Here is a 72,089-nt window from a genome sequence, read left to right on the forward strand (position 1 = left end):
CTAGCAGCAGAGCCGAGACAGTTGCACTCTTCCTTTCGGCGCCCCACTCCCCAAACCGGAGGCAAAACCCTCTCCAAAACGCTCTATTAAATGGACAGGAAAAACACCCCCGCACCGCCTACAGACCCCGCCAAGCGGTAACAGGGGCTTCACACCCACTGCCCTCGCCAAGAACACTTTGGGCTCAGTCTGAGCAAGTCGCTGGTGTCAGCGCTACTTCCCCACGGCCGGAGCCCCCCCACGAGCTCGACAACTCCGGGGAGGCCCCCCCCGCCCGCCGGGCCCCTCAGAGCAGCGTGGTTCGGGCTCCCCTCGCACACATTTCCCGTCCAGCAAACTGCGGCCGCGGAGGGGGAGGGGGCGAGGCGGGCGCCCGCGGCGGAGCCGGGCCGTCGGGCTGGACGCGGCCGGGCCGGGGCCGGGGAGGGGCGGCGCGGGGCGGGGGCGGCCCGAGGGTCCGGGAGGGGGAGGGGAGGTACCTCGTACAGCTCCTCGGAAGCCATGGTGGGCGGCGGAGTTGCGGGCGGGCGGGAGGGGCAGGGTCGGGGCGAGGCGCCGCCGCCGCCGGGCGGCCGACACTTTGTTTCAGTTGGGTCCCTGCGTGGCCTGCGCTTCCTGCTCCCGCTCCCGGCGCCGGGAGCTCAGCACGGACGAGCCTCTCACACTCACTGCCAGTGCGGGCCGGCGGCGGCGGCGGCAGGGTTGTGCGCAGGAGCAGCTGCGCAACGCGCCCTCCGCGCCCCGCGCTCACTCCCCGGCGGGCCGGCTCGGGCTCGGGCTCATCGCGCCCCGCCGCGGGGCCGGGCCGGGCTGGGGCGGGCGCGGCGGCGGTGCACGGCGGCGCGGCTGGCTCCGTGGCTCCCCCTCTCCGGTGTAGTGCAAAAAGCTTCCTACTTGCGACCAAAAAACCTGCCCCGGCTACTGAGCATGCCCAGTGCGGCCGCCCGGGCCCGGCGGAGCCGCGCTCCCGCGCTCCGGGTTTTCGGACCGCCCGCGCGGGAGGGGCGGGGAGGCCGGCGGGGCGGGGCGGCTGAGGGGAGCAGTGGGCTCCGCTCCGGGCCGAGGCGGGCGGGCTGCCGCCGAGAGCAAGCCGGCAGGAAGGGGAGGAGCCAGAGAGCGGTGGGCGGGGCCGAGGCGAGGCGTGGGCGGGGCCGCGGGGAGCGGTGGGCGGGGCCCCGACTTCTCCAAGTCCCCTCGCGGGGGGTCGGACCCGGCTGCGGCGCTGTCCGCCTGTCCGCCTCGACGTGGGTGCCGGGACCCGGGCCGGGCGGGACTGAGGGCCTCGAAGGTCGAGGCGACGGCGGCGGTGCACACTGGGGCAGGCACTGGCGGGCCCGAAGTTGGGCAGGGGGCCGTGGGAGCGAGCTTCCCGCGTCCGGAGCCCACTGCCCCGACGGTCGCGCCCGGGTCGCCAAATGCTCGGCCTCCCACAGAGCGCAGAGCTCCCGCCTCCGTGCGCCCGCCGCGGACGCCCGTCCGGGGCCAGGCCGGCCCGCAAAGGGCGGGCGGCGTGGCCAGGTGGAACCCCCCGCCCTAACACGTGCCCGCCTCCCCCTCGGCAGCCGTCAAGACCCGGAGCCCGAACCACGAGCCCCGCTGTGTGGCCCGGAGCGCTCCGGGCACGCTCGCTGGGCGGCAGGCCGGGGGTGGGAGCCGGGGGCGGGAGCCCGGCGGAGTCGAGGGCGGCGCGAGGGCGCGGCTGCCTCCACTCTGCCCGCAGCTTCCCCCACGCCAGGCCTCCCTGTTCCTCTTGGAGCGTCCACCTCCTCGGAAGGGGAGCTGGGAGGAGGGGCCAGAATCTGGGCTCTGGGAGGTCTGGGTTCTAATGGAACGAAGCTGTCAATGGGGGGAACGGCGTGGACGACTAAACGACAGGCCCTCGCGGTCAGAACAGCTATGGGCTGACACTTCCGACACTTCTTAGGAGAGATGGGCAAAGTGGGGACGGCCCGCCTGGCTAGCTCCCAGGACACACCTGCTGGGAGACTGGACGTGTCTCCATCCGTGCGGAATGAGGAAGGGGCTTACTGGCTCGACTCGCCCAAAGAGCCAGCAACTTCAAACTGTCCTCCCGAACTTCTCCACGGGACACTACGTAAACATCGTTTCACATTCTCTCCCCACCCCCTGCACCTGGAAGGCACACTGGAGTCTACATTTTCCCCAAAGGGTCCTCTGCTGCCACTGCCTCCCTGGTGCTCTATCTAGCGCTGGTTCCTAACCGACCTCCCACTCACCAGGCTCCTCCCATCACTTTACTTCTTAAAAACCAATTCAATTGGGCCCCAAACACACAGTTTAACTACCACAGGGCTTTTCACAGACCCCGCTGAGTTTCCTGCCCTCCCCACTCCCGGGAAGGAGCACAGCGCTTGCCCTTAAGTCACTTAAAGTCCAGTCAACATTCTTTTTACGCCGTGTCTCTACCTGCAATTTCCTGGGCCCGGAACGCTCCCTTTCAACCTTACACTCCAGCTCCGACGTCACCTCAAAAGCATAGCCTTCTGCCTTCCAGGACAATATGCCACTCCCGTCTTCAGCGGCTTTTGAAGCCCTCAGGCGTGCCCCCATTGAACGGCTCATCTTACTGTTTTAACTGTTTCTCCACTTTTCCTCGCACGCCCATTTCTAGGCTGTGACCTACCAGATCTCATCTGCAAATTTGACTCTCCAGCCCTAGCTCCATTCTTTACATACGAAATAAGTTTTTATTCAAAGAGTTGGAATTCCAACGTTCGCAATAAAGTTTTATACCCACACATCCAACTTCCATTATCAATGCTTTGACAACAGAATCACAAATTAATGGCCGACCTCCTTTACCTGCTAAGGAGCTCTCAAGCTCTGCCTCTTTCCCTGATGGCCCAGCCAGATTCTCTCTGCCTTCTCCAAATATTTGTTTCTCTTTCCTCCCGCTTAACATTTCCATTATCTGCTGCATTTAATTATTGTCTTTCTCGCCACACAAATTCATCAACGACAGTTGTAAGTTCCCTGAAGGCAAGGACTAGGACTTCATATATAATCTGTGAAGTCTCAAAGCAATTACTGCACACACCTACTGCAAGTACCCAGATTTGCAGGAGATGGTTAAAAATCACACAAACATAAGAAAATACAAATAAAAACGAGATTCTCAATATAAAGTGAACAGACACATCTTACATGTAAACCCATGTGCAATGATAGGTTAATAGAAATATAAAAATAAACACTTCTTCTTCTCTCATGGCCACCACCCTAATTACTGCCACCATCAGAACAGAATTTAAGCACTCACAAGTTGCTCCACCGTGTGCTTAGTGGTCTGTAATGTTAAATACACTGTCTCCAAAGTCTCCAATACAACCACCATTACCAAGGGGAGAGGGGGAAGAAACAAGGATAGAAAGACACAACAACCATACTCAGATATATTGAGCTAGTACATTTCATATATATATATATATATATATATATATATATATAAAATCATAGTGCTAAGATGACGTCCGTCAATGTGGAGAAAGAGGAGGGAGGAATTACAATTTAAAAAAAGGTAACCCCAAAAAACCAATTTATAGGGACCTTTAATTCTGATGACCTGAATTATTTATGTTGCTGTGATTAGTCATCAATATTAAAACAATAACCACTGGGTAGAAGTCACCTCCATAACAAAGCGAGAGTAAGCCTTTCTCCTAAGCTCAGCTCCGGCTACCTCTCTCCTCCAACAATTAGTTGCTTTCCATGATAATTAAGAACACTGGCAAAGGAGACCAGTACTAATATCCAACCAGTGACTGAGAACTTGAGCAAATTTTCAACTGTCCACTTTGTTCCTTCTCATGTCTTCCACAGAAAACACCCATCAGTTTACTGAATGCTATTTTGCTTATGTATATATTTTACCTCAATTAATTCAAACTGTCTTACTTTTAAGCAAATTCTGCTTTCTTCGTTCATTTTACCACATAATCATTTATCGGTGCTCATAACAGAAGTAAATACATCCAAGACCATATAATGGCTTTGAATTTATACCACCTTCTTTGAAATAGTGAAGTCTTACAGTAGTTACCATGACCACGTGTGTGGGTGCTGTGAAAGTACTTTCTCAGTGAATTGAGAATAAAAGTGAAATCACATCCCCAAAACACATCAAGAAAGATATCTGCATTGTACCAAAAATATATGCAGCACAATAGTATGTTCTAGTAATATACATAAATCTCATGGATTACAGAAGTGGTCAAAAAGTGAGATGACATACATACGCAGTTAAAATACACATCTATTGGCAATAAGCTTCAGCTCTTACCTGACTTTGAGCCAGTGGTGGAGACCAACATAAATCAGTTTACTCCTTTTCCAAATTTATCTGAATTGGTAATTGACTATCAGCACCACTCAAGCGAAGACTCTTCAGATCCAGAGTGGAAGCCATTTTCAATCTCAGCCTAAAAATGACTAATCTCAAATTAGAGGGTCTCCCCTTTTCCCATTTAACCGACCAACCAGTCGCTTCTTCCATTCTCCCAAGAATCTGCATTTCATCTACATTTCAATTCCCAGGCTCCCTAGAGGGAATGGGGGATGGGACTGGAAAGACAAAAGAGGCCAAAGGCAGGTTGGGTGGCTGTAGAAAAGCTGCTGATAATGATTCCCTTCATCAGTTTTGCACCCCAAAAGCATCTTGGCTACCTCCTCCAAAACCCCAAATTTAACTGGTTTTTATGAAGAAGTGAGTTTGTTTGTTTATGCACACTGTAGCCAAAGAGAAATTAAATACTGTTCTTGTTATAGAACATTCATTCCACAAAACTTGGGGAAATTCCTACCTCAATCACCTACCAAAAGAAAGTAAGAAAATTTCAAGCCTGAGAAGCAAAAGGGAGCAACAGAGAGAACCAGTCACAAGATGAATTCAGATGCTAGGCCGGTCTCTGAACTTAGAGCCAACCAGTTCTTCTTTTCTTGAAAGCTTAAATTGGATACCAGTGTCCTTTTTCTCTTCTGGACAACCAATAATCTCTGATTCTTGACTTCAGCTGCTGCTTCCTCCCCTGGCCAAATAATCAATTTTCCCATTTCAACTGGCAGCCTCTTGCTCCCTGCATCCATCTTGGTCGTCACAGGTATTATTCTCTCTGGTATCTAATCCAACTGCCACACTGCTGTTTCCTGGCCCAATGCCACCCAATAATCTCTGCCCTAGTGATATTAATTCAGAGGCTTCTTCACATCTGATTTCACCAATTTCCTCTTAAGTTCAGGTTCCGACATTGCCTAAACCTCATCAATGCACAACTAAGGGTCCTTTTCTTTCTTAACTAGATTTAGTGTTTAATTGTTGTTCCTTTTTCTATTTAGCTAATGCTGATTCTACCAAAAGAATCCTTGTAATATGTATTTGATTGAAGTAATCAAGATTGAGAAAGTTTTCGTTCATAACGTCATCGTTACCCCATCTTCTGGAAAAAGAAAATGACCAAAAGTCATAAAGAGCAAACAGCCTTGAGGTACTGGCATGACCTTCTGGTTGACTTTTTACCAGGGAAGTAACTAATTCATTTTGGATTTTTTAAAAAAAGCACCAAAGGTAAATGTCCCTTTAATTATTGTGATGGATAATTATGTTTGTCATTCAACTAAGACCATCCCAGTAAACTCATTATCTTCTGGCCCTTTCTAGAGAGAGATTATCAATAAGAGAGAGCCACTAAGCAGAAGATGAGTGTGGACAACATAACATAAAGACAACAGAAACATCCAGCCCACCAAAATTAGCCCAGGTCTAGAACAGGACTAAAATCTAAAGCAAAGATAAGAGATTCAAAATGAATTCAAAAGTAAAGCTGGGACCACACAAGCATACAGAAACATGTATTGGTGCTTGGTTTTTTCAATCACTGGCATCGGCTAGTACAAAGGTTTCAAATTGTGGTCCCCAGACCAGTAGCAACAGACTCAATCTGAAACTTGTCAGAAATACAAATTCTCTGGCACCCCAGAAATCTGTTTAATAAGTCTTCTACGTGATTCTGATACATGCTAAAGTTTGAGAAGCAGTGGTTTAGAATAGTTTTGTTTGATTCTTTGTTGTTGTTTTTTATCAAGCCACAGATTTCAAACCATTAACGGATCTTTAGATCATTTTAGGAGATCTTGAGTAGTATTTTTAAAATGAGACAAAATGGAATGGATAGAATGGAATGGGCTTGGAAGAAGGATCAGAATGCATTCATTACTCTATGTTTCTATTGTGTACACATACATATTTATATATATACATATAATATATATACACATAATATATATATATATATATATATATACATGCATACACACACATATACATGTATATTATTACATACTAGGTCATAATGTAAAATATGTTCCTTACATTTTGATCCAGATAAAAAATTTTGAAAACCAACGTTAAACCCCTCCATAGTTGGGTTGCTCATTATATATGAATGGTATTGCCAAAGTGTTCTAAAACCATTTTCTTAAATGGTTTAGTGATCCCTTTTTTGTAGTACAAATTATTTCTCCATAAATACTACAAAGGTGTTTGGACCAGGTTCCTTTCTGAATTATCACATACTCTAGAGTAATATATTTTGAACTAATGAGGATTTATAGTACAGATTTAGGCATTTTCTTTCCAAAGAATATGAACACATTTCCAAAGACTATTGCTAACAGACTACAAAAAGTGAATGCAGTTTAATTTGGTCAACAGTAATATTTAAAAAAAATAAATAAATACAAACAAGAAGCACTTACCCTGTTCTGGGAACTGTTATCAGCACTTTACAAATATTAACCTTTTTAATTCAACAGGCACCAAATAAAAATTATAGCTAACATTTGCAAAGAACTGTAAGCAATCACATCCATCCATAAAGCACTTTTTGGAATAGGCACTATTATTGGCCTGGTTCCTAGTAAGTGGGGAAATCTAGGGCCTGAGCTTTGAACCATTAAGTTAAAGTCACTCATCCACCCAATAAATATTTATTGACCATTTATTGTATGCCAGACCCCTTGTTAAGCAAGGTATATACAATATCCCTGATATCAGGCAGCTGATACTCTACTGGGATGGATAGACATTAAATTAGCAAGTGAAAAGTCTCAATTATAAATCTCAAAAAATTGCAGGACACTGTGAGCACATAGGACCTGGAGATGAGTCTGGTCTGTTGCTCCCCCAAAGACAGTGTCCTTTACCCCACGGGTACTCTACACATATTTAGATACCAGCAAAGTAGGATCAGTGAAAAATTATTTTCAAATAATATACCTAAAAAAAAGCATCTAAGTATCCATCATGGGAGAATCAACATCCCAACTTCCATGTAATTGCTTTATAATTTAACATAAAAAAATAGAATATTAAACTTTCAAAATGACATTAGAGGATACAACAAAAACCTGTGTACCACTCCCCAGCTTAAGAGTAATATTTCTATATTCAAGCCAATACTTGGCAGATTTTTGAATAATTTACGGAAGGTAGGGAGTATACTATATTCCATTCAGTATTCAGGGTTTATTTAGTTGTTGTTTTTGTAAATTTTTAAAAATGAATTATTTATATTTACAGAAAAATTGCAAAGCAGAGCTGGAGGCAAGGCTCGACCCTACAACCTTGGGATCATGACCTGAGCTGAAATCAAGAGTTGGATGCTCAACCAACTGAGACACCCAGGCGCCTCTCCCCTACTATTAACATCTTACATTAGTGTAGTATACTTATCACAATTAATGAGGCCAATACTAATGCATTACTATTAACTAAAGTCATTACTTTATTCAGATTTCCATACTTTTTACGTGATGTCTGTTTTCTGCTCCAGGATCTCATTCAGGACACCCTATTACATTTAGTGACTTTATCTCCTTAGGTTCCTGTTAGCTGTGACAGTTTCTCAGATTTTCCTTCTTTTTGATGACCTTGACAGTTTTGATGAGTACTCGTTGAATATCTTGCAGAGTATCCCTCAACTGGGATTTGTCTGATGTTTTTCTTGACTGGGGTTATATGTTTTTGAGAGGAAGACCACAGAAGTAAAAATGCCTTTCTCATCACATCATATCAAAGGTATGTACTATCAACATGACTTATCACTGTTGATGTTGACCTTGATTGCCTGGCTAACGTAGTGTTTGGCAGGTTTCTCCACTATAAAGTTGCTCTCTCCCCACCCCTTTCTATTCTCCACTGTTTGGAAAGGGGTAACAATGGGAAGCCCACATTAAGGAATGAGGAGCTATCCTCTTCCTCCTCCTTGTGGTCAGACTATCTACAAAAATTATTTGGAATTCTGTGCAGGAGACTTGTTACTTATTATTTATTCAATCATTTCTATTAATATGGACTCATGGATATTTATTTTATACTTAGGATTACAAGCTGTACTTCTTTATTGTGTTACTCTGACTGTTCTAGCTTTGACTATTAAGGCTCCTGTGCCCCTTTGACATACCCTGATCATGGTTGGGGTGTTTAAGTATGTGTGTATGACCAATTCCTTACTTTCTGACATTATTAGATGCTCCAGACTCATCTTGTGTATTTTCTGCTACAGTTATAGAATCAGCCATTTTTCCAAGAAGCTGTGGTTCCTTTCAGTGAAGAATCATCTTAGAAAGCAAGATGTGGATGCTAATATGCTGATGGCTATTGGGATATCTTTAGGTTTTGATTAAGTTATACCTAAAGTAGTGAGCTAAAGTCCGAAAGAAGAACTAGGTTAAGAGGATGGTAGAGATGGTCCCAGTCTGGGGGAAAAGCTTGTGCAAAAGCCTAGATGTTTAAAAAGTCCATCTTGAAGAATCTGAAAAAAGCTGGTGGGGCTGCATCGCAGAGGGAAGGGACATATAATGGGATTAAGAAGCAGCTGTGTTTTGTGGGTCATGACAATGTCCTTGGTGTTGTAAACAATAATCTGATCAGTATTTTTAAAAGCATGGCTCGGGGCGCCTGGGTGGCGCAGTCGGTTAAGCGTCCGACTTCAGCCAGGTCACGATCTCGCGGTCCGTGAGTTCGAGCCCCGCGTCAGGCTCTGGGCTGATGGCTCGGAGCCTGGAGCCTGTTTCCGATTCTGTGTCTCCCTCTCTCTCTGCCCCTCCCCCGTTCATGCTCTGTCTCTCTCTGTCCCAAAAATAAACAAAAAAACGTTGAAAAAAAAAAAATTAAAAGCATGGCTCTATAAAGAATAAGTGGTTGGGACAGGGTAGTTAGGGAATTATTGTACTTTTGCATTAATTTTGATCCTTTTTTTTAAGATACAAAATTATTTCAAAATAAATTTCTGGTGAACGCTTTGCTGATGCCAAGCACCTATTCAGTATGCCCATGAAGTTACTGACACTGCCTTTATGATCTTCATTGCAACATTAAATAGAAATGGTGATAGTGAACATCTTTTCCTGAGTTTTATTACAAAGGGAAAATTTTCACCATTAGAAATGATAACTGCTAAAGTAATTTTGTATTCATATTTAACTAGATTAAAGAAGTTCTTTTTTAGTACTAATTTTATTTCTTAATAACTTTTTAATGCTTTTATTTTATTTTTGAGAGAAAGAGAGAGAGAGCAAGTGGGGAGGGGCAGAGATAGAGGGAGACACAGAATCAGAAGCAGGCTCCAGGCTTTGAGCTTTCAGCACAGAGCCAACACGGGCTCAAACCCATGACTGCGAGATCATGACCTGAATTGAAGTCAGATACTCAACCGACTGAGCCACCCAGTTGCCTCTATACTACTAATTTTCAAGAAGTTTTATTAAATCATGAATGGATATGGAATTTTGTCATCTATTGAAATGATCATATGATTTTATTCCTTCGTTTTGTAAACATGTTGATTTATATTGTTTTTAATTTTAAACTAATTTGACTTTTCTGGAATAAGCCACATTTGGTTTTGATGCATTATCCTTTTTATAAATTGCTAAATTTGTTATGCTAATAATGTGTTTAGGATTTTGAATCTATATTTATGAGAAAAGTTGGCCTGAAATTTTCCTTTCTTATGTCCTTGTTGGGTTTTGATATCAAGTTATGTATGTCTCATAAGAGGAATTGGTATACATTTCCTCTTTTTAAATTTTTGGTTTGTATATGAATGCTATTATTTCTTCCTTTATTATCTATATGCCTTTGCTTGTAAACCATCTGATCCTGGGGCATGCTTGTTGGAAGGCTTTAAATTATGGATTCAATTTTTTTCTTTTTTTCAATTGAAGTATAATTAACATACAATGTTATAGTAGTTTCAGGTGTACAACATAATGATTCAACAATTTTGCACATTACTCAGTGCTCATCATAAGTGTACTCTTTAATCCTCTTTTATAGATTCAAGTTTAATAAATGAATATTCAGGTTTCTTTCTATGTCAGTGTATCCACTTTATATTTTCAAATCTGATGGCATAAAATTGCTCAGAAAATTTTAATATGGGTAGGGTCTGTAGTAATGTCCCATTTCCATTTTTCAAATTATGTGTAACTTCTCTTTTTCTTTATAAGTCTTGTCAGAGCTGTATTAATCTATCAGTCTTGAAAATATTGATTTTGGACATTTTGATTCTCTGTTTTGGAAGTGTCTATTCTATTTTGTTATGCTCCTACCATTATAATTTCTTGTTTAATTTGGGTTTTATTTATTGTTATTTTTCTAATTTCTTTAAATGACTTTATTGACTTTGTCTTTCAGTTCAAATGTATGTATTTAAATCTATAAATTACACTGTAACCCACAGGTCTTGATATTTTACATTTTCATTATCATTTCTTCAAAATATATTTGTTTCCATTGTGGTTTCTTCTGACTTGTGGATTATTAGGAGTATCATTAGAAAATATGGGGATTTTCTAGTTATTTTTTGTTATTTCATTTCTGGTTTAATTGAATTGTAGTAAAAAAAAAAACATGAGCCGTAGAATTTCAATCCTTTGAAATTTGTTGAGACTTATTTTGTGTCCCAAATATCCTAATTTTCTATACGGTACTTCAAAAGACTGTATTTTGCAGTTGTTATGTGCAGTGTTATTTATATATATAAAACTTATATAAGTTAACATATAAATTATATAATTATATATTGTAAATTAAATATTATATTATTTACATATTAATACAAATATGTATTAAATGTAAACAGTAATATAGTAATAGTATAGTAATATAGTAATAGTAATATGTTTTATATATAAATATTCATTAATGTATAGGATAATATATTCTTATAAATGGAGATATGTTTATATCTATATATTTCAGTTTACTATTTATGCTGTTCTGCTATTTATGTTGTTCAAATCCTTTGTCAGTTACTGGAATGGATGTGTTCAAATCTCCCAATATGATTGCTAATTTGTCTATGTCTTTTTAGTTCAGTTAGTTCTTGCTTTATATATTTTGAAGCTAATTATTAGGTACATACAGGTTTAAACTATTATATCTACCTGCTAAATGAAGCATCTTGTTATTATAAAGATACTAATAATACTTTTTGTATTATTAATTAATGCTAGTATATTAATAATCCTAGTCTGAATATTGTCATATACCAGTATACATTAATATATTAATAAGTGGTATATTAATACATCAATGTACTAGTATGAATTCATATTCATTTTTTAAAATGTTTATTTTTAAGACAGAGACAGACAGAGCATAAGTGGGGATGGGGCAGAGAGAGAGGGAGACACAGACTCTGAAGCAGGCTCCAGGCTCTGAGCTGTCAGCACAGAGCCTGACGCGGGGCTCAAACTCATGAACTGTGAGATCATGCCCTGAGCCAAAGTCGGACGTTCAACTGACTGAGCCACCCGGGCGCCCCTCATATTAGTATTATTAATACTAGCAGACTTTTAAGTCTACTTTATCTGATATTAAGATATCTATAACCAACTTCCTTTTGATTTGTGTTTGTATGATAGATAAATCTTTTTCCATCTTTGTGTTTTTAAAGTTTCTGGATCATTATATTTTTGATATGCCTCTTAGAAACAGCGATTTTTTAAAATCCAGTATGACAGTCTTTGTTCTTTAATTGGGGCATTTAGTCCATTTACATTTAAGGAAATTACTGATATGTGTAGTAATATTATTGTACTATCATAATAATCAGTATTTTCTATTTATCCTGCTGGTTGTATATTTCTTTTCTCCCCCATCATCAATTTGTTTCAGATTGATTGAGATCTTAAAAAACAATATTGTCATTTTTTTCATTACTTTGAAAGTCATATTTTCTTTTACGATATATATAATGGTAACCCTAGAAAAAATAACCCTAGAAAATATAACTAAGTTTAATGTCAATACTTTTATCTTTTCCTAGATAACACAAAAATCTAAGAATACTTTATACCACTTGTTCCATAGTCTACTGACTCATGTCTTATCCTTATTGCTGTTTTGTATTTTAATTCTCTATTTTAAATTCCAAAAGTCATTATGATTATTGTTTTATATAGCCAATATTTATTTAGATTCACACACATAAGTAACCATTTATCTTTTTCACTGTAGTTCCACTCTTCTATTGGAATCATTTTCCTTCTTCTTGAAGAACAACCAATATATTTTCTTTATTGCAGATTGCTGCAGATGAATTCTCTCATTTTTGTCTGAAAATATTTATTTTACCTTTTTATGGAAGGCTATGTCACTTGGTATAGAACTCTAGGTTGGCAATTTCTTTTTTTTATAAAAAATAAACAAGATTTTTTCTTCCAGCTTTATTAAGATATAATTGACATATAACATTGTATAAGTTTAAGGTGTATAGCATGATGATTTGAGACATATATATTACAAAATTATTACCACCATAAGGTTAGTTAACACTTCCATCACCTCACATAAATACAAGTTTTCCATGATGAGAATATTTAAAATCTACTTTTAGCTACTTTAAGATATATAGTACAGTATTGTTAACCATAGTCACCATGCTGCATATTAGATACCCAAAACTTATTCATAACTAGAAGTCTAAATCATCAAAGCAATTGGTTCTGGTGATGTTACAGTTTAGTTTGAAGAGGAAAGATAACAAACTCTTGGCCACTAATAGATATATGAAGTTCATAAGTCATATATATTACGCATTTATAAGTCTAATGACTTACACATGTGTGCTCTTTATTAAAGAATATACAAAATAGAAACTGGTTTAACTATTATTAAAAACAGCTCCTCATGAGACTTGATTTATTGGACTGATAATTAGTATATCAATGGTCTTAAATGGTTCCTTTTAAATTACTAAATGATGTGTTACAGTATAGCAAGAACTTGATTAATTCCAGTCCAATTAACAAAAAAAAATCCCAGATTGTTTGGGGGATTTATTTTTAGAAGTATGAGAATAAATAAAAAAGACCACTCAAATGAGAGCAGTTCAGAGCTTGCTATAGCAAGGAAGTCAGCCACAATCACTTGTAGGGGGAAGAAACTTACAGGAATTCAAACTCAAAGAAACTAAAAAGTCAGACGAGTGTGAAAGCTTATTGGGAGAAAAAGGAAGTAGTCAGGGGTACTCTGATTAGAGGTTGTTGGCATAGGGAAGCTGGAAATGGGATAACTAGAAGCAGAGCATCTTATGTGATTGGCTTAGAAACATATTTGGCTTTTCTTCCGGTTGTTCCTGAGTTGGAATTGGGGTGCAAAATGCAGGTCACTGGCAGTTCAGATTCTGACTATTCTGGGGCAACTGTTGCAGAAACCATGATTTAGCTTCCTGGATTGATTGTTTGAGAGATTGTTTCTTATTTCTTATTTTCTCTCAGTATTTTATATATTTTTTGTCTTCTGAGTTCCATTGTTTCCACTGTGAAATCTGCTAGATTTTTGTTCTTTTGAAGGTAATTTGTCCTCTCTTACTATTTAAAAAATTTTCTCTTTGTCTTTGTTTTTCAGTAGTTTTACTACAATGTTCCTAAGAGGTTGTGTATTTATTATTCTCACTGTTCATAGGATTCATTGGATCTATGGATTGATATCTTTCACCAGTTTGGGAAAATTTTTCAGCTATTATCTCTTAACATTGGTGCTGCCTCAATCTCCTTCCTTCCTGAAATTCAATGAACATATGTTAGAATTTTTCACTGTAGTCCTACATGTCTTGCTATTTTTTCTAATTTTTCTATTCTTTTGTTTTCTAGACACTTTTTCTGACTTATCTTTAAGTTTACTAATTCTCTCTTCAGTTGTGTCTGATCTGCTCTTAAACTTTTTTTTGTTGTTTATTCTTTAATCCAGACTATGATTTTATTTATTAATTTCTTTCTAAATCTCCTTGACCTTAATAATATGGTTATTTCTAAGTTAGTGTCACAAACTCACATTTGTAGCCTCTGTGAACCTGTCTTTATTGTCTGCTGTTTCTATTAATTTTAGTTCATGTTATTTTACTCCTTATGTGTCTATTTTTTATTATGGGCTAGATACGATATTTGCAAAATTGTAGAAATGTTTGAGGTCCAGGATAATGCTATCTTTCTCCAAATTGGATTTATGTTTGTTTCTGCCACCTACACAAGTGTGCAAATACTCAAATGTTACCCAAAAACAATTTTAGAGATTGATGTAATTCAAACCTGAGCTACAGTCTCCAGGAGAGCCTTTTCTGCATTACCCTTTTCCTCAAGTCACTTTGAACATCTCTGTAAGAGAGAGTTCTAGCTTAGTATTATAACACATATTTGGAAATATAGTCAGAAAGGTGAGCTAAACCCTGAAATTGCATAATAATTTATACCAAATTGAGAACATGTTAAAGTTCCACATCAAGGAATGGCACAAGGCCAGTGGACTTTATTTATAAGGGGTATGATGGGGCTGGGATTTGGGTTGGTTGGGAGCGAATTACAGCAAAAGCATGAAGTGAAGCCTCACTGATTTATTTGTTTTTCTGAGAGTTAGGCTTATATTTGATAAGTCCATCTATAGTAAACCCACGTGTTCCCCTCTTTACTATAAATATTTTAACCAGGCATTTTCCATTCCTGCCAGGTTTCTTTTTGTCCCTTTGTGCCAATTTTGTCATAGCTTAGGTTCAGATTTCTCACCCCGAATAGCTCAGCTTCGCATCTACCTTCCTCTATGCTAGAAATGGATGACCTGCCCCTTACTTTGCTGAGGCTTCTCCTTTATTCATTGCCATGAATATTCCTCTAAATGAAGCAAGCTTTTTTTCTGATCAATCCACAAGGAACCAATGCCATCAGTATTTAGCATGAAGACCATCAACACTGCATGGTCTTCTGAAAGTAGCATAAACATTTATTCTTGGTAAGTTTACTACTTGGATAATCTTTTTTAAAATTTTTTTTAATGTTTATTTATTTTTGAGAGAGAGACACAGAGCATGAGCAGGGGAGGGGCAGAGAGAGAGGGAGACACAGAATCTGAAGCAGGCTGCAGGCTCTGAGCTTTCAGCACAGAGCCCAATACAGGGCTTTAATCCATAAACCATGAGATCATGACCTGAGCCAAAGTCGGATACTCAACGGACTGAACCACCCAGGTTCCCCTAATCTTTTTTTTTTTCTAAATTACCATGTTGTTTTTTATGTCTTTGGTCTTGTTGATGTTTTAATGCATCTCTTCTCTCTGCTTTAGAAGAGAGCTCCAAAAAAAAGTTTTAGCCAACAATACCGTGAACTCATGAGCTCCTAGTATATAGGGTGCAGTGATGATAGTGAGGTCAAAATGCTATGAATTATTACTGGTGCATTCTTTTCTTTTTAATTTGTTTTATTGAGGTATAGTTGACATAAAATTGTAAGAAATTTAAAGTATACATAGTGGTGATTTGATATACATATTTGATACACATATACATACATTGTGAAAGGGTTCCTTCAGTCTAGTTAATTAACATCCATTACTTCACAAATTTATCTTTTTTAAAATTTTTGTAGGAATCTTTGAGTTCTATTCTCTTAGCAAATTTCAATACTACAATTCAGTATTATTGCCTATATTCACCATGTTTTTTACATTAGATCCTCAGACCTTATTCATCCTAAAGTGAAAAGTTTGTTCTACTGGTACATTCTTCCAGTAAGTTGTTATGGAGCACTGAGTGGGGTGGGTAATTCTTTTTTGAGAGAATATGACTGTATTCGGCTGAAATAAGTTCATGTAGATAAAAGATTGTTTCAACCCCAGGTTGACTGACTAACTTCAGTTAAAGAAACAGCAGATTTGCTTTCGGTAATAGAGGTAAAATAACACTAATCTGTTCAAGGAAAGTTATTGTTAAAGTCTTATAATTTTTAAAATAAAAAGATCAATGGATTCATTTAGTTTAAGCTATAGGATCTGAAGAGTTACTTAAAATATAAAAAAATGAAAACAATTTAAAATGTAATATGTAAGCATGACTAAATAAATTATAGCATATCTATAAAATAAAATATTATATAGCCCTTAATAATAAGATTTTTTCAAAGATGAGGAAATGCTTATGTCTTAATGTGAAATGAAAGAACCTGAGCATAATGCATAAAATATCTCTGGAAAGATGCACATACCAAAAACTAAAAAAGCTGGAATGCTAATTTTTGTTAAGGAGGAGAAACAGGTGACTGAGAGTTAGGTCAGAGGAGAATCTTCTCTATATCCATTTGTACCTTCTGATCTTGAAACTGTGTGAATGTATTACTTAGTTTTTAAACATTAAAAAATTAAAATGAATAACCCAGAAATATAAATATTATATACACAGTATAATTTCAACTATGCAAAAATGTACATAGAAAAATATGTAGCAGGAACCATGCTCATATACCAACATGATTCTCTCTGGAATTATAGAGTTTTTATTTCTTCTTACTGTATTTCTGTATTTTCTATAGCTTTTATGTAAGAAAATGTATTTTTGATGAAAATAAATTTTATTTGAAAATAAATAGAAAATATGAAATTTTAAAAACTTGGAAACTATTTTAAATATCCTTTACAGGTTTATACCTTATCATCAAGTTTTTTCATTTAGGAATAAAGTCATCCTTTGGGAGGATTTTAATAAGTTTATTATAAGTGAATAAAATTTAACAGTGCATTTTCTTCAAAAGTTAAGTTGAAATGGTTTCCTGTTTCCATTAGTAGAAAAGGTCAATTTTCACTTAAAAGATGAAGTCCATTCTCAGAGTTAGGAGAATTGAATTCTCACAGTGGGTCTGCAGTAGCTATGTACCTTGAACAAGTAATGTAACTTATATAGGTTAAATAATTTTCAATTTGGAAACAAAGAGCTTGGGCTAGATTAAGGTTTCTAAGCTTTTGGTATAACTTGGGACTTGTACCCTTTTAAAAAAAGTACTGTGGAAACCATCATCAATTTGCCAACTTTTTGTTTCATTAAGGAAAATCATAGCAGTCAAACAGAACTCACAACTGCTACCCTCTACTATATATCATCAACATTGTTTCATAAAACAAAGGAATTTTAACACATACACAAAGTAGAAGAGTCATAATCATAAGATATAGGGTAATTATTTAAATTGTATTATTTAGTTTTACCAAAAAAATCATTATAAAAATGTTTTTCTCATTTTCTTGAAGACATGTGTTGGGGTCATGGTTTAGATAAGGACTATTTTCACTCTAAAATAGTATGATTCTAAGTAAAGAAATTGGCAACAAACTTATTTTAAATAGTTTGAGCTTATATTCTATACACTTATTCATGTCAATCAATTATAGATACAGTGGTGGCCCAAACCAATCATTTATGTTCACACAGAGCTTGAAAAAACAGTGACTTCCTTCAGTTATCAAGTAAGCATAATAATTTCATTTTTCAATACACAATAATGGCAGGTACTGGCCTAAATGCTCTATACCTCACTGAATATCACCATAAGCTCTGAGGTAGACAGAAGTAACTCCATGTTATCAAAGAATCTTAAAGTGACTGAATTTCCACAGTTGATTAGACTGGAATTTAGGTGCTATAAATTCTAAAACCTGTGTTGTTTTCATTTCCTCTATCAAAGTATTTGCTTTCCTTGAATATTATATTGTTCATAGGCGATTTATATGATAACTCATTCTAAATCTCCAAAGAATATAGAAAGTGTTTGAAATCCATCCTTGCCCTCTACGAATTTAAAATCTGACCAAGGAGGCAACACACACACACACACACACACACACACACACAAGAATTTTCCTCAGAATGCAAGGCAACATAAAATTGTGCTGAATAAGTAATAATAAATACAGTAGGCAAATTTTTGAGGAAGGTAAAAACCACAGAACCAACTCTGAGACTTGAGTTGGGCATTTCAAGGGTAGGGGTGGGAAAAGAATATATACTTCAAGAGAGGAAAGACTTTGTGAACAGAAGTTTAGAAGGAAAATGAAATGCTTGTTCCAGGGAAAATGAAGAGAGCAGAAGATTGAAGTGAAAGTAAAGTGAAGGCCGATAAAACGGTAAAAATAGGTTAGAGTTGAATTGTGGAAGCCCTACACTGAAGTCTTCTGACCAGCCAATGACAGGGCGGAGGCTGCCCTTGGGAAGGTTCAACAGTAGGGAATTGGGGAAGGAAGGCATGCATGAGAGCTAGCGGCAGAAAGAGAGGACAGCGATTTATTGGAGACATTAATGAAGAAGTCTGTGAAGTACAAGAAGAATGGATGAAAGAAAAATTGGAAAGAAGCAACATGTCAGGCCTTGTGATGGATTTCATATGAACAGTGATAAGGAGGGGAAGGATCAAATAAGTATCCCAAATTTTAAGCTTTATATTTAGTAGGAGAATTACGGTATGGTAGGCGAAAATAGGGACATCATGAAAGTTTATTTTGGAAAAAAAAAGAGAATTTAATTTTAGATATAAGTTTGGGAGGCAGCTTAACATGACAGACTGGAGTTCAAATTTTGTTTTTGCAATGTTGAGAAAAACTTGCTGAAAGACCAGGGCAAGTTTCTGTCTCTGTCTCTCATTCCCAGTTTCCTAATACGTAAAACTAAGAAGATAAAACCCACCAGTAGGGTGGTTCAGAGGATTAAATGAAATCTGTTTTTTTTTTAAGTTCATTTGTTTATTTTGAGAGAGAGAGAGAAAGAGAGAGCATGAGCAGTGAAGGGGCAGAGAGAGAGAGGGAGAGAGAATTTCCAAGCAGACTCTGCACTGTCAACACAGAGCCCAATAAGGGGCTTGATCCTGTGAACCGTGAGATTATGTCCTGAGCCAAAATCAAGAGTCGGATGTTTAACTGACTGAGGCACCCAGGCACCCCGGAATGAAATCTGTTCTTAAAGCACCTATTGTAGCATGTACTGTATACAAAAGTTTTTTGTTTTTTTTGTTTTTTTGTTATGACTAAGTGTCCTGATAGCACTAACAAAGTTCACTAAATGGCTGACCCAATGAATGTCAAGTACTAGTGGAAGATCCAGTAAATAATTTGAGCTGAGAAATTGGAACTCAAGTGAATAGTCAGACTGGAGAGTCAGCTGTTAAGAATGATAGTTGATGCTTTAAGGGTTAGTTACCCTAGCAAGTGAGAAGAGAGAAGCTGTCAGACTGAGTGGTGAACTTGGGTAATATCTATAGTCCGAGGGTGTGAGGAGGAAGAGAAAACGTTTCATAAGGCAAAGACTTAATCAGAGAGCGAATAAGAGAAGAAAGAGGAGGTGATATTACAGAATTCAAGAGGGAATGATTTCAACAAAGAAGTAGTGAACATCTCCAAATGTTTCAGAAAAGGCACATACCATGTTATTACTTAAATTTTAGAGCAATTTCAAGAGTTGGCATGATTGTCAAGAGCATAGGAATAAAAGTAGTTGGGAAATAACTCTTTAATTTTCAAATGTTCCTTATTACAAGTTACACTTCATTTGTTTAATGTATCCAGAGAACAAAGGGCAAACTTCAACCAGTCTTTGTCCAAATTGTCACAAAACTAAATGATATAGTCCAACTGAGATTTGCATGTTGATGAGGCCAAGAGCTAAATGTCAAAGGTCAATTGCCTTATCTAACCTTCAATATCTGGTTATAACTTCAAGAGATCTTATGGGGCTAAATACATCTTCTGATATGAAAATCTGTCAACTTCATGGTCTTGGAAATATGATCTATTTATATTCATGACTTACATATGCCTCTGAAAAATCATAGCTGCGCATCATCCCCAATGCCCAGCTGCTGCAAGTACTTGGCATAAGGAGTTTGAGTTGAGGCTTTATTGGCAAAAGATGCCAAGGACTCCATTCAATCCAACTGAAATTTATGAAGTTACCACAATAGATTTATAAAAATGAGTTGGTTTGCAAAACATAGGCAATACAAAGAGTTAAAGGACATTGTCAAAGGGAAAAGGGGGTAAGGAAATCAAAGCAAGGATAAAATTATTACAGTGCAATGCATTTCATTTGCTAAACAAATTTGACTCTAAGTTTCCTAGTGGCCAGAGCACTCCCAGTTATGAGGTTGCTGCTACTATTTGTAAGATAAAAGGATGTTTCGTAAAAGCCATGGTTCTCCTGAAGCTGCAACCCCAGGGGAATTTCTCCTATGGGTCCTCATAAAGAGGAATCCAGCAAAGTGGCAGCCTGGGTTATCAATAAGATCCCTGTGTTAAATATAGTGATGCATTACTTAGGGTCGGGTCTGATAGCACCCCTCTATGTATGCACAATTCATTCAAGTCCATTCTCCAAGGAGGCAAATATGTGTGATCTAAACACACAGGACTCTCACAATCAGGTTTGGTCCCAGGGTAAATTTTAGGGTATCTAGCAGAACAGACAATATATATACCTTTCAGGGAATTTCCACAAACATTATTTTTCAAAAACCGGTCTCTGCTAAAGGACTGGACAGTAAGGAGTATAAGGTTGTATTCTCCAGTGAAAGCCCAGAGTACAAGTATTCTGTATGACCTAGGGCAGGCACATGTGCCTTGATCACTGGCAGACCCAGGGGAAAGACAAGGTTCTTTTGTGAAAGTGATCTAGTCTAGTTGAGCTCACAGGTGGTCAAACACTTCTAAGGGAACCCATGACCTAGTGACTGTGGACAAGTCACCATTTTGACTCCTTTGCGCTTATTCTCTCAGTTTAAAATAATAATGAAGATTCCTAAAAATATGTACTATTTTGGTTTGCGCAGTTTCAAATGTAGTCTCCCATTTTTTCTGATTTGATCCTTATGGCAAGATGATGAAGCAGGGCAGACACAGTCTTCATTTGATAGACAATTCCCCCACAAAAGGAAGAGGGGGCTTCTAAAGATTTCTTTGAGGGCTAAGATTCCATGGTTTTCACTATGAGATGTCTTGTCTATCTGATCCTTCAGGGATAGCAGCCTTGATTGTTTAAGATTCACCTATGCTTTTTAAATGTAAAATTCTAGTTGGCAGGTAATGGCTTATGTTAGGAGAGCACCATGGAGGTGTTCCGTCAATATTATCCTGATTTCAGCCCACACTGTACACTTAAATCTTCCCTGTTCTAATTCTTCTTCACCGAAGTTAGGATGAAATCCTGTTAAACCGCAAGTTCAGAAATGTACATTTTTAAAGTTGTCATGCCAGCAGGCAAAAAAGAGTATGACTGAGTGACTTACAGCTTTAAAGATGCATAAAAGACCTTTATTTGGAGGCACTCCCAACCCCCTCAATTGCCCTTCACAACATTCATCTTGGGCAGGAAGGAAACGGATCTCTTTCCCCATGGTTTCCAGCCTCAGGGATGGTAATGGGGCATTAGTGGAATTCTCAGAAGCACCCCGCCCAGGATACATTGCAAATATTAACATGGGCAAGAGGCTGCTAGGAAGGCCCGATATCCTTGAGCTAATTGCCCTGCCCATTATTATGGCTTCATTCTACAGGGGATTCATTGGGTCACATGTGCAGCAACACAGACTGGAGATGGGAGAAGCTATTTAATGGCTGCAAAAATAGAGATGCCATGCAGGCCGGCACACAGATGTGGCCTTGCCCAGTATTACCAAATTCACGCTGGGCCCTGAGCCAACAAAGCAGTCGCAGGAAGGATGAGCAAGCCACCTCCATAGCATGTGGCTATTCCTTCAACTTAGGAAAAGAAAAGCCTTTGTTAGGCATTTACAATGAATGAAAGTGAAGATTTCCTGGATCAGTTTGCATTTCCAAGTATGCTTTCCTCTTCTATCATTTCCCCATCTCTTAATTGGGAGAAGTTTTAAAACCAAAATGGTTAGGTAGAGTTAAAGCTGGTCTGTACCAAAATGGAGCAGATTATCTTGTGAGTGGGTTTTCCATCCTCAGCCCTGAGCGGAGAGTGCATTTGTGGGGATATAAGGGTGTTTCATCCACAGTTTTCCTGTTCTTTTTGTAAACAACTGTCCTTCTCATGGTCATCATTAAAGTTCCAGACACTGAAGTTGGCTGAAAAGCAAAACGAAGTACGCTTTGAATATATTTTATAAAGGGGAGCGGGAGTGAAGCAGGAAAAGTATATTGAAATGTTTAAATAAATGTTATTCTTTTGGAAGAATGAATGTGTTGTAGACCAATGCTTCTCAAACTTTAATGTGCCTACAGGTAATCCGGGGACCTCATTTAGAAAATTTTTTGTTTAATGTTTATTTATTTTATTTTTTTGAGAAAGAGAGAGAGAGAGAGAGAGCGAGCATGAGTGGGGGAGGGACAGAGAAAAGGGTTGAGAGAAAGAATCCCAAGCAGGCTCCATGCTGTCAACACAGCCTGATGCGGGGCTCGATCCCACAAACTGTGGGATCGTGACCTGAGCCAAAATGAAGAGTCAGATGCTTAAGCTACTGAGCCACCCAGGTGCCCCTCCAAGGACCTCACTAATGGGCAGAGTCTGACTGCGGGTCGGGGGTGGGGCCAGAGGGTCTGCATTTCTAACATGTTCCCACGTGATGCTTGTGCTACTGGCCCACAGACTACACTTTACATAGGAAAGGTATAAATGTAGGTTTATATACCTTGTTAGCAACATTTCTATCATTAAAAAAAAATAATTCTGGACTACCCTCATTAGACCATTAGAAGGGCATTTTGCTCAAAGCCAAACGTGTAATTAAAAATGCTAGGAAGACAGGTCTGACTTTTTTACCATAAGATAGCAAACTCATTTCTACAAAATTACAGTTCAAAATCTCCACTTTTTTCTCTAGCTTCTATCACTTACATGTACTTTTCATAGCCATTTAGTAACATCATGCTTATTAATTTTAAGAGGACTAAGCAGTAGCCACTCTCAAAAGGGTCCCAGTTTAGAAAATAAATTATAGATTCACTCTATTTACAGCCCAAACCTGCTTGTATAGTTACCTGGCATTTAACAGACTGTTGTCCTGTATTGCTTATTATTTCTATTTGTGTGTATATCTTAGGTTTTTGATGAGATTACGACTTCTCTGAGAGCATTTCAATCATTCACTTGATCAATACTAAAACAACCTGGGGTCATTATCCATATACAATTGAAAGTTGGATTCAGATAGCTCTTAAGATCATAGAAGTCTGTTCAATAACTATCCGGGTAGCAGCAGCAGCCCTGGTAGAACAAATTCATCCATCCATCTATCCATCTATCTGTATGTCCATCTGTCCATGCATCCCATCATCGCTCCAAACCTTATTTAAAACCACTGTGCCAGGTGCTGGGCAGGATCCTAGAAGTACAACAGCAATCAAAGTACAGCCTCTGCCTCCAAGACTTCTTGTTTATTTCTTCACATAGAAATATTTATTGACTCATTTTTACAAAATAAACTTTTTTTTCCCCAGCTTATTCAGATGACAGAGATATCCTCTGTTTGGAGAAATAGGAACAGGAAATGAGAATCTATTGGAATGAGCACAGATCCGGAAATACACAGAAGGTGGTTTTGGCTCAGGTTCCAAAATGGTCCAACCACTTCCATTCCCTGGGCCTCAATTTTCTCATCTGCCAGTTGAAGGTGTTCAATGATTGCTGAGATCTCTTCTAGTCTTACAATTTTATTAGAGGAGTTTGAATGTTTTCTCCTTTCCTGTTAAAGACTTGTAGGAAGAGAAGAATTTTAGAGAGCTTTGAATAGCAGAGGGAATAAGACCGTAGAAGCCTTTGGAAATGGTTTGGGGCGCCTGGGTGGCGCAGTCGGTTAAGTGCCCGACTTCAACCAGGTCACTATCTCGCAGTCCGTGAGTTCGAGCCCCGCGTCAGGCTCTGGGCTGATAGCTCAGAGCCTGGAGCCTGTTTCCGATTCTGTGTCTCCCTCTCTCTCTGCCCCTCCCCCGTTCATGCTGTCTCTCTCTGTCCCAAAAATAAATAAAAAACGTTGAAAAAATTAAAAAAAAAAATGGTTCATTGCAAGCCAAGAAACTTCTTCTTCTTGGCTTTTGGCACATTTTCCTTTTTACCTTTCTCAACTCCATCATTGGTTCTGCAGTTTACCAAGATTTCCCTTTATTTATTTTTTCACTAAAATTTTTTTTTCACATCTTTGCTATCAATCTATCTAACCACATACTTTTTCCTTTCTTGGCTCCCCCTCCTGTGTTTGTTCATCCTCTCAACTTTCTTTCCTCATATTTCTCAATGCCATCATACCTCACTTTTGCTTCTAAATTCTTTATTTTAATGTATTAAAGTCCTCGGTGGTTCAGTTGGTTATGGCTCAAGTCATAATCTCACAGTTGCGAATTCAAGTGCCTTATCGGGCTCTGCAATGACAGTGTGGAGCCTGCTTGGGATTCTCTCTCTCCATCTCCCTCTGCCCCTCCCCCCTCGAAATAAGTAAATAAACTTAAAAAAATTAAAAATATAAAAGTTGCATAACATTCCATGGTGTGGATCTTCCAAAAAAACCCAACCAAACAAACAAAAATGGATTGAAGTCTAATTGACTTCAAATACCATATTGATTTCAGGTATACAGCATAGCATGTGCATACATGCTATATACATATATAGCATGATTTGATGTTTGTATACATTGTGAAATGGTCACTACTATGTGTAGTGGCCATTTCTATTCCAGTGCTTGCGATCAATTATCATTTTTGCTCACTCCATTCTTTTTCTTACTCTCCACCTGAAGCCATTTGATGTTTGCCACATAACCTGTGTTATTCATACATATTCTTCATACTTTTTCCCAGTGGACAATGGAGTGGTAGAAATATTGTATCTCTTGGAAAATCTGTCCATGTGATTTGGTATATGAAAAATTACCTGACATGCTCTGAATGGCTTATTTTTCTACAGATTCATTCATTTATTTGCTCAACAGATACTTATTAAGTGCCTGCTATAAAGAGCACTGTGTCAAGGCACAGGAAGGAGTGAAAAGAAGGACAAGATATGATATTTATCTTCTTGAGATATTAAATATTAGAAGAAAGAGTTGTAGTGGCACCTAAGTGGCTCAGTCGGTGAAGTGTCCAACTCTAAGGTTTTGGCTCAGCATGATCTCATGGCTCCTGAGATTGAGCTCCAAATTGAGCTCCACGCTAAAAGTGTGGACCCTGCTTGGGATACTCTCCTCTCTCCCCACCCCTACTTCTACTTATGTATGCACCTGCATGTGCATGCACTCCCTCCCTCTCTCTATCTCTCAAAAAAAAAAAACATTAAAAAAAAAGAATTACAATGCAGTACGACAAATGTCATATTGCTATGAGAACATGGGATAGGAGCCCCCAATGACTGCTGTGTGAAAGCTTCTCTACTGTATTACATTTGACTTCCCAAACACTGTTGTTTCTTCTCTGCCACCCCCTTCCCGTGTCTGTAACTTAGGGGCCTTGCATTGGTGGAAAATGGCCTTATGCTCTGATTCTGTTTGGGCTATGTCAAATCCTAAAATAGTCACAACCTGTGACATAGACAACCTCTATGACAAAAAGGATCAGGATTCTGAAAGGCAATTTACACCTTATGCTTTCAAAGCAAAAAACCAAATAATTTTTGGCAAATCCATATTTGAGGAGATGGGAGTTATAGTGGTAGTGGTGGGGTCCTGAGGGGCAGCTCACCTCAGGAAAAACCACTGATTCAAAAACAAACAAACAAACAAACAAACAAACAAAGTAGAAAGGGGGTGCTTGGGTGGCTCAGTCAGTTAAACATCTGACTCTTGATTTTGGCTCAGGTCATGATCTAGTGGTTGGTGGGAATGAACCCTGCCTTAGGCTCTGTGCTGACAGTGTGGAGCCCTGTTTGGGATTCTCTCTCCCTCTCTCTCTGACCCTCCCCTGCTCTCTCTCTCTCTCTCTCTCTCTCAAAATAAATAAATAAACATTAAATAAATAGAAAGACAGAAAAGAGGGAAGGAAGGAAGGAACTTGAGATTTCTGTGGATACAAAATTCTATTGATTCTCATCAATTAAAATTCAGAAATATTTTAGCTAATAATCCATTATTTCCTGTGAGTTTTTAGCATGTCATCACTTAGTAGAGCAGCTAGGAGAGAGATCCTGAGACAAAGAATCTAATATAGGACAAGGATCAGGGCAACTAACCTAGAGTGGGGTAAGACCCCAGAGAGTAGACTGGATGTGGGGGGGCACTGCAGTGGGAAGACCTGGCCACTGTGAGTGCAGTGTGACTTAGGAGGGCCTAAGACATCTGTGTAGGGAAGGAGGTCAACCGTACTCTCTGGGTAAGCTCATCCTTTCCCTGGCTCTAATTACGAGCATGTGCACAACCATACACCTTTCCCAGGCCAGGTCTCTCTGGTGAACCCACGATTCCTAGGACTTCTATTTGATATCAACCTGTCCCCAGACCTGCTCCTCTTCTTCCTGCATCTAATGTCACTCACCCACCCAATTTTCCAAGCTGAACCAGGTGTTGAGCTGACTCCTCGTCACTCAGTTGTGAGCAGGTGTCCACAGCAATGCTTCAGCCTGTCTACTGCTGCCCATTCTTGTTGTTATCCCTGAGTCCCAGCCATCACCATCTCAACACTACATCAACTTCATAGATTACTCACTGATTTCTCCACTTATTGTCATGTTTCAAACCATCTTCTACCCTGAAGCTGGAGTGAACTCTCTAAAGCACAAATCAGATGTGTCCCTCTTGCGTTCAACATTCCATTATCCACAGGATGAAATCCAAACGGGTTAGTGTGGAGCACCAAGACCTTCAGGATTTGAACCCAGCCTCAGGATGAGTCTTCTCACACCCTACTCATGGCCTCCAAATGTCAGCTATACCTAACAGTGCCCTGAATGTAGCTTTCTCTTGCTTTTGGGATTTTGCACATGTTGTCTCCTTGGCTGGGGTGACCTTCCTGCCTGCCAGTGCTTGGCTAATGTCTGTTTATCCTTCTAGGTCTCTGCTTGGGCATCTTCTCCTAAAAGAAGTCTTTTCTCCCCTCCATTGCCCCCAAGACTGGGCATGACATGCCTCTTATGAGCTTACACAGCACCTGACCTCACTCCTCCCAGCACTTAACACCCCGTTCTGTGAGTAGAGTGGGGCCTTGAGCCTGTTGACATTTCCGGTCCTAAGTGCAAGAGCTGGCACAGAAGGTACACTCAATATTTGATGAAAAAGGGGCAAAGGAAGAAAAGAGGTTTAGGGGCACCTGGGTGGCTCAGTTGGTTAAGCATCTAACTCTTGATTTTGGCTCAGGTCATGATCTCACAGTTCATGAATTTGAGCCCACGTTCAAGTCTGAGCTGACAGCTTGGAGCCTGCTTGAGATTCTCTCTCTCCCTCTCTCTCTGCCCCTATCCCACTTGTGCTCTCTCTTTCTCTCTCAAAATAAATAAATAAACTTAAATTTTTTTTTAAAAGAAAAGGGATTTTTTGGGGCGCCTGGGTGGCTCAGTCGGTTAAGCGGCCGACTTCGGCTCAGGTCATGATCTCGCGGTCCGTGAGTTCGAGCCCCATGTCGGGCTCTGTGCTGACAGCTGAGCCTGGAGCCTGTTTCGGATTCTGTGTCTCCCTCTCTCTCTGATCCTTCCCCATTCATGCTCTGTCTCTCTCTGTCTCAAAAATAAATAAACGTTAAAAAAATTAAAAAAAAATAAAAGAAAAGAAAAGGGATTTTTGAGAGTAGTATGAAAGGTGTTCACATCATACTTGTTCTATTTATTCATTTTCTTAACTTTTTCCCTCCCCCATTTTTGCTCATTAAGACCATAATATATGGGGCCCCTGGGTGACTCAGTAGGGTAAGCACCCGACTTCAGCTCAGGTCATGATCTTGTGGGTTGTAGTCTGCTGTCAGCATAGAGCCAGCTTTAAATCCTGTGTACCCTTCTCTCTCTGCCCCTCCCCTGCCTGTGCTCTCTTTCTCTCTCAAAAATAAAATAAACATTAAAATTTTTTTAAAAGACCATAATATATGGTTTTAAAATATCAATTAATAATCTGGACTTGGAATGACTCTCCTCTGGATGAATCCAGATTGATTATACAGGTGATGAATGACCATCTAGTACTGAAAAGTTAACATGGTTATAAGTCATTCCTTTGAAAAAAAAAAACCCCCAAAACCTCAAACTCCATTATAAGCAATATATCATAGTGGTCAAAAGATTACCTTTGGTCTCTGAGAGACTGAGTTCAAGTCTTGGCTCTGCCATTTGCTATGACTTTGGGTAGATTATTTAACCCATGCCTCAATTTCCTTATCTATAAGGTGGTGATCGCAGGAGTATCGTATGTTTTTGAGGATTAATCAAGGTGTACAAAAAACTTAACACATTGCCATTTACTATACAGTGTCAAAAAATGTTGGTTATTATAATAACTAGTGGCAGCAGATCTCTGAAAGACTCTCTGATTTATTTCAACATGTATCTCTCTTTCTTTTTTTCTCTTACAATTTAGCAATTTATAGTCAGATCTGAACTGAACAGCCCCAGTCACTTCTTTCCTTTCCTCTCCATGTCTCCCTTCCAATTCCCATCTGATGCATGATTCCATGGCCCATCTCTGCTGCCCTGCATCAGGAATTAGTCTACATAATCATGAGATCTTTGGAGTTCTCCTTATGAGAAACATCATCTGAAATCCTGTCCCAACTTGAGAAAAGTGTTACAGATTATATACAGGAAAAGGAGTTTTATATAAGTTATAAACTCTCAGGTTTATGTTATTACTAGGACCTGTTATGATTAATAAAACATACATATTTCTTATCACATTCTACATATGACTAGTCATATCTTTGGGTGTAACATCTTGTTCCAGATTTAAACCACTTTTGTTTTTGCATCATAATATTTGCTACAGCTAAAGATCATCCTTATCAATATGAGATTTGGCACCTGGGAGTTGGGTGATAGAAGCAATAAAATCCAATAGCATCACTGGCTTAGTGGAGAAGTTCAGGTATTGAGCAACGATAAAAGATATTGTTGGTTGGAAAGCTAGTGACTCTTGTTGTGCTGTAGCAAAATGTTTGATCCAACTGTCACCTGCTGAATCATGTAAAGAAAGCACACAAACTGAATGTGTAGCTAGGGGAAAAGGTAGGGAATGTAAAACTTCTGTTTGTATTGGTTGCTTCTTGTGGCTTTTAGCCAACTACTACAATCAAGATACGAATTTGGGCTGGAGCTAGCCTACCTGTGAACAGAAATGGAAGGGAATACAGTTTCGCTACAGGATTGTCTCTGCCTGTGATCTAAATTGATTATGAGCCCTATAACTGGGAGTCTTGCTGGGGTGAAAAATCCAATTACTTTTTCTGCCCAGACTGACGCAGTAGTAAGATGCGACTGCATGTTCATCCAGCCTTGGCAGGAGATAAGAACGTGGGCCCAAACCCCTTTCAAGCATCTTCCCTCAGTATTCACTGATAGACAATGGAAACAAGTCCAGCCATAAAGACAGATGAAGGGTATTGCCATCCCACCCAACTTTTTCTTTCTTTGCTTCAAAAGGTCTGAGGAATAGTCAACTTCAATTTGAGAAGGATGGGACTGGCAGAGCATAAAGAGCTATAAATAAAAGATCAGAGTTTTCAGGCATAGAGTTTCCAGACACAGTTTTAGGCTGTGGTAACTCACACTTGGAACTGACTGGAAGCAAATAGGTTGGAAGCTTTCTACATTTGGACAGAAATCTCTAGCTTGGCTTGCAAAACCTTCTAATTATTCAATTCTTAAAAGAATCCCTGGGTCCCAGCACCTGCACAAGAGAGAGTAGTTGTGGAAACCCTGCAGCTCCAAAGAACATCACATCTTCTAATGCCCATGGCTCAAATATAGCCATGGAGGAAAATGGACAAGGGAGAATCTCCCAGAGGGCAAAGCCAGAGGTCATGGTGGACAATGGACAACAGAGTTCAGCCAAGGCAGCAGCTACCAGAGGTGCCAACCAAGGCATGTACTGTTCATGTAAATGCAGATAACTTATTTTTTGGTTTGTGAATTACCAGACCAGGAGGAGCCACATCTGGTTGTGATGGAGATGACATCACCCAGAGATTCTGGATTTGGGGTGAAATGCAATACCTGGATGAGACTTTGGGATCATCTCTTTTGCAGAGGGAGACACATGTGTCTATGTTGGGGAAGAAGAGTATGCATGATTATTTGGGAAGCCAAACTGCTAGCTTCCTTCCAGAATCCATTCTTCTCTTCTCCTTTAATAAAAGAATTCTGATTTTTAACTAGGCACATTGTTGCCTAGCTAGAAATCTTTATATCCCTGCCTCCCTTATCATTTAGTTAGAGTCAAGTATTTAAGTTCTGACCAATGAGATAAAGAGTAGTTGGGTTGCAAGCAGCCCTTGGAAGTCTCCTTAAAATGGAAGGCCATGCTCATTCCCCTTATCCTCCATCCTGCTGATTCCAATGTGGATGTTGTAGTTGGAACTTCCGTGGGCACCTTGGACTATGAGAATGAGGGCCTTGGAGAGCTCATAGAAGCACGATGATATCATGGAGCTAGCAAATTAGCCCTGAATTGCCTTACTTGTAGATCTTTTAAATGAGAAAGAATAAAGTTCCATCTTATTTAAGTGACTGTATTTTGGGATTTTCAGCTATGAAGCTGCATCAGATCATGAGTGACATACTCTCTCTGTGTGATTTGGCCAACTGAACTTTAAGAATATAAAGTAGTTCATTTAGTGTTGTGGATTTGAGGTCTCGTCCATTGATCAGCTGAACTATTTGCTGAGACGTTGAAAAGAAACGCCTCTGTTGTTTTAGCTTGGAAGCAGCCAGTGTTGGACTTAATTAGGATGCAAGACTGATACAGTTTCAGAGTTGGGAAAAAAATTCCATAATGTTTTGCCCAATTAAAATGATTATAGAGAGTACACTCCCTGTGGCAAATGGCATCTTGCCTACTGTGGGGACAGAGAAAAAAACTAAAGGTTACGGTCTGGGTGGGAGTATCTCTATCACCCATGCTCTCTGATCTAGTCTTAGTATCCAGTATTAGAAAGAAGGCATGGTTCCACAGGTCTGATAATTTAGAAAAAAAAAAAAACACGTCAGAAAAGTAGTCAAACTTAATATATTAAAACTCAGTTCAATGAATGTTTATTCTACTTTCTATGGGCTTACATAGGGTTTCTCAACTCTGACACTATTAGCATTTTGTACCAGATACTTCTCTGATGTAGGGGGCTCTCCTATGCATTGTAGGATGTTCAGCAGCAACCCTGGTCTCAGTCTTCTACGTTCTAGTTGCACACCCCCCATTCCAGTTGTGATAACCAAAATGTCTCCAGACATCGACAAGTGTCCCTTAGTGGTCAAAATTGCCTCCAGTGGAGAGCCATTGGATTAACACGAGGCTCAACACTAATTTCATGTTGTTTTACAATGTACAGGGCCTGCTATTCGCTGGTGTGCTGGGTGAAGAGCTACCAGTTTCCTGGAATTGGGACACAGGACCGAAGCTTATTTTAGTTACCTATACTTGATAGAAAATTTCGAAAATAGCTATAATTTAACAAGCACCTCATAAAGGTCACACACTCTCCTCAGTACTTCATATTTACTACTTATTTTGGGAAAAAAATTTTTTTAAAGCATAGGAAAGTACAGCAAAACAAAACAAAACAAAACCTTGAGCACATAGATACAGAGAAGAGGTTGGTGGTTGTCAGAGAGGGGGGCGGGCCATGGGCAAAGTGAGTAAAGGGGGCCAAAAGGTACAACCTTTCAGTTATAAAATAAATAAGTCATGAAGATGTAATATACAGCAGGGTGACTATAGTTAATAATACTGCCTTGCATATTTGAATGTTGCTAAGAGAGTGGATCTCAAAAGTTCTCATCACACACAAAAATTTTTTTTTGTAACTATATGTGGCAAAGGACACTAACCAGGCTTAGCTGTGGTGATCATTTTGCTATATACGCAAACATCAAACTACTGTAATATTATATGTCAATTATACTTCAATTTTTTAAAAAAGTACAGGAAGGTACAATAACAGTTTTTCTACATTTCCTGCCCAATTTCCTTCCCCTCAGAAATTTGGTTTGTATCCAGGCCATATTTTTATACTTTTACTATGGAGATATGCATCTCTAAACAATATTTGGTGTTGCTTTGGGTATTTAAGAATATTTACATAAATGCGTATCACGCATATCATAGTGTATGCAGCATTTTTGTACTCAAAGTTACATTTTTTGTGATTCCTCCATGTTGCTACACATAAACCTGGTTATTTATTTTCACTTGTATATAGTATTCCACTGTATGAATGTAGTGCAATTTATTTACCCACCCTTCTACAGATGGACATTTGAGTTGGTTCTAGTAAATCTCTATTATAAAATAAGACTACAGTAAACGTCTTTCTATGCCTCTTTGTGCACATGTCCAACACGTGCAGGGGTTTCTTCAGAAGTAGAATTGTTGGATCCAGAGGCTGGGATTATTTTTAACTTTACTGGATAATGCCAAATTGTTCTCCAAAGTGATTGAATCAATTTACATTCCTACTAGCAGTGCATGAAAACCCCTGACTCCCCACAATCCTCTCCAGTGACTGTTTCATCAAAGTTAAAAAATTTTTCTAATTTTATGGGAGTGAAATATCTCACTCTGAATTTCTTTGCATTATCATGCTTTTGGTGAAATTGCACATCTTTTCCTATATTTGTTGGCTATAGTGGTTTCTTCCGTGGGTTACCGTTCATGTCTTTTGCTCGTTTTTCTATCGGGTTTGCATTAAAATGTTTGCTTAAAAAAATTTTAGTATGTTCCATACTAATGCTTTGCTTATGTTATATGTTACAAATATCTTCTTCCAGGTTTTTGTTTGTCTTTAGTTTTTAAAAGATATCTTTCATTGCGTTGAAGTTTTAAACCTTAGCATAGTTTAATTCATGTATGTATATTTTTATCATTTGCCTTTTTTTGGACCTTGCTTAAGAAATCATTTCCTATTCCAAGGTCATAGAGAAATTATCCTGTATTTCATAACGTTTTCATGTTTTAGTTAAACATTTATTTCTTTGAAGTCTTTTTGTGTGTATGGTATGAGGTAGATCTCATATACCATCTCTTAACCTTACAACAACCCTATGAGGAGGCATCATTCCCACTTTACAGATGAGAAAACAAAGATCTAGATAAGTGACTTGTTCAAGTTTTATAGACAGTAAAAGGCAGAAGAACCAGGACTTGAATCCAAGTTTATTTGGTCTCCAAAGGCCATTCTGTTGTACACATGGCATGATGCTCTACCAGAAGGCCAGGTACAAATAAACATGACATTTTCTCTTTCAAGAAATTTTCTTGCATCCTTATTGTAAGGGTACCACTTAACTCTAAATATACCCTAGATGGGAGATGATTAAATTCACTTATTTTCCTTCTAGTGTAGAGGCTCAGGTCCACTTTGGCCCTGGGTCCTCCAAGCCTTAACCAGTTTGAAACACCAGTGGATTGGACTGAACTGGGAATTAAAAGAAAAGTGGGAGTGGCCTCAGCCACCACTGAATCTTGGAAATTCATCTGTATGTTTAGGATTCTCTTTCTTTTCTGGTCAGTTGTTCTCTGTAGGTAGATATGGTAGAATCAGGGCAGAAAGAAAAGTCTAGAACAGCCGTTTGTAGCATGTTACTGTTTTCCCCCATTGATTTATAAGATTGTTTCATAATATAAGACTATTAGCTCCTTTTCTGTAATTTTTATTGCAAATATTTCGTCAAGTTTGTTATTATTCTTTTAGTTTGTGATATCAGTATGTTTTGACTTATCTTTGGTGTAATCAAATCTGTCAATCATCCCCATCATTTTTCTGTTACTTTTATGCTTAGAAACTCCTTATGAGCCTTAGATCGGCTTAAAATAACAAACAGTTTCCTTTGGAAAAATTTTAAAGTTTTCTTTAAAGTCGCTTTTCATTATATGGTTTAATATGAAAAGTAATTCCCTTCCGTTTACCCCAACCTCCACCTCCACTCCCCCAAGGTATTTACTCTTAACAGCTTCTTGGATACCAATTCCAGAGTATTTTCATAAATGTAGAGCAGAAACTACATTTGCAGCAACAAGTCATTTAGTGGGCTTTTTCACACCGATTCAGAGTTGTGTGTCCCCAAACTGATGACTATTGGATTTAATTTTCTCTAATCTTAAGGGAGCTACAAATCTCACCAAGAGGCCACCAAACCGGCCCTGCAGCCACCTCCCTAACCTTTTCTGACCTATATATGCAGAGGCAGGAAGGTTGTGGGAGGAGCATTCGCAGGAGTAGCATTTCTTGATCTGGAGTCCTCAGGGATTTGTGGATGGAATTCAGGGGGGTCATGATCATGAGTGGGAAGAATAAGTCCGTCCTTATTTTTACTATCTTCTGGCTGAAATTTAGCATTTCCTTCCATTACGAATGTAGACAACAAACCATAGTAGTATCAGCAACACATGTAACTTTGTCACCAGTAGAAGCCACAGGTGTTTTCATGTTACACACAGTTGTTGCAGATACCTCAAAATATCATTTACACTCAGCACCACTTAGAAATCACTGAGAGGATTGTTACATGAAGCAGCATACATATTAGAGTACAAATTAAAAAAAAATGTTTTTTTCCTTTGTAATATTAGTTTCCTTTGTAATATTGCATATTTTATTTTATAAACATTCTAAGAAGAGGTCCATAAGTCTTTTGACATAAGACTACCAAGAGAATCTATTCACGAGAAAGATCTGGATAGAGGGTTTGTGGTTTGGGGTCTTCTCCCATTGGTCCCTCACAGCCAAATGAGAAGCTTCCAAGTTGTCCCTAGTAGATATTGAGTTGTGCTATCTTGCTGGTATCCCATTCAAGGTGGCTCCTCTCCCCAACCCTCAGGCTGTGATGGGCATTGCTGGGATGGTTGCCTGGGGGTGAGGCTGTGAGTGGAGATTACCTGGAGAGCATCTTCTGGGTCAGACAATAGTACCACCCATGGGTGGGCCCCTCCAGGCACAAGAGCACAACCACCAAGACAGATGAGGCTGCAAGAGTCCAGTGAAAGTGCTTTTGCCCTATTCTTCTTGTCCTCCATCCCCTCACCCCCACCCACCCTCAGAGGGGTTAGAAGCAGCAGGGAGAGGGAGAGAAAGGAAGAACCTTGCAAAAGGAGAACCTTATTCCTCCTTTCCAGATAGACCCTTGGGCCACAAGTCCAGCCTGGGATGGATGGAGGGGAAAAGCCTTTGGATGTGAATGGATATCAAATTAATCTTTGACTTAGCCTGGACTTTAATATATGCAATAGAATCTTAGTGACCAGAATGAGACTGCTTTTGAAGCTGAGTGACTAAAGAGCTGTGTGTTCAGCCCAAGGAGTCGAGAAGAGACTAGAAAGGAAGATTTGAAGGCAGAGGTTGAAGGAAAAAAAAAAAAAAAAAAAAAAAAGAAGCTATTTCATGGCAAACCCCACACAGTTCAGACTGTCCATTGTACTGGTCTCATGTGCTTGCATATCCATTTGTTCTTTTTTTTTACACAACTCACTTTTTTTTTTTACTTTACTTATCTGAGTTACATATATTTTTATGGTTTCACTTTTTAAAAACATGTAACTCTTTAATTCAAGTGGAATTTTGCCACTCGGGAGGTGGGGATGGGGGGAGAGGGCAGTGTGACTTTTACCCTGAAGTTTGGAGTCCCATTGTGACCAACCAAGTCCTTGATAGTCCGCACACCTACCCGGCAGGTTTCACTGGAAAGATGTCGCCATTGCTCCTGAGGCTTGCAGGGCTCCTGTTGATTATGGTTTGGCAGGCTGCTGCTCAGGCCCTGGGGGAGGGAAGGAAGGACAGCAGGCTGAGTCACGGGGCAGATACCTAATGTGTAAGGAGAATCTGAGCCAGAGCTGTGAGGGAGCATCTGGTGGACACACTGGCAGGACCTTGGTGTCAGTGCTTCCTGCCTACGGGCCGTGGTCTGGACAATAAGGCGGGGGGTTGGGGGTGGAGTGGTTTGACTACCTCAAATGGTTGAGGCTGATGGACAGAAGGTGGGGTGGATCTGCTGAGAGCTTTTGAAGGATCTGAGGCACCTTCCCATCTCTTCCAACCCCATCTCTTCTCAATGTTGTGGGTAGTCGCCATATTCATCCGTCTGGTCTCCTGCCTCATTCTGTGCCCACCAGGCAAATAAGTCTTCCTTCCAAACCCACCATTGCTGTCTGTCTTCCCAGCTTGAATCTTTTTCCTTACTTTCACTTACTTTCTCCATCTTAAATCTTTTTCTCTTCCTTTCATTGTGCTTATTTAATGCCTTCTCTCCTCATTTTTCTCCATTACCCCTTTTTCTTAAAAAAATGCAAAACAGAAGGATCATAGAGAATTTTCTTCCCACTTTAAACCAACCCCATGTATACCTTTAAAATTATTATATACTAAAATTTTTTATCGTGTAGTACTCCATACATACAAAAGGGTATAAAATAAAATGATCCCCTTGTATTTGACACCCAAAATAAATATTACCACCTCTCTCCTTCCCCTTCACACATTACCAATACCTTGAATTTTTTTACGTATATTGATTTTTGCAGGGGGTAATACTCCAAGGAATAGTTTGTGGATTAAGAATGCAAGGATGGGAGGTGGATGGGAGGTGGGGGGGCAGGGTCAAAAAGTCCCCTTCTGGGGCTCCTGGCTGGCTCAGTGGGTTAAGTGTCCGACTTTGGCTCAGGTCATGATCTCAGGTTAGTGAATTCCAGCCCCACGTTAGGCTCTGTGTGGACAGCTCGGAGCCTGGAGCCTGCTTCGGATTCTGTGTCTCCCTTTCTCTCTGCCCCTCCCCCACTCACGCTCTGTCTCTCTGTGTCCCTCAAAAATGAATAAACGTTAAAAAAAATTTTTTTTAAAACCCCTTTCTGCTCACATAGGATATGCGTTAGACTGAGGCCAGGCACAGACCCTGGATTGTTATCACTTGAATTAGATCATAACAGCCCCCTTTAAAAGGCATGCTGGTTATTTAAGTAATCTACTACATTAGTAGCCTTTACTACTAGAGGTAGGGCTTCTATCTTAACTACTCATAAAAATGAAGAGAGGGTGGGAGATTCATGATTCAGCAGCATTTCGTGTAAAACCCGAGGGGCTTTGTTAACTGTAAGACTTCTATCAGCCAAAAGTGTTAAGTGGCTTTGAACGAGATGCACACAGATTGTGTACCAGAAGTGCGATGTTCCAAACATAGGAGCAAACGCTGGAGTCACGTGACAGCCGGCCTAGCATGTGCAATGCTAAGTAAGCACCAGGGGCGCCTGGGTGGCTCAGTCCGGGAAGTGTTCGACTTCAGCTCAGGTCAGGATTTCGCCGTTCATGAGTTCGAGCCCCACTTCGGGCTCTGTGCGGACAGCTCGGAGCCTGGAACCTCCCTGGGATTCTGTATCTCCCCGTCTCTGCCCCTCCCCCACTCGTGTTGTCTCTGTCTCTCTGTCTCTGTCTCTGTCTCTCTCTCAAAAAAGCGCCCCTGGAGGAACACAGGCTGGGTGGGGGCTTGAGAATGTTCCAGGGGAGGCTTCTGTGGAGGAGGGGCAGGCCTGCACAGAGGGTGCTAGAAGGACCTGTGTGTGTGCTTAAATTCCCCGGATTTTACCGGAGGCCCGTTTCCTTAAGGGGCCTCCCCGTTTTTAGCTCCTCTCCATTCCCACCCTTCCACAGCACGGTCACCACGTGTCTTCCTAGAGCACAGATTGAATCATATCAGGCTCCTCCAGAAAAACAGGTGGTGGCTTCACCGTCTTCGGGATAACAACGAAACTTCTTAGCGCGGCATTAAACGTCCTGCGTGGCCAGGGGCGCCTGGGTGGCGCAGTCGGTTAAGCGTCCGACTTCAGCCAGGTCACGATCTCGCGGTCCGTGAGTTCGAGCCCCGCGTCAGGCTCTGGGCTGATGGCTCGGAGCCTGGAGCCTGTTTCCGATTCTGTGTCTCCCTCTCTCTCTGCCCCTCCCCCGTTCATGCTCTGTCTCTCTCTGTCCCAAAAATTAAAAAAAAAAAAAAAAACAAAAAAAAAACGTCCTGCGTGGCCTGGCGTCAGATTTCTTTCTGGGCTCAACTCCAGTGACCTCTCCAATGACATCTCATGCACACGGAGCCCGATCACAGGGCAGACTTTTCTTGTACCCTGTAGAGCGTGCATTTCGCAGTCCTTTGCTCTTGCCGTGCCCTGTGACTAGACTAACTCTCCTTGCGTTCTGTCTTCATTGATTTTTTTTTTTTTTTTCCATTCTTCCACATCGGATCCAAATGCCTGTGTGGAGCCTTCCTTCCCAGAGTCCTCTGGCTCAGGTGATATCCTTTCCTCTCTCTCTGGGCAATTTGTTGTTGACAAGGGGTTGGATTTGCACATCTGCCTAGATGGTAAGCTCCTTAAGGTTAGGGAGTCTGTGATTGATATAGTACAGTCTGTGTATACATATATTTACAACACACTATGCTATATATACTCTATATTTTATATTTATATATTGTATATTACATGTTTTTATATATTTCATACACTGTATATATTATATTTTATAATTTTTTTGTAGCTCTTCTCTTCTATCTGAGGACAGACACACTGTGGATGTGCATTGGTTTCTTCAACTGCCTATTGGAGGAGAATACTTATAGGGAATACAATCGATGTTTCACTGACTTTACTCCTGGCCCTTGGAGTCCGATCCAGTGTAGCTCGTGAATACGACTTTAAAACTGACTTGCTGAGCCAAGTACCGAAGCCATTCAACTTTGTCTCCCAAAGAATTTCTTTCCCTCACTTGGGAACATGTAAGTTATATTATCTGTGTTTGGAAAAACACAGAATTAAGTCTCCATTATCAATTCTATAGTTTACCTTCAGCAGATGCTTTTACTCTCACACTAGTTTCATTGTGCCACCCAGACCTTACCTTGAATAGTTTGCAGACTACCCGTGGTGTAGACACTTATTCTAATAACATCTCAATCCAAACATCACCAGGAAAATATATTTTCTGGAAGAATATTGGCTGATGATTTCAGACCAGAAAAGCTTTTGGATTTTTGGATGTTTCAGGTTACCTATATTAGAATCTTTACCTTTTGATCCTAATAGTCAAAAGATGATGGGGTCATTCACCTTTTTCAATGATGGATTCATAATTCCTGAAGTACCAAGTCTTCTGCATGTTGATGTAACAGGACTCATTAGGTCTATGTCTTGGTTTGACAGATATTCCCTCCATCAAAACAGTGAACAGACTGAGTAACTTCGTCTGTCTGGGCTATGGATATACAAAAGGTCTGAGAATAATCTGGAAATATGGATATGAGTTCTGTATTCTCAGCATGACTTGTTGATTCTGCAGGGTGTGTGTGTCTGTGTGTGTGTGGTGTGAGTGTGTAAGAGTATGAGTGTGAGCATGCATGAGTGCACCCATGCAAAATGAAGTTTCAGAGAAAGTAGATTCACACAGGCTTGAAGGAGGACTGAGCAGGAAAAGGTAGCAGGGCCTCTTTGGATGTTTGATCTAGGCTGTGTGCCAGCAGGAGGGAGAGTCTGGTTTGGAGAGATTCCAGGGGCAGGAACAAGGATGCTATAGAGGTGGGGTTCATGTGTTTGGAGAAGAGGGATTTTGTCCCACTTCGATTGTTCTCATCACTGTTGTAATTTATGACTCTGCATGGATGACTACCCTACTAGACTGAGGAGGTATGCAATAGATTTTAAATAAAGTTGATTTTCAATTGGCTTGATACTTACAGGGAGATTGGGACCTAGGAGGAAGCAAGAGCTCTGGGAAGGTGATACTTAGAGGGAGATTGGGACCTAGGAGGAAGGAAGAGCTCTGGGAAGGTGGGGACTGGGCTTGAGAAATAGAAGTGAGACCAGGTCCAAGCCTGTGTACATATGGGTTTGTACTAAATTAGTGGAATAATGTGGAACTATGCAAGTAGTTTAGGTTGCCTCTAGATTGTACTCCAACCATGCTTTGGATTGGAGAAAAATCATTTTTTCCACTTCAAATGGCCACCTGACCTTGTTGTATTGGAGTGCACAAAGTAGGAAGTTCACGGAAAGGGTCTTGAACCCATGGCATCTCTTTGAAGGTAAATTGCTCTTGGATCTCTTTACAGTTGGAAGCAGAAAGCTATTACAGCAGCCAGTGCCTTCTGCCCAAGGGCATGCTGGGATTCCTGATGAGCCCTCAATGAAATGTACTTTCTTTCCCTTTAGAAGCAAGAGTCCCAGACTCCTCTTCCAGAGTAGAGTGGAAACTGTCCTTTCTCAGGACTTTGGGTTCAGCCGTGTTTTAGTTTAGCCAACAGTCAGCTCAGGACCTTGAAGCAGAAATAACTGCATGTGTTCTAGAACTGCGAGAGATGAAGGAGGAAGGCAGTGTAAGGAGAAGGAACTGAACAGGAGGAAGCCGAGGCAAAGATACAAAGATGATCATCTTTGAAAACTGCCACCAAGGCTAAGGAAGGGACTCCAGAGATAAGAAAGGTGACATATAAGGGGTTGAGCTTGAGACAAAGTCCATCTTACCAGTGAAGCCACTGAGATGTTTAGAGAGCAAATGTGAGTCACATGTGGACCAGTCTCTGGCTAATCATGTGGGCTCAAGCCTAATTTTACCGTGTGTGACTAGAGATAAAAGAAGTAGCAGTCAAGGCCATTTCATGTGAATGGAGTGATAACAACCTAATGAAGAAACATTTTTCAGCTAGGTGAAAAAGAAAACCCTTAAAAAAGTAAACGTAAATTCAGAACCATGGACTAACTGTAAAATCAGTCCTTGCCAGTATTCTAAAATATGAACCTTCCACTCAACAAATGGCTTCTGTCAACAGCACAAAGCTTGCTGCCATAACCCTGAAGGAGAGGCAGTAACAGACTTTAAATGTGGAAAAGATTGGTAACACGGAAGCAAGAGCCAGCAAGACTGAAACCAACTAGTCCTAAACCACAAACACCAGAAAAAAAGTCAATATACCATTTGTCACCATTTCACCACCAGCATTGCTTAAATAGCCTTCATTGAGGACGCTGAGCCCCCAGGTGGCAGCTGAAATCCTCAGCAAACAGTGCATTTTATTGTGGTGGCGTCCCACCCGAAAGGGCAGCTGGAAGCAGTTTGTCAGTGAAAATGTAAGAAAGAGAATCCGTGACCACTCAGGGCTTATGTTAAATATCAAATGGAGGTACTTCAAAATTTTAATTTCTTTTGGTGGGGGTGGGGGGTTGGATGGAATGGAGAGAGACAAGGAGAAAAGAAAACACTACGCTTTGGGGAAAAAAAAAGAAGATATTTGGTCAGAGGGATGACTTGATCATTTTCCCCATTGTTCGGTGTTGGTTCATGCCCCCCACAGCAGGTGAGCCCGGAGTGTCTGAAGGGATGTATATTGCCCATCTACCTCACATATGGACATGAAGGTCTTTTTGTGTCTGAGAAGACCCCTTAAATTTTCTTCTCAATACATAGGTAAGATTTCTACCCTTCTGCCTCTCCTGAATGCATGTTGCTTGGCTACACTTCATTACTTACCGATTTGGATTACCTCAAGTGGGTTAAAACAAAGAAAACTCATACTTCTCTGAAAACCCTTTGTTCAGTGGAATGCCATACTTGTCTGAACTCATCCGCCGTATTTGCCGATGGCTACTCAATGTCAAGGAGCAGAGATGAGCAGATATGTTTGCAGATTCTATGGCATACTTTCTTTAGTTACTAAAATATAAAGTTACCAAAACTATGTATCTAAATGTATATATAATATATACTAGGGTAAGGCAGAGAGTATGAGTGTGGACATTAATTGTGGGCCTACTTCCTGTCAGGTATTTTTTTGAAATTATATTACTACTTAATCCTTACAACAATCAATGAGTTATCCATTATTTCCCTCATTTTACAAAGGAAGGAATGGAGACTCAGTAACCTATTCACAATCACTTTAAAGATAACAGGCACTTTTTGCATGGCAACCTGTGGTCTTTTTGTGAGACATTAGCTGCCATGATGCTGCAATTGTGTGGGGAATTTCAGCAGTTTGAATGCTATCAGAATGAAAGCTAACTTTATGATACATTTATTGGTGTTTTCACCTCTAAACATTGAATGAATGGTGGTGGAGGGGATAATACGAAGGGAAGCATTTTGGGGATCACATTGGTAGTGATTTCCTGTAATGTTTCTTCTGTAAATCTAAGTTGTCACTTAGAAAATCTGATGCAGCCGACAGTGTATAATACAGTTGCTTTCATTACTGGGTAATCTGCCCATTTGTTTCCAGCTTTGACAAGAATGGACAAACTTTAGAAAAGCATGGAGACTCTTGCTTTTGATAAGAGAAGGTTGCTTCAGAGTAAAAATATTGGCAGAATACCACAGAGTAAATCCAACAAGGTAACTTAGTGCCACCTTGCAGATATCCTCAAATTATTTTGTTGGAGTTATTAAGGGAAGGAATAGATGTACAATTCAAACTCTGACTCAATCATGAAAGTAGCAGAGGTAGATACTTTAATATTTCTACAAATATCTCTTGAACTCTCAGGGTTCATTCATTTTAAGTTAACTAAAGATAGACCATGCCAAAAGGCATAAAGAACTAAACTTGATTTCTTTCTTTTTTTTTTTTAATTTTTTAAACATTTATTCATTTTTGAGAGAGAGAGAGAGCATGTGCAGGGGAGGGTCAGAGAGAGAGGGAAACACAGAATCTGAAGCAGGCTCCAGGCTCTGAGCTGTCAGCATAGAGCCTGACGCGGGGCTCGAACTCATGGACCATGAGATCATGACCTGAGCTGAAGTTGGACACTTAACCAACTGAGCACCCAGGCACCCCTAAACTCAACTTCTATTTACTTCCCCAAGGACTAGTTATATCTTAACACTCAGTTTTTTGGTGCTAGCAAATGGTACAGGGAGATGATAGGTGTGCATCTGAAATAATGCTTTAAGATTTCTCCTATATTTTAAATTGCTAAAAGCAGAAGCCAGGCTTAACTCTGTTTGGGCCCCTGCAGACCCAGTCTTTGCTCTGCTCCATGGCTTGGGATGCTGACAGATGAGAACTTTATCAACAGGCTTCCTTCCTCTGCCTTCTAGTTGGATACAACCAAGGGGAGGCATCTTTGCAAATCTGGAGAGTGGAAGGACACAGAGGTCTAGGCTCTCTCCCCACTGGGTTATGGTGAATTCAGGAGGACATCTCTCACTGAACAGTTGCCTTCTTCAGGTTCTGATAATCTACCTCTTCAGGTGCTAGTGTCTCCCCACTGTTGCTAGCCCAGGATCCTGCCCAACATCTTGTTGGATTCCCTAACTCTGCCCATACCTCCGTCAGTAACCTCTTTATGAAAGTCTCCTCAAATTAGTTTGGCCATGCCACCCAACTCTTGCCTGAACCCTGACCGACTGCTTTTCAGCACAGTGCTTTATACATACATACAGAGGCTTTTAAATTCAATGAAAAAGAATGGCTTGACCCTTCTGATATTTGCATTCAAATATTGCTTATTGTAGGGTGACCAATTGTCCCTGTTTGTTTGGGTGTGAAGGGAGCTCCCAGGATGCAGGAATTTTAGTTTTGAAATTGGGACAGTTCTGGGCAAACCAGATGAATTGGTCACTGTAGCAATACGTTTTTAAAATTTGTAATTGGTTTAGAAAAGCATTATCTTATCTTTGAAAAGATTTCTATGATCATATTTAAGCTAAAGTTGTTTTACTAAATAGAGTGTTCCCCACTAATGAGAAAATTTGTGTCTGAAATGATTCTTGTAAGGCACATCGGTGTAATGTGAGCAGAGGATGTGTTATTTTTTTTGCCTGTTCAAATCTGTTTACTCTCCAGAGGAAGTCACCCAAGGAACTAGTGAGACATCAGGGTGATGATGTGTAAGTGCTTACTAAGAAGTTTTGAATGAATAGAGGGGCAAAGTACATCACAGTGAAAAAGAGCTGCTTGAATATGGTTTCTGATTTAAAAAACACTTTTGGGCATTTTAAATGACAGTTCTCTGTATCCCTGTCCTTCCAGTGTGCTGTTATCCTGAAAACGTAGGAAGATATTTGCATATTAGGAAGAATGTATTTTATTGCTTTGTGTAACTAATTCCATTTGTTGGTATATTTTAATTCCTAAGAGATCAGTTTGAAAAGAAAAGCAACAACCTCAAACAAAGCTAATATTTTAAGAAGAAATCTTTATTTACATGTTGGGATATAGTTGGATTATATATATTTTTCCCATCAGAAATGTGTTTATTAAATGACAATATTAACAGTGATCATACTGCTTTTGTAAATAGGCTGCCTGGGAGGAGGAAATTCAATAGAGTTAGAAATCCACCATGATCTGAATGCTTTTCAATTTAAGATATTATTTTCTGGTAGGAGAGCTTTTGACTATTCACTGTAGGAAGCCAGAATTGCAAATATGTATCCCTTTACTCCTGCCACTCACTCTCAATCTTCTTGATCTACTTCTGTTCCCCAAATCATTGTTCTCTTCTAAGAGCTGGACAAGTCATTTAAAACAAATTGGTAATATTGGCTGTGGTTTAAATTAGAATTTAGTAATTTACCTCAGGTGTGTTTGGAGAGCTCCCTTTGGTATTGTCTCTGAAATGGCTGTTGTCAACATTGTTTTCTGACTATAAACTTACTATAAGGAATGTGTGAAAGATATTGACCTAAGTGTATTAAATTTACCTCATTGCAATAAACATTTATTGAGTGCCTACTATGTGTAAGAGGATAATAGAAAATCAGACTTCATAAAAGGAAGGTATCACTTGAAACATCACACAGATGGAAAGAAAAAAAAAAGCAGTAGTCACTCATTTGGGTTAAGTTTTAAAAAATTACATTCTGTATATTCATAGCTATTTTTAGACCGAGTTTTCAAGATTGGATTCCTCTTTTCTTTTGTAACCTTGTGCAACTTGTAAGAGTTTAACTCCATGTTCATAAGTAACATTTTTTTTTTCTTCAGAGAAATGTGAGAACATGAAATAAGATCCTAGAGTCCCACAGTAAATTTTCCATGGCCTCCGTGGCTTGTCCACAGATGTGCCTTGCAGGATTATTATGTGTTGCTCGTGGCTGAGAATGTAGTAGAATTTCAGTTTAATGGACTTAGTAATAATTATTGGGTCACACTCCTTGGTTGCTGTTGCCATCCAAATGGACTGCAGAAATGAACACAGAGGTCAAAGAACCTGTGCCCCTGTTCAACACAGACAGGAGCATCTGGTCCAAATGTGAATTTTCTTTGGTGGCAGAGACCACTTTCTTTCTCCGTAATGGCAATAGGAAATGTGCTGGGGAAATGACAAAAGATTGTCAGAATGGAAGTTTGGGTGACCATTCCAGTGAAGAAATTGTGCTGACAAAAACAGATCAAGAAAATCTCACATTGCAAGTGGGCAGATTATCTGATCATAACTCAAAATGCCTCATCCTGGCTAATAATGGTGTGTTTTGAGGTTTATCAGTCAAGGGTCAGCCCATAATAGTTCTTCTGCCTTTGTTGTCTTCATTATAGCTTCATTTCTTTGGCTCCAGATGTTATTTTCATGTTCATGAAAATGAGTCATTAAAAGCCGTAAAAAGTGAATATCTTATTGTTTAAAGCAATTAAGTAACAGTCTGCTCAGGTCTTGTAAGAATGGGGTCAAGATAGGTGTATGGATGGGGAGGGAGGCCACCTGACGTGGGAGGAGTACTTAAAGGAGGGGCAAGATTCAGTCAAAGTTTAAACTGTTTGATGTTACATTTTGTCCAAGGACGATATGTATTAATACAGTTAAACATATCTTTTTTTCTCCTTTTTAAAAAAATTTAAATTCAGGTTAGTTAATGTATAGTGTAGTATTGGTTTCAGGAGCAGAACTTAGTGATTCATCACCTATATATAATTCCCAGTGCCCATCCCAACAAGTGCCCTGCTTAATGCCCATTACCCATTTAGCCCATCCCCCTGCCAACACCCCTCCAGCAACCCTCAGTTTGTTATCTGTATTTAAGAGCCTCTTATGATTTGCCTCACTGTCTGTTTTTTATCTTATTTTTGCTTCCCTTTCCCTATGTTCATCTGTTTTGTTTCTTAAATTCCACCTATGAGTGAAATCATATATTTGTCTTTCTCTGACTGACTTATTTCACTTAGCATAACACATATCTTTTGACCCTGAATTCCACTTTAAAAAGTTTATATTAAGAGGGGTGCCTGGGTGGCTCTGTCTGTTAAGTGTCCGGCCCTTGGTTTTGACTTGGGTCATGATCTCATGGTTCATGAGTTTGAGCTCCCCCATTGGGCTCTGTGCTGTTGGTGTGGAGCCTGCTTAGGATTCTCTCTCTCCCTTCCCTGCTCGCACTCTCTCTCAAAATAAATAAACTTAAAAAATTTTATATTAAGGAAAACCCAACAAAATACATGCACAAAGGTGTTTATCACAGTATCATTTAAAAGCAGTTAAAATTTTTTTTAATGTTTATTTATTTTTGAGACAGAGAGAGACAAAGTATGAATAGGGGAGGAGTGGAGAGCCGGAGACACAGAATCTGAAGCAGGCTCCAGGCTCTGGGCTGTCAGCACAGAGCCCAACGCCAGGCTTGGAACTCAGGAGCCGTGAGATCATGACCTGAGCAGAAGTCGGATGCCCAACTGACAGAGCCACCCAGGTGCCCCTAAAAGCAGTTTCAAAGTGAAAATAATTTGAGTGCTTATCAGTAAGGAGTTGGGATTCTCTGCAGGAATCCAAAATGTTGATGTAGATGTGTATTTCATGTAAAGCCATGGTGTATTATTTAAAGAGAAAAAATAACAAAAAATATGTCTAACATCATCCAATTGTTTTTAAAAAAATACTTGAGTTAAAAAAAGAATCAATATATAGAGATAAATTTGCATTAATTGCATTAATTACATAGAAAAGCTTAGTACTATAAAATATTTTTTCTGAATAGTAGGTTATATGAATATGAAATATGAATGATTTTTTAAAATTTGTTTTATACTTTTAAAAAAAAGTGTACACATATTACCTTAAAAATCAGAAAAACAACAAAAACAAACAAAAAACTTCTCATTTTAAGAACTGAAATACAACTTTGCCTAAGCAGAAGTCCCTAACTGTAGGTCCTGGGTGCCTCAGCTGTGGCAGGAAGTCTCTTTGCTAGGAAATTAAAACCCCCAGCTGCACGTAGGCTCTGGAAGCTGTAGCAGTAAAAGTATCCTAGTAGTCAAAACAGGAGTCAAACAGCTGAGAACACACTCTTTCAAACATGACTTTGGACGCTACTTCTCACCCACCTCTCTCTTCCTGGTTTCTGTCCCATGTCCTCACTGCCTGCTAATGCTTACATCTGAATGCCCCACTGATTTCAAACTCAACATTCCCCAAACTGACTTAGATCTCCACCAGGTCTTTTCTTATGGGATGTAATCTCTCCCTCATTTGACCTTCCATAGTTCTTTGTAGCCTCTGTTGGGGCACCTATCTCCTGCAACCTGTATCGTATTGATTTGAGCACTTGTCTTATTCCCCTTGCAGAACAAAAGCTCCTTGAGGCAGTGTTTTTGTCTTACTCCTGGCTGTCTACCCTGAGGCCCCTAGTTCCATGCTTTTCTGATGGGAGGCAACCAAAACCATGTACAGTAAATCAATGACAGGACGGACAGATGACTTCTGCAGGTTGCTAGCTCTCATGACATCTGGGCTTGCTTGTTATTTCTTAGCCATGTAGAAAACCACTTTCTCATCCAATTTCATCCTGTCAAAAATCCAGGCATGCCTTAGTGAAGATAAGGCAGAACAAATTAATGCTGCCTTCTCTGATATTTATAAACACAGGGTATAGGATGTGCTATCATTTGACTTGGAGGAAGTAGAAAATGGAACCCAGCCAACTATTTCTTAGGTCATTAAAAGTTATTAAAGAAAGCAATAAGAGACATGAAAGTAACCATTGCAGTAAAGGGGAAGCTCTAGCTACAAAAAAATTAATTTAGAAAGGCCAGATAGAAGAAGATTCAGAGAATGGAAGGAGAATTCAAGAGAGGAGGAAAGGAGAATGCAAGAGAGAAGGAGTTGTCAAAACAGCTATGGAATGATAACTGTAGAATAACCAGAATGCTTCTGTTGAACAATTTCTGAACACGTGCCGGTACGATTACTAGTTTTAAATAAAAAGGGGTCCCTCTAAGAATTCTGCCCTACTGGATCAGAACAAATTCAGGTGCTGGAAGGTCTTACCATTGTTTCTCTTCAGAAATAACTTCCTAATAGTATTCCCTGTATCTCCAGCTCTTATTTCTTCTTTTCCCCAGGCTGGTCCGTGTCCTGCCTGGAATGCCATAAAATTCTTCTGAGGTCTCTGCGATCTCTGATCACCACCTGCAATTACAATCCCCACAAGAGGAATTTACTAAAGTAATTGGAAAATGAAGTCTCACAGCATTTAACTACTTTCCACAAGGTCCATATTGAATTTGAGAGTGAGCCAGCGTTTTGTGCTTGTGTGGTGGAAGCAATAAATATCATTAAGCACTGCATCAAAGTAGCAATGCATTTAAAACGATAAAGGATAAAAAACAATTTTCAAAATTGTCAAACTTGCTCTTCTCCACCTCAGTAGATGTCAATATCTTGCTTACTTGCAATGTATCATGAAGTATTGCAATATATTAAAGAGTTAGTAAGCCAAGTGGCCTCATGTTCATCATGAGGGTGGGAAGACTGCCATTTGTGATCATGAACATTTGTGGGCATACACCTTAAGGACCAATTCAGTGTCTCTCTTTCCCTTTTGTAATAGGCTAGTGGACATAACAATGACAGTGAGATGGTCCTTGTCCTCAAGTGACCTTCAGCGTAGTAGGGAGACAAAGACATAGGTCTTATACAAAAGACGTCTTATACAAAAGGTCTGAAAACGAGGAAGTAAAGTGTGTTTGATGGAGAGTTGGAAGTGATTCGTTGTGATGTAGAGAGAGCAAGAGCAAAGTCAGAGTCATGGAAAAGCATGTTGTGTTTTCAGAGCAGGGAGTGGATTGGCATCCACTTGTGGCAGAAGGTTTATGGAAACACATAGAGATAGTTCTAGAAAGTCTATACCTTTAGGAATTGGTTTTAAAAAAAATTTTTTTTAATGAAACTCATTGTCAAATTGGTTTCCATACAACACCCAGTGCTCATCCCAACAGATGCCCTCCTCAATGCCCATCACCCACTTTCCCCTCCCTCCCACACCCCATCAACCCTCAGTTTATTCTCAGTCTTTAAGAGTCTCTTATGGTTTGCCTCCCTCCCTCTCTAACTTTTTTTTCCCCCTACCCCTTCCCTTCCCCCATGGTCTTCTGTTAAGTTTCTCAGGATCCACATAGGAGTGAAAACATATGGTATCTGTCTTTCTCTGTATGACTTATTTCACTTGGCATAACACTCTTCAGTTCCATCCACGTTGCTATAAGAGGCCATATTTCATTCTTTCTCATTGCCAAGTAGTATTCCATTGTATATATAAACCACAATTTCTTTATCCATTCATCAGTTGATGGACATTTAGGCTCCTTCCATAATTTGGCTATTGTTGAGAGTGCTGCTATAAACATTGGGGTATAAGTGCCCCTATGCGTCAGCACTCCTGTATCCTGGTTTTGGATAAATAAAAAAATCTGAGGTCATTCCCTGTGACTTTTAAGACACTCATCTTGAAAACGATTTTAACTCATGTCATATACAGCTGAGCAAAGCCCTAACTCAGGTAGTACATCAAGATCACTGTTGCCAACACAGGGAACTGGGAAAAATGAGGTTTCGCTAAACCAGTAAGAACGCTTAAGGAATTTGGTGGTAGTCAGCACTGGCCAACACTTCTGACGGGTACTGAGGTTTGGTGGGGAATGTCTGACTTGACTCTAATTGGGCTGATATCATCTCCCAACTAGTCCAACTGTCCTTACTGGGCTCCATATGAATGGCAGCTGATCTTTTATGTCATAGTTTAATTTGAGATCAAATGTGCTTTTCTTGGAAGCTGCCTTTCTGCATTAAGTCAGGGAATGCTCAGCTTTCAGCAGAAGAAGCTGATGGCTGGGGAGTGTGACCCCTCCCTCTGGGCTGACCAGCAGCAATGAAGGGGTCCAGGTTGGTCTTTGACCTCTTGAACCGTAATGATAATATATTTATTGAGAACTTATTATATAGCAGGCTTTGCACTGTGCATTGCAGATGTATTCTCTAATCTTCACAACAGCTCTCTGAGCAAGATTCTATAATTCTTGCTTGGTGGATGAGGAATTACAATCTATACAAGTTAACTTCCTTGAAGTAATGCTGTTAGTGGTGAAGCTGGGACTTGAACCCAGGCACTCTAAGGCTCTCAGTCTTATCTCTCTTCCACTGTCAAAACCTGGTTTCAGAAAAGGCGTTAAAGACATTCTGCTGCCAGGTAAAGTATGTATGGAGAGGCAATATGGTGTAGGGGTTAGGGATAGGGACCATGCAGTCAATCTGTCATGAGTTTGTATACTGGCTCCATACCTTCCCTGTGTGAACAGACAGATGATCTAGCCCTCCAGCCTTCAGGGTTCACATCTGTAAGATGCTGCTAACAGCTGCACATACCTCATAGATTATCCTAACTGTGAAGTGAAATGATGTATACAACTCTCCTGGCACGTGTTGTGCTCTCAACAAATGTGAGCTGCTGTTTTTACCCATGAGAAGTCATGCATACATTGTCCACCACTTGGATGTTTTACCAATCAAATACTACTTAACCCAAAATAAATGACTTTAGTGGTAGAACTTTCTAAGAATCTGTACTCAATTATTAAGGAATCTGTACTCAACCGTTAAATAATTATTAAGTAATAGGCAAATATCTACTCAATTATGAAAAGCTCAAATAATACAGATGACCAAGTGGTCTTTAATCACTCACACAGTGAAATCTGACTCTTCCTTAATTCTGTTGGGGGCCCCCCATGAAAGGGACAGAGGGGTTCTTCGTGAGCATCTGGAAGTGATGCCATGCAGGCCACCTTCTTGGGGGTAGCTTTCCCCCAGCTTTACTGATCAAGGAAGCTTCTCTTGCTACTCCTATCAAAGCAGCTGGGGATCATGTATGTAAGGAATGGAAGTGTCTGATAGGCAGAGAAGCACCAGATTTGGGGAGGCAGTTCCAGCCTTGCTCTGTCCCTAACTTGCTGTGTGATCCTCGCCCTCGCTTCCTGACTATAAAATGGGGGCTTAAAGTTAGAGAATCATCAGCCCCATCTCCAGGGGCCATTTCACTAGACGTCTTCATGTGATAAATACAGAAATGATGACCCACCTCCACACTAACAGAGTTGCCCAGGGTCACATACCTAGTAAGAGGCAGAGCTAAGACTAGAAAGAACCTCTCACCCCTAGTTCTCAGGTCCTGGATATCTGTAGTGAATGAGTGGTGAATGTTTTTTTTTCTTCTCTCATCCAGTTTCTCATCAACAGGAGCCATTTTGAGCTCTACAGTCCTCTGGCTCTACCAATCTCTCTCTCTCTCTTTCTCTCTCTCAGAGACTAGCAAAGTTGTCCCAGGCATGAATGAGTATATAAAGGAAGTAAAGCCTCTTTTTTCCCTGGCTTGGGGGATCCCACTGTGATAGGACTTAGTGCACCTTCAGCAGCTGTCCTGGTCATGAATGCCCTTCAGCTGCAACCAGGAGGGCGACGCTACTCACCCACGACCATCCTGGGTCTCTAATCAAAGCCATCAACTTCTGAGAATGGGGATGGCAGCCACCTGTGGGGACCCAACCCCCTCTGTCTTCTTCATTTCCTTTCTTACTTTATTTCTACCTTCACTTGAGACCCTGCCAACAGCCTTGCCCAGGAAGAAATTCAGAGGAATTTCTGGCATCTCTGCCACCCTCTTTCCCCTCCCCAGGAATGTAAATTGCTTCAAAGTCTGCCAATGACTTGGGATAACACAGTTATTATTGCTCGAGTGCAGAATTCTGGTTCTCTCGCTGCCACATGTTCCTAGCCTGAAATCCTTCAGTTTGATGGCAGCAGGGTTTACTTCTAGTTAACTGTTGTCTTTTTTCTTTTCTTTTTCCTTTCCTTTCCTTTCCTTTCCTTTCCTTTCCTTTCCCTTCCCTTCCCTTTCTTTTTTTTTTTTTTGAGAGAGAGAGAAAGAGAGAGAGAGAGAGAGAGAGAGAGAGAGAGAGAATGAGTGGGGGAGGGGCAGAGAGAGAGGGGGACAGAGGATCCAAAGCAGGCTCCAGGCTCTGTGCTGACAGCAGAGAGCCCAACATGGGGCTTGAACTCACAAACCATGAGATCATGACCTGAGCAGAAGTTGGACATTCAGCCAACTGAGCCACCCAGGCTCAACCCAGCCAACAGCCACCTTAACTGTTGTTTTTTAATTTTCTACTGCCAGTAATAGCCTGCCCTCCTGTAGCCTCTGTTGAAGCCCCTCACCAGACAGCACAGATATATACCTCCTCCACCCACCCAGAAGACAAAGTCACATACACACAACAAATGATCATCAAGGAAGATTTTCAGAAAATCACCCTAGGGTCTGAATTACCCAGAGCGCTGTGGTACTGGGCTGTTCTCTGGGCTTGCCACCAAATACAGCAGGTAAATGACCTACCCCTGAGAAAGATGTAGCTTGTAAGGCAAAGTCAGAGAAGTAAGAAGGTTTTTTGCTCTCCATGAGGAGAAACTGAGGAGATTACAGTGTGATAGGACACAGGGCAGGAGGGAATGCAGGAGGAGAGAAAAAGGAAACAGACAGTCGTGATTAAGCAACAATAACAGCTATGGGGCTCAGTAGACTTGAGTAACTTTTATCTGAGCTCTCACATTCACTAGGTGTGGGACCTCCAGTAAATCACTTTACCTTCCTGCTTCGTCATTTCCTTGTCTGCACCAGGAGAGGGTTGGGTTAAAGGGCCCCTTCTGGAGAAAGCATTCAATTAGCACACCATCTCTTCTTCACACTAGGGGCTTGGGTGGAGGGAGGAAGGTAGAGGATCTTTAGCTATGGTTCTTGCCCCTGTGAAGTTTGTGATCTTGTTGGGAAGACCAGTACGTGGACTCAGGGGGGTGATAAATTCACTGTGTGGGATTATGTGTGGAATTGCAAGGCTTAAGTCAACTACAGGGATTTAGAAAAGGGACAGGAACTGAGGTCTGGGATGCTTCTTGAAGGAGGCAAGACATGAGAAGGGCCTTGAAGGGTGACTAGAATGTAGGAACAGGAGGGGAGAAAGGAAGGGGAACCTGCGGAGTGGAGCCGAGGTGCCTGTAGGAAGAAGGAGCTGAATATAGTATGCAGACAGAGCCCGTTATGTAAGCCTTGAAAGCCATTAGATTTCTTCCTTTTTTTCTTTTTAAGAATTTTTTTTTTTGAGAGAGAGTACAAGTGCGTATGGGGGGGAGGGGCAAAGAGAAAGGGAGAGAGAATCCCAAGCAGGTTTTGCACTGTAAGCACAGAGCCTGATCTAGGGCTCCATCCCATGAACCATGAGATTGTGACCTGAACTGAAATTGAGTGGGACACTTAAACTACTGGGCCACTCAGGTGCCCCAAGACTTCTGTTTTTAAAAGAATTGTTTCTGGTATCAAAGGGTTAGAGGTAAATTTGATTAAATAAAGAGGGATGAAACAGGAAGTGGTTCTCAATCCTGGTGGCACATTGAAATATGAATACCTCAGCTCCTTCTCTAGAAATTCTGATTTATTTGGTCTGGGGAGAAAGTCAAAGGATAGTTCCTTCTTGTGTCTCCCTCTCTTCTTTTTCTCCCTCCTTTCTCTTTCTCTTTCTCTTTTTCTCTTTCTGCAGTTATTTGGGTATGAGGTGATAAGGGCCTGAAATAAAATAGTAGCAATTGAAATGGAGAAGAAATTAAGATAAAGAGACATTTTAAAGGTAAACTGCCAGGTACCTTGCTAATGAACCACAGGGAATTAAAGACAGATTCCATTCATTTCTTCAAAATATTTATTGAGCACTTAGCATATGCCTTATACTGAATCAGAAGCTATGGGAAATTCTTGTTCAACAAGAACTGAATTCTTGTTCATGAGCGTATTTATTTTTTCTTACCTTTTTTATTATTTATTTTTTTAACTTTTTTAACATTTATTCATTTTTGAGAGACAGAGAGAGAGCGTGAGATGGGGAGGGGCAGAGAGAGAAGGAGACACAGAATCCAAAGCAGGCTCTCAGCTCTGAGCTGTCAGCACAGAACCCGATGTGGGGCTTGAACCCACAAACCACAAGATCATGACCTGAGCCGAAGTCAGGCACTTAACTGACTGAGCCACCCAGGCGTCCCTTTTATTTATTTATTTTTTTAATCATCAGCATATTTATTCAAAGCTATAACTTTGCCTTTAAGAATTGCTTTAGCTGTGTTACACAAATCCTATCATATAGTGTTTCGTTTAGTTCTATTTATTTTTTATTTTTTTATTTTTTTTTCAGTGTTTTTTTTTTAATATATGAAATTTATTGTCAAATTGGTTTCCATACAACACCCAGTGCTCATCCCAAAAGGTGCCCTCCTCAATATAACTATTTATTTTTTAAAACCAAGTGTCATTTAATCATATGTCACCTAGTTTCTGGACATGTGGGATTTTATTTTAGCTATCTCTTAAAAAATATTGATTCCACAATTGCATTGTAGTTAGAGGACATTGTCTGAATGGGATTGATTCTTCAGAATTTATGGAATTCTGTTATAAATGTGCTACATATATTTAAAAAGAATATGTTTTCTGTTTATTTTGGGTATACGTATATTATTTAAATTGTATTTTCTGCTCATGAATATCATGCTCTTTTTATGTCTATTTGACCTATAGTTCTTAGAGATGCACATTAAAACATTTCCAACTATGGTTGTTAATTTACATATATGTTTCTGTTTATTTTATCCAGTTCATGAGATTGTACTATTAGGTGCATGTAGACTTATAATAATTATATCACATTGATTATATCCATTGTTATTTAATTAAACATTTAAAATTATGAAATAATATACAAGCAAAAAGCTGATAAACTTTTATGCACCTTTGAAGAAATACTTCTACAGTATTCCTATAACTGTGACTAAGGCCGAAAATAAAACATTGCCAACATTCAAAAATCAAAAGGTAACACAGAAAAAATCTAACCTTCCCCATCACGAAGCTACCTTTCTCACAAAGACTTCCATACACCACATGCTTCTTAGGGATCAGGCTGTTCGTGGCCATGCATTCATTCCGCCCTTCATTATACCCAGCCATCTCAACACCTTTCCCTGCACTGTGACTCCCACTGGGCAACCCCTCCCTCCAGCCCCACCTTCTGATACTTCAAGCTGTCACTCAGTGGTGCCTCTGTGGAGAACTTTCTTCATTGTGTCTGCTAGAGGGACTCTAGCCCTCTCTTCTCCATATATCTTCACACCATAAGAAAAAAAAAAAAACCTTCATCCAGTTTCTGTATTCTTCTTGTAGTATAGTTATTTTCTTTATCATCTACTAGATGTAAGCTCCTTGAAGGCAGGACCAGGGTCTTGCCAACTGAATTCTGTTGAATTCTTATTGAAATTCTTGTTGAAATTCAGTTGAAAACAAATGAGTTACCACTTTACACCCATTAGGATTACTCTCATAAAAGCAAAATTACAAGTGTTGTGAAGATAATTATTAACTTTATTAATTATTAACTTTTTAAATTAAGGTATTATTTTTATGCAATGAAATTTACCGAGTTTAGAAGTCAGAGTTTTTAAGGTCTCAAATGCCCAGATAAGGGATTTGGATGGCCAGAGCTCACATGGTGCAATAAAAAATTCAACAGACTTGTTGGCATCGAATTATAGTTCCACCATTTGCCAACTATATGATCTTAGACCAATTACTTTTGTCTCAGGACCTTATTTTCTCATCTTCAACCATGATAGGACTACATCTCCAGGAGAATATGAAAAGGGTATAGCGTACAAATAATGCTTGGCACATAATAAGGATGTGAGAGGTAATAGTTCATTTTCTGTTTTACTCATCAGAATCTTCAAGTGCATAGTCTCTGCACCCTTTTAAAGGTGGTTCTGATGTACAGCTAAAGTTTCAAATCATTGGTGTAGGCAGTGGGGGCCATGGCAGGCTTTGCTTGGGGCAGTGGCATGATTAAGGCTATACACTGGGAGGGTGAGTCTCAAGTGGCACCCACTGGGCCTAGAAGCCTGGGAAAATGTGGAAAGGCAGAGTGTGGAGAGCAGGTGGAAAATTTGATTCAGAGGAGATGGTGATGAGCTTGGTTTCAGTTAATGTTTGTTTATTCATCAATAAGCAAACACTGATTCAGGCCTACTTTGAGTGCACCCTTGTATTTCATACATAGATAAATGCATCCTCACTTCCCTGACTCATCTCTTAAGGAACAATTCTTAGAAGGCTTTCTGTGACCTCTCTCTTCCTTGTCTTCTAGCTGACTCAGTGATTATACTGGTAGCAGCATTTTAGGAAAGGTTAGGAGTTTTCAGTTGACTATGGAGTACAGAGCTCTCAACCATAGGTATTCCATTGGGGCGGTGGCTGGTAGGATAGTTCATGGCTTTAATCTTTCTTTTAGGATCTTCTACCACAGCAGCTTCCTAGTCTAGATGTCATTATTAATATAAATCCCTAGACTCAGGTGCTGATTCTTCCTCCTCCCCTCCTCCTCCTCCTCTGCTTCCTCCTTCTCCCTCTTCTTCCTCTTCTTCCTCTTATTTCTCTCCTTCCTCTCCTTCTTCTTCTTCGTCTTTGTCTTTGTCTTCTTCTTCTTCTTTTTTATAACACTAGGAACTGCCAGGCAGAGTTGAATAAACAGGAAACCATGATATCATTCCTCTAGTGTGATTAGGTCGCTGTAACAATGTCCAGCAGAATGGGCTGCACAGTGTTCTTGCTAATGTTTCCTGGACAGTCAACTTCATGGGGCAAATACACATCACCACAGAGGACTTATGCTGGCCACCTAACTGTCACCAGACCTTAAAAGAAGGATCAGAATATCCTTTATATCTTGTTTTGTTCTCAATAGGCCCGCATATCCCTGTTTTGTCTTGACTTTAGGTACATGGTCCCATGATTGGGGAATTAAACTAGGCAAGGTGGTCAGAGAAGGGCCCAAGGAAGAGATTACTGGTGGCATATTGTGAGGGAGAATGGAAGCTAACCCTGGCAGGGTTAGGAGTTGGAGATTGCAGGGCGTGTGGAGACAGTTCATCCTTATGAACAAAAGGCAGAGCATGGAACTACTTAAAATGTAACTAGCACTTAAGAAGATGAGGCTGGAGAGATAGGTATCTGGCTGGCATAAATTTTTAGGGCAGAGGCCCTAAGATCATTAGGACGATATTGAAAATTTTTTAAAGCAGGGAGGCAGATTTTCATTTTGAAAAGATCACATGACTGCTGTATAAAGACAAGATTAGTAAGGGCCAGAGTACTTTTGGGACTATTTCAGGTGAGAGGTGATGGTAGCTTGAGCTACACGATGTGCTAGAAATAGAAATAAACCAAAGACTTAAGCAGCAGATAGTCCTTGGTGATGAAATAGAAATGATGATGTGAATCAATGGGAGTTAAGATTGACTGCCTGTAAGGGGGTGACCATGGTGTCCTGTTGTCAATTCAACTCCATAGATCTAAAAGAAGATGCCTCATCTTTTCTCCATGTATCTCTATCTGGCTTGCTGTGGATGGAATGTTTGTTCCCCCCAAATTTATATTTTGAAATCTAACCCCCAATGGTATTAGGAGGGGAGGCCTTTGGGATGTGATTAGGTAATAAGGGTGGAGCCCTCATGAAAGGGATTGGTGTCCTTCTAGATTTTTTTTTAATGTTTATTTATTTTTGAGACAGAGGGAGACAGAGTGCGAGTGAGGGAGGGGCAGAGAGAGAGGGAGACACAGAATCCAAAACAGGCTCCAGGCTCTGAGCTGTCAGCACAGAGCCTGACGCAGGCCTCAAACCCACGCACTGTGAGATCATGACCTGAGCCGAAGTCGGACACTTAACCGACTGAGCCACCCGACTGAGTTGCCCTGGGATTGGTGCCCTTCTAAAGGAGACCCCAGAGAGCTTCCTCACCCCTTCTGCCATGTGAGGACACAGTGAGAAGACAGCTGTCTATGATCTAGGAAGTGATCTCTCTCCAGACACTGAATCTGTTGGTGCCTTGATCTTAGACTTCCCAGCCTTTAGAACTGTGAGATGTGTTTGCTGTGTAACCTACCCAGTCTGTGGTATTCTGTGATAGTAGCCCAAATGGTCTAAGACATGGCCGGTATCTGTTAATGATACAATCATTTTAGTCATTTGATCTAAAATCTGGACATAATTTTGGACTTCTCCCTTTCTTTTATCCTCAAATCCATGGCTAGTTGTTATAAAGTCCAGAATTTTCTCCTTTTGAAATGTCTCTTTCATTTCTCTCGCTCTTTTTTTTTTTTTTTTTTAATTCCAATTCAGTCCCTTATAAAATACCTGGCGTTTGGTGCCTACATTTTATCTCCCAATTCTGGTCTCCATCCTGAACACTGGGTCTCTTAAACATTGCTCTCACCATTCTGTTCCTTCCACAGAACCTTGCAGGGAGTTCACCTTTGGCCTGAAGTGAAAATCTGAACACTTCGGTTTAAAATTCAAGGTTTTCTGCAGTCTGTCCCCAGTCGATTTTCCCAGTCTCTACTTCCCTACAATAGTAGTTTTAAAACTCTTTTAAAGCTACTGAACCCTTTGTTCAGATGGAATCTTTTGTTTGAAAACATGGCAGCTCCATCTGTACAGCAGGTGAGTGGAAGTTTTGGTTGGAGCAGGAATGGGGAGTGACTTCCTCTCCCCTCCCATTGCTTCCTTTCCTTCCCTACCTGCTTTGTCCCCTGAGATGAGCCTGTTCAGAACATTGTTTAAAGTCCATAGCCCTCCGGGGTTGCTCTTAGGTCGAAATAGGTGTTGTCCTCAAGGAACGAGTGGGTCACTGAAGCCAACATATGTTTCCCTCTGCTGGGCCTCTAGTCTGCCTCTCCTGGGGTTGTTTCCTCATTGGGCAGGGACTCTGCCTCATAAAAGGTCCCTCTGTGATGTAATATGAGCATCTTTACCACACCACTGTAATGAGTACAAGAGTAATTTTAACTATACTGGACATACGGCCTCTTGTAACATCCTTTGAGAAACTGAGACCATCACAAGCACAGCCCTGTAAAAGCAGTTTTATAGAGACTGTCCCATGTGCTTCCGCACTCCCTTGGTCTGATTTAATTGAGAAAATATTATATCCAGAGCAGTGCTTTCCCAACCTGTGGATGGGGCCCTGGAACTTGTGTTTATAAATAGTCTCCTGAGTTCAGAACCAGTAAAATGGGCACTGGGAACAGTGAAGGAGGATGGAGATTTTAAGCTGAATCTAGGGGGTGGTGATATTCAGTGATAATACTATGATAGTGCTCTATGTGGATATCATAATGTCCAATATATTTTTCTCATGAAGGAACAGAAGAGTTAGTGCAGAAGAACAGGTTTGCAGGGATCATCTTTCAATTTTGAGCAGATGGAATTTAAAACACCTGTGAGCCAACTGAGTGTAGCTTTCCAGCCAGTAGTTGAAAATTTGGATCTAGGACTCAAGAATGAAGTTAGGGGAGGTGCCTGGGTGGCTCAGTTGGTTAAGCATCCGACTTCAGCTCAGGTCATGAATTCGCAGTCTGTGAGTTCAAGCCCTGTGTGCTTCTGTGCTTACAGCTCGGAACCTGGAGCCTGCTTCGGATTCTGTGTCTCCCTTTCTCTTTGCCCCTCCCCCACCCATGCTCTGTCTCTTTCTCTCAAAAAATGAATACATATTAAAAAAAAATAAGAAAAAAAAAGAATGAAGTTAGGGCTAGACCGATCTGAGTTTGAGAGTCATCCTAATATAAGAGATAGGTAGACTGTGAAGGGGGTTGAGCTTTTTATTTTTATTTTTGGAAGATTGATTAAATGAATAATAGTTTATTCCAACTTTGAATTCTATGCTCCCATTTATAAAGGTTTTTAAAATTTTTTATATTTTAAGGTTTACTTATTTATTTTGAGAGAGACAGAAAGAGTGTGAGTGGAGGAAGGGCAGGGAGAGAGAGAGAGAATCTCAAGCAGGCAGTGCAGAGTCCATGCAGGGCTCAAATTCACAAAACCATGAGATCATGATCTGAGCCAAAATCAAGAGTTGGACGCTTAACTGACTATGCTACCCAGGCGCCCCTCTATGCTCCTATTTGAAAAAGAAAAAAATACTTCTATGTGCCAATACAAAAAAATAAATTCCAGGATAATATATTGATCTGAAAAGACATGTGAAATAATTCCTTTTTGTCTCAAGAGGTTGGGAGAGGGGTAAAATAATATATATCTCTATGCATAAAGAAACTAAAAAAATACTAAGAAATCTACAGAGGTAGGTGGGGTGGCAGGGAGACCATTCGCTTTTCCTTTCTTTCTTTTTTTATTGTTTAACAATGTGGATTATTATCCATATAAAAATTAGCTTACAATATGATAAAAGGAAGGAGAGATTATAATAGTCCTGCCACATTTACATTTTCCAAGTAAGGAAATTAAAAGAAAAAAACCCTACCATTTATTGTAAGTGTTACATCATAAAGGAAAAGAAAGGGCATCTTGAAACCAACAAAAAGCAGTAAAGAATTCCCATTTTTAAAGGCGGTCTTTTAAATTGATACAATATTGTTGTCTCTTTTGTACTTTGCTGTTGACCAGCGAGCACTTCATTACTACCTGGCTGTGGCCCTGAAGAAGTTGTGGAAACCACAACTTAATAAATTAGTAAATAAAATTTTCTTTTTCTTTTTTCTTTTTTTTAAATTGAATCTAATCAACATATGGTGTTATATTAGTTTCAGGTGTACACTATAATGATTCAACAATACTGTACGTTACTCAGTGCTCCTCATGACGTGTCCTCTTAATCCCCTTCACCTATTTCCCCATCCCCCCACCGACCTCTCCTCTGGTAACCATCAGTTTGTTCTCTAGAGTTAAGAGTCTGTTTCTTGGTTTCTCTCTCTCTCTCTTTTTCCTTTTGCTTGTTTGTTTTGTTTCTTAAATTCCATATGTGAGTGAAATAATACGGTATTCGCCTTTCTCTAACTTATTTCACCTAGCATTATACCCTCTAGAGTCATCGATGTTTGTTGCAAATGGCAAGATTTCATTATTTTTTTTTATGGCTGAGTCATATTCCACTGTGTATATATACCATAAAAGGGAGGAGAGTGAGCCTTTGTGAAATGCCTACATTAGGTCTCAAGAGGAAGGAAGCAGGGTGAGTAAAGGAGCTGGAAGATGTGGCCAGCGAGATAGCAGATACTCCAGTTCAGTCTCATTGTCCAGGGAGGGAAGAGCTTCAAGAAGGAGGGAGTAGGTGGCCAACAGAGCAAATACTGTTAACTGCAGTTACTGAGAAGGATAAGGGGTGAGCAGAGGCCGGGGTTTTGGAATTCAGGATTACGTTGCAATTTTTGTAGACGTATGTATCCTGGGGAGAATTGTTTTTGCTGGCCTGAGAACTGATGGTAGGTGAGAGACCCCTTTTCCCCCCAGGGGCTCCACAGAGATAAGTTCAATCTGAAAGCCTCCTGTCTGTATTTTTCTTCCTGCTTTATAAGGAAAATAGTTTCAAAGGAATCCAGTGACCCAACAGAGGCTGATGAAACCCAGCAACATCGATTATTATGGGTGATTCTGAGAGCTGAGGTCCTTCAAATGAGAGATTCAACTTCATTTTTGGGGAAAATTTTTTACCTTGAAGAAGAGATCTTTCAGCCTTTCACCCTTACATGTATTTGGTTCAGAACCCTTCATGGCTACTCTCCTGTGGGAAATTTACTTCTCAGCCTTTCAGTAGGTACCTTCAAAGTACCATCTGTTTTGATGTATGCTTACCGGTGAGAGAAGGGGTCTCCAGGAGGCTCAGAATCTGGTTGGTGGTCCCAAACCACCTAGAAAGGCTTGAAACAATGGATCCAGAGTAAGATGTTTCTATAAGAGGAGAGTGAAAATAGGTCTGTTCAGGAGTTGATGTCATTTTCTAACTATTGATAACTTGGCCTTTTTTCTGTATTTCTGAATTTAGTACATATATCTCTACTGAGAACCCTCTTTCCAGGACAAATTTTGTTCGCATGTCAAAAATATTCCATCTATGTATGTGCCAAAATATTTGTTTAATTGAACAATTGTTGATTGTATTATTTAGCACTTTCATTATTTTTTTCAATTCTTATCCTTCCTTTTATATATTTTTTGTTATAAAATATTTAAAATAATACAGAAAAGTAGAAAAAGGAATACTATGAGCACAAGTGTAATCCATACCTAGATTTAACAATTTTTAGTATTTTGTCATATTAGTTTTATATGTAATATTTTATATGTACATGAATGCATATAATATTTCTCAAAACTATTTAAAAGTTAAATTATGTCCATCCAGAAGCTTCATCTCTAAATTCTTCAGCATACCTCTCTAAAAATGACATTCTTCCATATATCCACAATACCAACATCACATCTAACTAAACTAATAATTCCCCAGTTATTTTAATTTTCCTCAGTTCCCAAAATGTCTTATGTACCTGGTTTGTTCAAAACAGGATCCAATGAAGAACATCCCTCTTTTTCTAGAACCGTTGTTCCTTCCTCTTCCTCTTCTCCCAAGTTCATTGAGGTGTTGAAGTGATTGGACCACTTCTCTTAAAAACGTCCCACATTGTGGGTTTGTCTAATCGTTTCCTTGAAGGACTATTTAGTTTGTTCGTCTGGTCTCTGTATTCCCTGTATCGGGAGATTAAAAAGAACAAAAGCTTCATTAGATTAAAATTAAACATGCTGGGGGCATCTGGGTACCTCTGTCAATTGAGTATCTGACTCTTGATTTTGGCTCAGGTCATGCTCCCAGTCTTGAGACTGAGCCCTGCATTGAGCTCCACACTAAGCGTGGGGCCTGCTTGAGATTCTCTCTCTCTCTCTCTCTCTCTCTCTCTCTCTCTCTCTCCCTCCCCTTCTGCCCCTCTCACACTTGTGCACTCTCTCTCTAAAATAATATAAAAAATTAAACAAAATTAAACATGTTTGTCAAGAACACTTTATGGGCAATGCTGTGCACTTCATACTGTTCCCACCTTCAGAGCAACACACTTCCAAATACCTCTGGAGCCTCCCGTGTTTTCCTCTCCAATAACACCCCTGCCTCTTTCCACCAGAGGCAGTGATTATCTTGAATTCTCTGTTGACCACTTCTTGCATTGTGTTTACAGTTCTATCACGTACCTATGTATCTCCAAGCAATACATTAACTTGTATAAATTAAATCATACTGTATATATTTTTTTGTGAGTGATTTTCATGCAGCTCTAGTTTTGGAACTTATCCATGTCGATAAGCAAAGCTATAGGTCACTCATTTTCATATCTGTGTAGTATTCTCTTGTATGACTATACCACAACTTATTCATTCTACTCTTGATAGACATCAGATTGCTTCCAGTTTTTTGTTATTTCAAGCAATGCTGCAGTAAATGTTCCCATCCATATTTGTGGTCTACACATTTAAGGGTTTCTCTAGGGCATATATCTAGGAATGTAATTACAGGGATGTATGATGTATGCAAGTACAACTTTGCTAGGTACAGCTCAAGGTACAGTTACAAAGAACACAATACACCCAACTCATTAAAACAGAAAGGTGAATAACCATAGGTTATTGATCATTTACAGAATTCTTAGGAGGGTAGAAGGAATAGACTCTAGGCTGAGCTTTGAGGAATGATTCCCTAAGCTACACCAAAAGACTACACCACCAAGAAAGCTACAGCTAATCCCATCGACAGGAAGCTATGTTTTGAATTGAAAGCTGCCAATATAATTCTGGCTCCAAAGCCACACTGCCTTAGATGCAATTAGGAAGCCACTTCAGCTAAATCAGGAAGCCACTGTTAGAACTACTGACTCCAAAACCAAGCTGCTTCTGATCTGAAACCACTTTTTAAAACTGAGAAACCACCATTATAATTCCTGCCAGCAAAACAAATACCCTGAGCCCCATCTTTCCTCACTGAATTCTGTTCAAGTCTCACTGAACACCCTGGGCAGGTCAAAGCTCAATCATACCTGGATTTCCAGCTATCGGGGTGTCTTGGAAATGTAGATTTTAGTTTTCTGCCCTTTGCAATGTAATATGGCTACTAGAAGGAGGTTGGAATAATAGTTGAGGGAACTAGTTTGTAGTAACGTCAAATTGCTCTCTGCTCTGATGAAGCTGGTCTCTGCTCCAGCCAGTGGCACATGAGAACACTTGGGCTTCTCTGTCCTCACCAGTGCTGGCTTTTGTTGGGTTTTTGTGTATGAAAAGCTATTTTATTGTCATCTTAAGTTGCAGTTATATAGTTAATTATGAGATTGAGCATGTCTTCACGTACATATTCATACGTATTGACCATTCGTGTTTCCTTTTCACAGATACTCCTGTTTATGCTTTCTGTATATTTCCAGTTCTTTTTTTGTTTCTTATTCATTAGGATTCTTCACATATTCTGGATAATTCTTTGTTGGTCATATTATACAAATATCTTCTCATCTGAAGCTTGTATTTTCACTTTTCAAATGGTGATTGCACTGAACCGAAGTCCTTGTTATTTGTCAATTTTATTGATTTTTTTCTTTAAGGTTTGCACTTTTCTTGCTGGTTTAAAAATCTTTCCCTATCCAAAGATCGTGAGGATAGTCTTTTGTATTGTTTTTAAAACTTTCAAAGTTTTACTTTTCCTGTTTTAGTTCTTGATCCACCTGGGATTGGTTTTTATGTATAGTGTGAGGCAGGAATCCATTTTCATTTATGGGATAACCCCTCTGTTCTGCAATGCTAGATTTATCATAGATCATGTTTTAATTTAAGTGTGGATTCATTTCTGGGCTCTGTTTGTTCCATTGGTCTGTTTTTCATCCTCGTAATAATAACACACAATCCTAATTACTGAAACTTTATAATACGTCTTGATTCTGGTGGAACATTCACCTGTCTCAGGTGTAACTGGGCTTTTGGCTCTTCTTTATATGTTTTAGAATTAGGTTATAAAATACTGCAAAACATCTTAGTGGGATTTTTATTGGAATTTCGTTGAAAATATAGAACAGTTTGGAGAGAAATGAGATCTTTAAGATACTCAATCTTCCTATACATGGACAAATATGTCATTCTGCTTATTTAGGTCTTAGTTGATATCTTTCACGAAAGTTTTATATCTTTCTCCAAAAGGTCTTGCACATCTTTTGCTAGACTTGTTCCCTAGTACCTTATTTTGTTGTTGCTATTGTAAATATTTTTTTAAATGTTTATTTATTTTTGAGACAGAGGGAGACAGAGCATGAATGGGGGAGGGTCAGAGAGAGAGGGAGACACAGAAGCAGAAGCAGGCTCCAGGCTCTGAGCTGTCAGCACAAAGCCGGACGTGGGGCTCGAACTCACGGATCGTGAGATCATGACCTGAGCCAAAGTCGGACGCTCAACCAACTGAGCCACCCAGGCACCCCTGCTATTGTAAATATTTTTTAAAATTACATTTCCTAACTTCCTTTTTTGCTGGTATGTAGAAATGTAGTTGACTCATAGTGATCTTATACCTAGCAAACTTACTAAACTCTTTAATTAATTCTGATAATCCATAGATACTTGGAAGTGTTCTACGTACAACATAATATCTATAAATAACAATAGTTTGATGTCTTCTTTTTTGAATCCGTATTCTTTTCCTTATTCTTGCTTTAGTGCACAGGTTAGGATTCTAATACAGTACTGAGTAGAGGTAGGGATAGTGTGTAACCATGTGTTCTTTCTGATCTTAAAGAGTATGTGTTAGTATTTGACACTTGAGAACAATGTTTGCTTTTTTAGTTTGAAGATACCCTTTTTCTTAGTAAGAACATTTCTTTTTCTAGTTGTAAAGGATTATAATTATTGCTATTATTTGCTTTTTGTCATATGAATGCTTTTTTGAATTTTATCAAATGCTTATGCTATATCAATTCAGATCACAACATAGTTTTTCTATGACTAATGATATAAATTACATTACTATATGTTCTAATGTTGGTCTAGCCTTTTATTCCTGGATTAAACTCAATCTGGCCATGACTTTTTTTTTCTTTCATTTTTTAAGTTGCTGGATTCAGCCTTTTAATGTTTTATTCAGGATTTTTTCATTCATCATCATGAGACTGATCTTCAATTTTCCTTTCCAATATTGTCCTTCCCTGAGCTTTTACACGAAGCTTGCAACAGTACATAAAATCAGCCTGGGAAGTGTTCCTCTTTTTTCTCTTCTCTAAAGAGTTTGTACAAGCTTGGATCACTGGATTTTTAAAGATGCTAGAGGCAGCCAATTTATTTTTTATTTTTATTTTTTTAAAACTTTGCCATGATAAACTTTATTTTTTATTTTAATTTTATTTTTTAGTTTTTAAAATTTACATCCAAATTAGTTAGCATATAGTGCAACAATGATTTCAGGAGTAGATTCCTTAGTGCCCCTTACCCATTTAGCCCATCCTCTCTCCCACAACCCCTCCAGTAACCCTTAGTTCTCCATATTTATGAGTCTCTTCTGTTTTGTCCCCCTCCCTGTTTTTATATTATTTTTGTTTCCCTTCCCTTATGTTCATGTGTTTTGTCTCTTAAAGTCCTCATATGAGTGAAGTCATATGATTTTTGTCTTTCTCTGACTGACTAATTTCACTTAGCATAATATCCTCCAGTTCCATCCGTGTAGTTGCAAATGGCAAGATTTCATTCTTTTTGATTGCTGAGTAATACTCCATTATATATATATATATATATATATATATATATATATATATATATACCACATTTTCTTTATCCATTCATTCATCGATGGACATTTGGGCTCTTTCATACTTTGGCTATTGTTGATAGTGCTGCTATAAACATGGGGGTGCATGTGTCCCTTCGAAACAGCACACCTGTATCCCGTGGATAAATGCCTAGTAGTGCAATTGCTGAGTCATAGGGTAGTTCTATTTTTAGTTTTTTGAGGAACCTCCATACTCTTTTCCAGAGTGGCTGCACCAGCCTGCATTCCCATAGAGATGGCCAATTTAGAGGAGAGACTAGACCCTGGGGTAAGAGACATGTTTGAGCTCTCATCTTTACCATTTATGTAGCCTGAAAGCTCTTGGACTGGTAACTTACATTTCTGGGACTCAGTTTCCTTATCAGTCAAATGGAAGTGGTAGCACACACTCTCCCTGCCTTAAAGGGTTGTTGCACTACCAGGAGCATTAAATGGGATACTTTATGTAAAAATGCAGTATAAATTCTATAAGTAAGATACTTCTGCCAAAGCTAACCTTAAGGAAAACATTGCCCTGTGGATTGTTTCCAAAACAGTCTTTCTCTGATATTGTAAATCAGATGAAGGGAAGCAGAAATACTCCTGGAGACTTCCTCTCCTTATAAGGTTGAGTCAGAAGCACTGACAGTGTCCTTCCAGAGGAGATGGTGTTGGAAGTTTCCAAAGTCAAATTTGTAGCCTTTCCTTCAGAGCCTTGGAGAGGGCCCAGGTCACTGAATCCTTGAATGTTCTGGCTGCTCTCATAGATCATCCAGTCAATGGAGGATGGCAGCCAAGAAGGTATTTCTAGGGATTTATTGACTCAAATTTAATAGCATGTGAATTTTTCCATGTATATTTTGATTTACAAAAATAATGCCTTCTCATGGTAATGGTACAAGAGAGAGTTTAAATGATATGAAAGAGATAAATGAAAAGTCAAAAAATTCCTTCTCTAGTCACTTCATCCTGTTCTCCTTAGAGACAACTTTTAAAACTTTCTCTTTCTACTTTTTTGGGAAGTCACTGCCATGATTGTGGATGATATGCCTCTATTTCTTGATTTATAAATTTTTAGACAGTATCTGTTGTTTCCCCACCATAAGAGTGATGAACTTATTTTTCTTTCCTTTGTTCTTCTTTCCTTTCTGTTGGTCACATTTTATTTTTAGTTCATCTTGGTTACTACTATAATTTTATTTAACAATATTAATAATATTTAACATATATAATCTTAAAATAATATTGTGTACTTTTTATCTTGACCTATCGATTTTAGCATTTCCTCTGAATTCTCGCTATTTAAGATGAAAAAATTAGTTTCTTTGCATTTCCCTTCCACTTTCCTGTATCTGCTGACCCCTGCCATCTGTACAGTTACATTTCAAAGTCTTTGTTTATAACATACATTCTGTTCTATGACCGTATATGTCCCTTATGCTTTGCCTATAGGTTGATCTTAAAAACTGAAAGCCGATGTCTAGAGTTTATAATATTAAGATTATATAAAGATATGTTCAGTGAAGATATGTAACGTGATTGCAAAACTAGAGAAGGAAATGAGAGTCTGTGTTAAATCAGGTTCTTGAAGGAGAAGAAAACTCAGAAACCATCAGGAAAAGTGACTTCCAGGAGAGGGGAAGAGGGACGGCCTATTCTAATGACTTACTTTTATAATTACTTCATGCATCTATCTTGTAAATAAAATTACCCAACTTTTAAATTACACTATTTCTTTCAGGGAATCCATTTTCTTTGAGAGTACACTTTTTAGAACTTGTTGACTTTTTCTCATTTTCCTAGGTTCTAATTTGTACCTACTGCTTTCTAGGCCTGCTGCACAGCTGTCATTCCTGGGATTTCTTTTTCATTCTGTGCTGGGTTGACCTTACTGTTTCTTCATACTGTGCCTGTCACTTTCTTGCACTTCTTTCTTGTTTTACTATGGTGAGTGCTTGAGTAATGCTTTCAGGGGTGATCACTGTGTGATAAGTATCCGAGTGCTTATGTATACATTAATGTCTAGATTTTATTCTTATTTGTGATTGATAACTCAGCAAGATATAAAATTTTATGTTTAAAATAAATGTTCCTCAAAACTTAAAGATGATACTCCATGCTCTTTGAAACTGAATGTTGATAGTAAGAAATCTGATGCCAATATGATTCTGGTTCATTTGTAGGAGACTTCTTTTTTTTTTCTGGAAACTATATTTGGCATTTCAAGATAATGGCTTTAGAGGTGTGTGTGTGTGTGTGTGTGCTGTGTTTTAATTCATCCTTTTCATGACTTGATGATGTCTGAAGATTGGCATCTTTTGCTCTGGAAAAAATTTTAATAATTTTCTGTCTTGCATGCTTTCTGTTCTCTTTTTCTTGAACATCTGTTAGGTGTTCTGAATTGATCCTCCTAAGTCTCTTTACCTTGTAGGTGTTTTTTTTTCTTCTAAATCTCTGCATTTTTAATTTATAATCTGAGAGATCAATGTTTTTATTCTAGCCTTTTATTGAATCTGTCATTTTGTCAATTAAATTTTTAAGATTCAAGAATACTTTCATGTTATCCAATTTTTTTTTGGTAAGCATATTGTGTTTTTTTCTCTTCTGCTTCTTTTTTCTTCTGTAAACTATATAAATATATAATCTATAACTTTTCTCTTAGATACTGATTAGAACGTTTTGAAGATCTCTTTCATTGCCTGTATTGTCTGTTTCCTCTAGGACAGTTTGTTTTTGTTTGTCTTATTCTTTCTTTCTTGGGCTGTTATATTTTCCTCTAATTATCAATTAATTGATTAAAATACTTTTTATTTAGTTCTCACTCTGAGCCAGGTGCTGAGCAGACAAACCAGGTCTCCACCCTCATGGGGATTACACTGTAGGGGGGAAGTCACAGTTATTAATTAAACACATGGAAAGAAAGGAATTTCAGTTTATAGTAAGTGTCATGAAGGAAATAAAGCAGAGTGATATGAGAGTGAGTGATGAGGTGGGGGTCCTGTAGAGTGAGTGGCCAGGAAGGGCTTTTTTAGAATGGGACAGATTAGGGTCACCTGGGTGGCTCAGTTGGTTAAGCGTCCGACTTTGGTTCAGGTCATGATCTCACAGTTCATGGGTTCAAGCCCTGCATCGGGCTCTGTGCTGACAGCTTGGAGCCTGGAGTCTGCTTCCGATTCCATCTCTCCCTCTCTCTTTGCCCCTCCCCCACTTGCAGTCTTCCTCTCTCTCTCTTAAAAAAAATAAATAAGCATAAAAAGAGTTTAGAATGGGACAGTTTACCTGACACTGGCAATGTGATAACAGTGGGGGCGATCAATGGGGGAAGGGTCAGATTATATAGCACCTTTAGGTAGGCCCTGGTGCAAGGCTTTGATTTAACTGCAGCAGGAAATTATTGGAGCATTTTAAAAAGAAGGTGATGGGGGTGCCTGGGTAGCTCAGTCGGTTCAGCGTCCGACTTCGGCTCAGGTCATGATCTCACGGTCCGTGAGTTCGAGCCCCGCATCGGGCTCTGTGCTGACGGCTCAGAGCCTGGAGCCTGTTTCAGATTCTGTGTCTCCCTCTCTCTCTGACCGTCCCCCGTTCATGCTCTGTCTCTCTCTGTCTCAAAAAATAAATAAACATGAAAAAAAAATTAAAAAGAAGGTGATGATCTGATTTATGTTTTTAATGATCAACTCTACCTGCTGAGGTGAGAGTGAGGAGGGAGGATAGGCAAGAATGCCAGCAGGGAACCATGAAGAGTCTTGCAGGGTCTAAGCAAGGAGGAAGATTAGCAGAGTGATGGTTAAGAATGGCCACCAGGAGAAAGTTTCGTGAGAGCAGTACAGAAAGTGTTCTAAGGATAGAGTGGTCCATTGTGTTAACTGCTTCTGAAATGTCTCAGAAAGTTAAGACAGAGCAGTGAGCATCGCACTTGGCAGGTGATGATAATTGGTGACTTACCAGTCTAGGAGAGAGGTGCAGGGAAAACTCAGATGGAGTGTTTGCCCAGGCTTTGGACCTTGTGACTGCACAGGTTACTGTAGAAGTGGACTTATCACTTTCTACTGGTAGCTTGGAATTGAAAACTCCAATATTTGTTCACAACCCAAAACACTTTATAGAACTGTCCATATTTCTTCCTTTCTCTGAACAGTTCCCTCTTATTCTTATTTTTTAAGTTTATTTATTTATTTTGAGAGAGAGAGAGAGAGAGAGAGAGAAAGAGAGTGTGCATGCACAAGCACACAAGTCGGGGAGAGGCAGAGAGAGAGAGAGAGAGAATAATTCCAAGCAGGCTCCAAAATGTCATCAGAGCCTGATGTGGGGCTTGATCCCACAAACGGTGAGATCATGGCCTGAGCCAAAATCAAGAGTTGGGTGCTTAACTGTCTGACCCACCCAGGTGCCCTCCCCCTCGTATTCTTATGATTAGATCAGAAATCATCTCCAGTGAGGAACACATGGTTTTTAAAATCTCCATTTACCTCCATGTAATTGATGATTATTTACAACCACAAAGGACTCTTAAATTTCACTTTGTTAATGGGAGTATGTGTGGGCCTGGGACTTCTTGCAGACCATGTGGAAGCCAGGGGAAAGCGAGGCTAAAGCAGGCGGTATGGAATTATCAGAGAAACGATGAAGTTATCAAAGCTATGTTGTGCTGTTTGGGTGCACTCAATATTTAAAATCCAGTAATTAAACCATGAATCCATTAATTTTTCTTTAAAACCAAA

General features: G+C 39.8%; 1 long non-coding RNA gene across 2 annotated transcripts; it reads right to left on the reverse strand.

Moving 5' to 3' along the window:
* Positions 1-21,612: 21,612 nt before the first annotated feature.
* LOC125939458 (uncharacterized) lies at positions 21,613-59,485 on the reverse strand. Of its 2 annotated transcripts, XR_007463064.1 has the most exons (4): positions 59,339-59,485; positions 48,673-48,813; positions 36,123-36,212; positions 21,613-22,414 (listed from the first exon to the last, which is right to left on the reverse strand). It is a non-coding gene; the product is annotated as an uncharacterized LOC125939458 (long non-coding RNA). The 2 variants fall into 2 exon arrangements; XR_007463063.1 differs by lacking the exon at positions 21,613-22,414 and having other exon boundaries at positions 36,121-36,212.
* Between the last annotated feature and the right edge of the window lie 12,604 nt (positions 59,486-72,089).

The sequence above is a fragment of the Panthera uncia genome (assembly GCF_023721935.1).
Source record: "Panthera uncia isolate 11264 chromosome B2 unlocalized genomic scaffold, Puncia_PCG_1.0 HiC_scaffold_25, whole genome shotgun sequence".
NCBI lineage: Eukaryota > Metazoa > Chordata > Mammalia > Carnivora > Felidae > Panthera > Panthera uncia.